The sequence below is a fragment of the Bos javanicus genome, chromosome 2, assembly GCF_032452875.1.
Source record: "Bos javanicus breed banteng chromosome 2, ARS-OSU_banteng_1.0, whole genome shotgun sequence".
NCBI classification, from domain to species: domain Eukaryota; kingdom Metazoa; phylum Chordata; class Mammalia; order Artiodactyla; family Bovidae; genus Bos; species Bos javanicus.
The window spans coordinates 109,879,356-109,951,444 of NC_083869.1; positions in this window are offsets into that span (position 1 = coordinate 109,879,356).

Sequence of the window (72,089 nt, forward strand, 5' to 3'; positions counted from 1 at the left end):
AATACTTCAGCCACCTGATGCAGAGAGCCAACTCTTTAGAAAAGACCCTGATGCTGCAAAAGATTGAAGTCAGGAGAAGAAGGGGATGACAGAGGATGAGATGGTTGGATGGCATCACTAACTCAATGGACATGAGTTTGTGCAAGCTCCAGGAGATGGCAAAGGATAGGGAAACCTGGCATGCAGCAGTCCATGGGGTCGCAGAGAGTTGGACATGACTGAGCAATCGAACAACAACCAAAGATGCTAAGCTCCAAAATATCTTCCCCACTGCTCTCTGTCAGTCTCACTGGACAGTTGTTCATGCTAGTTAGGTTAGGGAAGCAGTTGACAAATTTTTCCTGTAAAGGGTCAGGTAGTAAATATTTTAAGTTTTGTGGACATATGGTCCCTGTTGTAATTACTCAACTCTGCCATACAGCTAGTGAAAGCAGCAATAGACACTATGCAAATAAATAGCTGTGGCTGTGTCCCAGTAAAATTTTATTTACAGCAATAAGCAGCTGGCCAGATTTGTTCTGGCCTCTTTGTAGACAGAAAGAAGTGGCTAGTTACATAAGATGGAGCTTCTGAGGTGGCTTAGTGGTAAAGAATCCACTTGCCACTACAGGAGCTGCAGGAGACTTAGGTTTGATCCCTGGGTCAGGAAGATCCCCTGGAGAAGGAAATGGAAATCCATTCCAATATTCTTGCTGGTAAATCCCATGGACAGAGGAGTCTGTTCAGCTACCAGTCCATGGGGTTGCAGAGTTGGACACGACAGAGTGACTGAGCAGACATGAAAACACTTACATAAGACAATTAGAGGATTATCAGATATCTCTTTGTAAACTTTGAAGCTAAGATAATAGTTGAACAATGTACATTCACTTGTAAATCCCAAGATTTCTATAAATAGTAAAGGTACCCTTCAGCTGTGAGGGGGAAAGAAAACATTTTCAGATGTGCAGAACTTCAGAAAGTAAACGACCAAAGAAGTCTCTTAAATATCTGAGGAATTACTTTAGCCAATAAAAATTAATCAGGTTGGGAATGCAAGATGGGGAAAGACAATGTAAGAAGCAATGATGAATTGTAAAATGCAGAGTAAGTAATAATAATAAATTCTACGTGTTAAAAATGAATTTTTATAAAGGAGTAGCTATACTTTTAGAGAAAATTTAATAATACCCTGGATTAAAAGCAACTGTAATCAAAAGAATTTGATCATGGCAGATTATTAGAAAATATGGCATTGAAATTCTGATATTGATGGATATAATTGAAATCTAAAGTAGAGAAATAAAGGCAAGTTCATGTGAAGATGTACATGATAAAGTAGTATGACAGGTCAATGAAAAATGATGGATTATTCAATATAGCTTTGAAACAACTGGCTAGCTATCTGAGAGAAGCTAGTAAAGGATTTTTATCTCATATACAAAATAACTTGCAGAATGACTGAATAGCCATGTAAATTTAACACAACAAAAGGAAATACAGGCAAATATTTGTTAAACTTCAAGGTAGAGGAGCCCTCATAAGCAAGACAAGAAATTCCATTTTTTTCATTAAACAATTAACAAGTTTGAATCTATAAAAATATAAAGGTTATGTGTGAACAGCATAGCTGAAGGATAGAGTGAGAGTAAATATTCAGAAGGGTGTCCCAGACGACCACAAAATGCAACAAAAACTATGATTTAAAAAAACACTTTAATAGGTTCTGACAGGTCTGCCTCTGACTGTAGCACTATTTAATTCCTACATATAACTTGAGCTCTGATTCAGGGAGATAACTGCACATGTAAACAAACAAAAAGATGCAATAGAAAACGGCAACATATACTACAAAAGTAAATGTTTTCTTTTCCCCTTAACTGAGCATAAACAAGGTTTTTGCATCTTAGAATCTCTGAAAGAAATCATCTAAGCTCCAATGCATAAAGATGGCCTCCCCCCTATACCCCACTCCCGCTACACACTGACATATGTAAAGGCTTTATCAATCTTAAATTAAGAATATAGGATTGGGGAGGGAGGTACACAATGGAGGAGACCTATGTGTATCTATGGCTGATTCATGTTGATATTTGGCAGAAACCAACAAAATTCTATAAAGCAATTCTCTTTCAATTAAAAAATAAATAAATTTCTAAAAAGAATATAGGAAAAAAATCACAAGACATCTGAAAATACTCTGAAGTCCTATTATGACTCTCAAGACTAATCAGAGAAATGAGATTAGCTACTTCTATATGAAATCAATTTAAAAGAAACAAACAAGCAAAAGTTAGAAATTATAAAACATACACTATCAGGACTTGCCTGGTGGTCCAGTGGCTGAGACGCTCTACTCCCAAAGCAGGGGACCTGGGTTCGATACCTGGACAGGGAACTAGCTCCCACATGCTACAAATGATCCTACATGCTACAACTAAGATCTGGCACAGACAAATAAGTAAAATAAAAATATATACTTTAAAAAAAATATATACCATTGATACAACTCCTTAAGATACTGAATAATAAAATGAGAAAGAAGCAAGTTAAGGAAGACTGGATTTCCACAGAAATTAATTTTAAAATGAAATGGAGGCAGCAAATAGCAGATTGTCTAAGGTAGAAAACAAGTTTAGATTTTAGAAGATTAAATCCCCAAATTCCCCTTTCCTAAGACAAGTAAGCACTCAGAAAACAGAGCACCCACATACCTTTCCTAATCAAATCAGATGAAGAAATGCTACAGCAGATAACTAGGTTAAACAAAATAATGCACTAAAGAATAGGAAGGTATAAGCACAAAGATTATAAATAAAGTCAATATATCATAATTTATATATAAATAATGATTGGAAAAAGGGTTATAAAACTTACCAAAAAATGAAAATTCTTAGAATTTTACATTTTCCAGAAATTATTGAGCAAAAATGAATCAAGTGTGTCCATTCATAATGATTTGTTTACTCCTATAACCTTCATTTATTCCTATAAAATTATGGTTGGTAAGTTCAGGAGATAAGGGAATTAAGTTTTTCTAAGTGTATGAGCTTCTGTGAAAAGCATTCAAAGATGTTATTTCCCATTTGTTAGAGAAACATGTATATATTTTAAAGATAGTTAGCAGAAAAATTGAATGTATTCTTCTAAATCAGACAATGTATTATTTCCAAATAAGACCTGAGTAATATTACCAATGAGACTAAAAGGAGAAACCATCAGGATGCACATTAAAAACAACAAAATAGGTATAGGAAAGAAAATAGGGCTGGAAGAAAGGAGGATCTGGCTTTGCTTTATTTAAATAAGTTTATTTGAAAAGAAAATGGATAATACATATTTGGTTATTAAAATTAATGTAGATAGGCAAAACTCATCCATTAAAACACAAAAATTTCAGATTTAAGACACACACCTAAAATAAAATGCTGTAGAAAAGTTAAAAAAAAAATGAGCAAAGACATGTTAGCACAGAAAGAAACCAAAAATAATACATCTACAAAGTTTCTCTTTTCTCATTTAAAAAACTATAGCCTCAAATTAGATACAACCTGGCGTTGAGCTATAAGAAACTGGCTAAATAATTTCTGGCACAATTGCATGATGGGATGCTAAAACTTAGTGCTGAAGATGCAGAAATAAATTAATAAAGTGAATTACAAAACAATGTGATACTGACATTAACGTGAGTGACATTTTAAAACTATACATCATCCTTAGATCACGTCAGAGAAAGGTACTTGAGTTAGTTCTTTGCTTCATAAATTGCCTGGCAGGAGTGAAACCAGTTATATTACTCGCCTCAGACTGAGAGTCTCCATGCAAGAACACAAGGTAATATAAATAGGCTGGGTATAAAAGAGGAAATGAACTCTATCCAAAAGAGATGTAGAAACAGCCCATATGGAGGATAGCAAACCCAATCAAATCTCTCTTTTAGAAAGTAAAAATGCTAAAAGCATTTAATGAATTAAGAATAGATGTACAAAGAAATGGCCCCAATCTGTTTCTTTATTTGGCCCAGCCAATCCTTGTCCTGGAAGCATTTGAATCTGTAAAGACTATACTTATGATGAAACAGTTTCTCTAGTTACACTGTGTCCCTATGTACCCCTGAAACAAGTCCTAGTTTTCAGTAGTACTCTGTGATGTTTCTTCTTTCTGACCTTATAGAGCTTGATATATACCTATGCACAATATAATCACATTTCTGATAAGCATAAAGAAATATCTGGAAGTCTATGCACCAAGAAGTTGTGTGGTTAATTATGAATGCTGGCATTGCTCCTGATTCTAATTTACCTCTTGTATTTGTATTGTCTAGTTTTTCTATAATAAATATGCATTATTTATGCAATAGAAAAGCAATAAAAGGTACTTCAAAATTAAATTTAATTTAAAGGCAAATTAATTTTATAAATGAACAACAATGCTTTCCAAGCCATTTGGTAATAGGCTTATATGTTTTAAAATTGTTCATATTCTTTGACTGAGTCATTCTACTTCTGGGAATCAGCCCTAAGAAAATCATCTTTGATACAGAAAAAGCTTTACAAAAAGTTGTTTGTCAAAGCATTATTTATAATAGTTGAGAGATGGAAGCAAACTAAATTTTTACTATAAAAAGTTTGGAAATGCCATGTAATGGAATACTCTGAAAGATAATACCAATATGAAATAATATGGAAAACTGCTTATGAAAGAGTGAAAATCACAACTAGGGGTAAAAGTACTATTTTTGTAAGAAAAATTTTATAACTACATATTTAAAAAATAAAAGTTATAGACAGTAGAAGTAATAAACATCACAGCTTTTCTTTTTCTCCCATGATGAAATTTGACTATAACTGCTCTCTTCCCCAGTGGTAAGATGATATAAATGTGAACTTCTTAAAAACACACTCAGACCATGTTCTCATGTCTACCCAGAGACACAAAGCTTCCTGACCAACCACCAATCCCAGCGATGCCCAGTTCATCCATCTTTGACTAGTAGACCCTGCTTATAGAACTAACACTCTTTGGGAATAGGAAAGAGATTGATGCAAAGAAAGAAGTGTTGGCCTAAAACAGACTTCCAGTTATTTCTCTAGCAAAATGGATTTATTCAGGATCAACAGAGAATTGTAATTCTGGGTCTGTGACCATAGCAAGCCACATGCAAGTCCCTGCAGAGCAAGGAAAGGAGAACTTTTTATAGAGAGGAAAAGAAAATCAGGAGGGGCAGTAATAAACAAAAACTCCATGGCTTTTCATGGGTTAAGTTGTAGCCAGAAAAGGAGTCTTATTTTCTTCCTGTTGGGCTTGGCTATCACAGTAGGGTGTGAGAGTTCCTGCTTCTGATCTCCCAACTCTTATTCAATGGAGATCTCTATTTATTAAATTTTTCAAAAAGTAAACCTGTCCTATAATAGGAAGCACTGTGGCATCTATCAGCCTAACTCAAAGATGAGAGTAGGTTACCACACGGGCAAAGCTTTGACACTTTTCCATTTCTCTGCATTTGTCCCAGAGTGCCATCTTGCCCCAAGGCCCAGAATGCCAATTAAAGATGAGGTTTGTCCCACATGGAATGAAGGAAGGAGTAGCAGTTGGTTTAACTGGTCTTCTTTAGGACTTGTTCCCCAGGTACCCTTGATGTGTCCAGCTCATAAATATTCATAAAAATTTATTAAGCAACAATTCATTTATATTCAGTCTTTTTCTACAATATTTGAGTAACTAGTATGTGGCATGCATTGCACTGAGCAGATTATCCTTGACCTCAATATTATGGGAAGTAAAAACTTAAATAAAAATCTCACTTAGTGGCTGAACATTGACAGGGTATTTGATAAATTTAAAAACAATTTTTGGCAGTGTGAGTGAAAGTGAAAGTGTTAGTCACTCAGTCATGTCCATCTCTTTACGACCCCATGGATCATAGTCTGTCACGCTCCACTGTCCACAGAATTCTCCAGGCAAGAATACTGGAGTGGGTAGCCATTCCCTTCTCCAGGGGAATCTTCCTGGAGAAGATTGGATCAGGGACTGAATCCCAGTCTCCTGCATTGCAGGTGGATTCTTCACTGTCTGAACCATCAGGGAAGCCCTCTTGACAGTGTTAGCATTTAACTATATCTTGAGGATTTTTCGAAGAAAGAGTTCTTATTCTCCGGAATACAGGCTAAGGTATATAAGGATAAAATGTGATATTTGGAGAGGAATAAAAGGTACAAAAGATAATACATCCATATGGTGCTAATGGTTAAGGCAGGAAGAAGTAAATGGGAGTTCATTATATTCTACTTTGTACATGTTTGAAAATTTCCCTAATAATTTTTTTTGTAAACACAAAGAAGACTAGATACAATTAAACAAAAATAATTGCCCAGAAATGTGAAACATTTTGAACTGAGGTGAATAATTTGAAGGAAAAGAATATAAAATTAGGAAAATGAATAGCAAGGAACTTGATCTGGGTTGAGACCTCAAGGAGGTCTGATCTAGTGATTCCTTGACTGACTTGTGGAGAAGAAACTATTAATCCAGTGAAATATTGGAGGAGGAAAAACATTTTAACCAATGGGACCCACCTGCATCCAGACGATTCAGTTCAGTTCAGTTTGGTCACTCAGTTGTGTCTGACTGTTTGCTAAAACCCCATGGACTGCAGCATGCCAGGCTTCCATGTCCATTACCAACTCCCGGAGCTTGCTCAAACTCATATCCATTGAGTCAGTGATGCTATCCAACCATTTCGTCCTCTGTGGTCCCCTTCTCCTGCCTTCAATCTTTCCTAGCATCAGGTTCTTTTCCAATGAGTCAGTTTTTCATATCAGGTGGCCGAAGTATTGGAACTTCAGCTTTATCCAGACCATAAGGTGCAGGGAAGTGCTCAGAACACTCTAGAACTAAAAGAAGAATGAAATATGAAAAACAGTGTCTCAAACTACTATAGCTAGTTAGATTAGCTGTAGAGGGCAGACAGGGCCAGATCATGCAAGGGTTCTCTAGTCCAACATAAGGTTATGAGTTAATAAGAAGCTATTAAAAGGACTTCCCTGGTAGTCCAGTGTTTAAGACTCCACCTGCCAGTGCAGAGGACACAGGTTTGATCCCTGGTTCAGGAAGATTCCAAATGCTGTGGGCCACAACTACTGAAGCCCATGAGTCCCAGAGCCTGTGCTCTGCAATAAGAGAAGGCACTGCAATGAGAAGCCTGCAAATCACAAATGGAGAGTAGCTCCTTCTTGCCACAACTAGAGAAAGCCTGCACACAGCAATGAAGACCCAGGGCGGCCAAAAATCAAACCAAAAAATACTTAAATAAATAAATTATAAATATTAATAAATAACAATGTTTTTAAAGAAGCCATTAAAGTTTGGGAGCATAATCCTATTTCCAATTTGCAAAGATTACCATAGTTATGATGAAAAGAACAAATGAGGGTGCTGAACTGTGGGTGTGTGTGAGAAGACATAGGAAGTCCTGGTAAGACAGTAATGTAATAGTGCAGGTGACAGACAATGACAGCCTTGTGCTTTGGGTGGAGGTGGGGAGAGGTAGATGGCTTTGAACCATGTTTGGAGGTAATGATCACATGATTTAGTGAGGGATTAGATATGGAGGACTCAGGAAAGGTGAAATTACAAGGATGACTGGCCTAATGCTTTATGCTACAAAGATAAGTTAAAAAAAAAAAAGACTCTATCTTAAGAGAATTTAGAGCCAATGGGTTGGGACAGAAGTGATAAGCAGTTTTGACCCAATATGGTAAATGCTAAGATAAAAGTAAGCCCAGAGTGCCAATGGGAACATAGAAAATGTAAGTAAACTTACACCAACCTGGGAAGTAAGAAAATGCTTCTCAGGAAATGTCCAGTTAAGCCCAATCTAACAAATGTGGGTGAGAATTGGTAGGAAAAGGAAGGTGAAAATAGTGTTCCAGCAAAGGCAATGATAGGAGTCAAGAAGCAGAAGATGAGAAATAGCATGAAGTTCAAGATGGAGACCAGCTTGAGGCAATCAAGACCTTCAGGGTACAACATTTAGGAAGGTATTTCTTCTGAGGTATACTTGTATGATCCTGACAATTAGCACCTCCTTAAAGTTTGCATCCTAGACACCTTGCTTACATTACCCTTATCCCTGCCCTAAAGATGAGTCTATTACTGATGTCTGTGTCTGAGGCAAACAGTAATAGGAGGAGAGGTGGCAGCATTGAGATGAGGAAGGTCTTGTTTTGTGCCCCAAAAAGTTTAAGCTTCATTCTATAGGGATAGGAAAACATCAAAGGGCATCATGTGTGAGAGTTAAAGGTCAGTTCTATAGTTTTGATAAATCTTTGGGTGTAGACTAGCAAGGAGAGAAGATGAAGAGAATTCAGAGAGACCTGTTAAAATGTTATTGCCTCATAATCCAAGGGGCAGATGGCAATGGCTTGGTTGGGATAATGGTATATGATAGAAAAGTCTACATAGTCATCGGATATTTAGAAAACCTTGGAAAAGAGTCAAAGACAATTTGTAGGTTTTGCAGTTAGATGATATGCCATTTATTGAGATTTTGTATATTCATATGTGCACACACACACACTCATCTTCCTATGTTTAGAAAGCCACTGAACTATTCACTGGATTCAACCACCGTATTTTCCAATTATACTGCCCTGCTTTGCAGAAAAAAAAGCAAAATCCAAACCCCAAACTTAGCACCTGGTCTACTTTCTGCACCACAGCTTTTATCCTGAAACATTATGGCCATGAGTACTTTTAAGACTTGAGTTTAATTTTAAAAGCAGTAGATGGTGGAGGGTAATGATTTGCAGTATGAAAGGATCACTTTTCTTTTTAACACAAAGAAAGATAGGTTCATGACTGTAAGCTCTGTAAGATCCAGTAGCATGTCTATTTTATTTAAGATCACATCCCCAGCAGGTCCTGGTATGGGGTTGGTACTCACATATTTATGGAATAAAAGAATAGTATTTTAAGACCAAGGGATCTGTTAGGTTTTCTGTGAAACAAGCAGGCCCCAAAATTCAATGGTTAACAACAATCTGGAAGGAATTCTCAGTTGCTACTTTATCATTCCTGGCAGTATATAGAACAGTGGGTGGGGAAGACACAAGAAGAAGTATCCAATGGCTATTGGTTGAATTGCTCTGTGTCTTGCTGATTTGAGCTGATATTGTTCTCGTATATGTTTCCTTAGGTCAGTGAGATCAATTGATTGTGGCTGGACTCAGCTGGGGTTGGTGCCAAGGCATGGACACAGTTCCAAGTTATCTGCACATATTTTAGGTTTCTGTTTGTGTTATGTTTGCAAATATATCATTGGCTAACGAAAGCCACATGCCCAATGCCAAAGACAAGGGACAGAGGGAATTCTTTAATTCTAGTTGAAAGAGCTATAAAATCACATGGCGAAAGTTATAGACACAGAGAGGAGTGAAGAGCTGGAGCTAATAATTTATTACATTCATATTCTTGGTCACAATCATTCATATTCTTACCACTTGAAAAATATACTCACCTCCATCTCAAGACCTCCAAAATTTTATCCAATCATAGTAACAAGCTCAAAGTCCAGGATTTCATTATTTATATCAAGTACAGATTTATTTTCTTTTAATCTAGAGATGTATATTTTTTCACTTTTTAAAAATTAAACCTTTTGAAATATTTTTATATTTTCAATTTTAATTTTTTTATTTTGGGAACATGATGGTGAATGTTACAAGGCCACTTGGTTGGACTGTGAGGTGCCCTGACATTTGATCAAACATTATTCTGGGTCTTCTCTCCAGGGTGTTTTTGATGAGGTTGACATTGCAATCTGAGTAAAGCAGATTGCTCTCTCTACTGTAGAGGGTCCTCATCTGATCAGTTGAAGACCTAAATAGAATTAAAAGGCTGAATAAGAGAAAACTCCTGCTGGACAATATTTGAATTGAAATATCAGCTAGTCCTGGGCCTCAAGCCTGCTGGCCTTCACAGTAAACATAGGCCATCCTCTCTCCTGGATCTCCAGTTTTCTGACTCATCCTGTAGATATTCACAACAGCATGATGCTCCAAGATAACATGAAATCATATCTTACAGCAGTACTTCCAAAATGTCCCATGCCCATTGTAGTCATTTGGGGCCACATGTACAGATCCTCTGAATTACAGAATAATCTTTTCTGCCCCCTATGGTACATTGGTGTTGTGGTTCAGTTGCTAAGTTACATTCGATTCTTTGTGACCCCATGGACTATAGCACTTTAGGCTTCCCTGTCCTTCACTATCTCTCAGAGTTTGCTCAAAATCACTGCTCAAACTCTGTTGAGTCGGTGATGCCATATTAATAAAAATATTGACAAACGCTTTACCTCCACACCTGTGCTGGCTGTGCTGGCAGTAGCTAGCACAGGGCATGCTACAGAAAAAGCACTTAACTGATTCAACTGTGGGTTGAATTATCCTGTGCCTTGTTGATATGGTCTTACATTTGTATCCCTGATAAGAGTCAGGCAGACCTCAGTCTGAATTTGGACTCTTCCCTCACAGTTATGTGACCTTGAGCAAAATATTTAACTTCTTTGAGATCCAGTTTCATTGCCTGTAAAATCTGGGATATAGCGCCCACTACACAGGGTTATTATAAGATTTAAAGGAAATAGTGTGTCAAGCATGTAGGACAATTTGTGATACAACGTAGGTACTCAAGTAATGAGAGCTGTTACCATAGTAACGATGATACTGGGGATGTTGGTGATGTTAGCTCAATCTTAACCACTGGAAGAAACAGTGAAAGAGCTATAAATGAACAGTAATGATGGTGGGGGAACATTTTCAAAAATAAATATTTTTTACTCAACATCAAATATCAGTTTTATTCCATCTAGTAGAAAAGGTAGAGCAAAACTGAGGTATGCTGTAAGTCCACTAAGAGGTGCTAACTTGAGTGAATGAAACCATCAATATTCTCTTTCCTAAGTTTAAGTGTTAAATGGAAATCCCAAGTCTTACTCATATTTCCTAAGTTAATTATGAATCAGATATAATCAATGATGTTGTAGGGAAAACACTAAAAATAAAACAAACGAGTCTAGAGGGATAAGGCTTTAAACAGAGCTGTGAGAGATGGAAACCACCAGCATCATTTTTCTCTTTCCATTTTCGTGAGAACATTTTAAGATTTTTTTTTCTTTTCCCCTAGGTTTGCTTATCATTATGGGAGAGTGATAATATAAAATAATCTTCTCTCAGCCCTCGAGCATCTAATGAAAATGTACAACCTTCTGCTGTCAGTACAGCAAGGACATCAGCAGGCCGTGTCCTGGAAAGAGACCATTCTTTGCCACCCTCTGTATCCATTCAGTCTGAGAAAACATCACTTTAACCTCAGCCCACCAACAAGGGCTGTACTGTCCATGTTATCAAATCCACATTATCAGTTTTTAATCAGTAACCTCCATTTCCGAAACGGCTCATGTCTGTCACAGAAATGCTGGCTGGATGATGACTTCAAACATATCTTTAAGTTTCCTGCTTCCCAATAATTCAGGGCCATTTTGTGATAGCAGGAGCATAACACTGCATATCTGTCTAGGCAGGATGTGCCCCTGGGAATGACTGACTGTTGAGGAGAAATCCACGCCCCCACCCCAACCCCAGCCTGGTGGAAACAGAGCAGGATGGTTCTAATGAAACAAATTCATAGGTCTTTTTAGTTTTTTTTATCAATTAATTTATGGCTTCGCTGGGTCTTCATTTCTATGTGCAGGCTTTCCCTAGTTGCAGCAAGCGGACTACTCTTTAGTTGTGGGGTAGGGGGCTTCTCATTGTGATGGTGTCTATTGTAGAGCTCAGGCTCTAGATTGCAGGCTTTGGTAGTTGGGGCTCATGGGCTTAGTTGCCCCTCAGCAGTGGAATCTTTCCAGACCAGGGATTGAACCTGTGTCCTCTGCTTTGGCAGGTAGATTCTTAACCACCAAACCACCAGGGAAGTCCAAATTCATGGGTCTTAATGAATGCAAATATGGCCTATCTGGGAAACTTGGGTGACCATAAACTGCGCTTATTTTCCCTGCCTGAATGTGGAACCAAGTAAGAGGTTTATACCTGCCTTAGGTGTGGAGAAACCACAAAATTAGACCCACACACTTGCTGAGGTTCAGGCTGGGTGGGCCCTTCTGAGGCCTGAGCTGTAATGCTCGTGGTGTGGAGGGACAGGGCAGAAGGCTCTGCCCAGCGCCCACAAGAAAGGGATGAAGAAAGGGCTGGTCTCTGCATACCCAGGTTCTCAGCCATGTCTCCTCAATCTGAGGAATCACCCATGGATGCTGAGTTGATGGATCTACATTCAGTGGAAAGAAAACCCCGAAGGGTGAAGGATACCCTTTTCCCTCTAACAGCCTTGGCAGAGTTTTTCAACCTCGGCACTAATGGCAGTTTGGACCAAATACTTCTTTGTTGAGGGGCTGTCCTGCCCGACATAGAATACTTAGCAGCATCCTGACCTGTACTCACTAGACACTAATAGCACCCTCTTCCCACGTGATGACAAACTTAAAAAATATTTCTGCCACTTTTGGGGTTGATGGTAAAATCATCCCTGATTGGGAACCACTTGCCTAGACTCCAGTTCTATTTGCAATAAACTGGTTATTTCTGAGCACTCATTTCTGCTGAGCACTCACTGTATGCCAGACTGGGGCAGGGGAAAGGCAAAGAAGACCTAGCTCTGGCTTAATGAGCTGGGTCTTATGGACCCACAGAGAAGTGTCTAAGGAAACATCTGGTGGTGTTGTGCCCAGAAGCATCATGAGAATTTGTGATGGTTCCCAGCCATGGGGAAACCCAGCTTGGATCAGGAAAATCCAACTTGACCATGTGGATGCTGATCTGTCATTTCTTCCATGGTGAACCGCCTCTTAGGGAAACACATTTCTCTGCAGTCTCTTCGATTTCTGTTTGGAGAACAACTACTGCATTGGGGCTTGACATTCAGAATGTATGCCTGCAGCCCATGAAATTTGTTTTCTCTCTGAGTAATGGGGCTCTTCCACCCTGCCTCTCTATGGCATCTGTGAGATCAAAGCCATTTGTTTGATGACAAATATTAAAGCTTAAACAACTTAATCTTGACAGAAGGCAGAATCTCTAAGGGGAATGCAGAGAGTTTAAACAAAAACAACTCACTAATGCCCTCATCCCAGTACGTTTGGAATTTTATATACCAAATAGAATTAATCATTAACTAATATGATTGTTATATACAGGATATTATGTCATTTTTTTAAGGAAGTAACTTCCCATTTTTATTACCTAAATATGGCAGAAGATGGTGACCTCAATGTAAGGACCTCACAAGGAAACTTTCTCTATGGTACCTTTTTTCCACAGTTGTCAGACACCTGGGGGACAAAAAGACATTTGGGCTTGATCTTATAAAAAATAATTTTAGAGCAATAGGGAGGAAAATAGTGTCCTTTTATAATAATAACTCTCACAGTTTTTTAGGGCACAGGCTGTTTTCATGAAAGATTCCCTTTGTGCTTTCCCTCTTTTCAATACATGGACACATTGCCAAAAAAAAAAAAACCACCAGGAATATATCTTTATTTTTAAACAAGATGCTAAATTGAAAAGAAGGAAGGATAAGAAACTCACTAGGAGTCAGAACACCTGAACCTCAGGCTCAGATCTACTTCTGTCCAAAAGATGATCTTTAAGCAATTTCCTTGTTATTATTATAAGATTCTATCTCTAAACCTGACTTTTCTTACTATATTTATTTTTTAATTTAATTTTTATTTTATATTTGAGTATAGTTGAATCCCTGCTGTGTAGTTGATTTGAGTATAGTTAGCTTCCCTAGTGGCTCTAATGATAAAGCGTCTGCTTGCAATACTGGAGACCTGGGTTCAATCTCTGGGTCGGGAAGATCCCCTGGAGAAGGAAATGGCAACCCACTCCAGTACCCTTGTCTGGAAAATCCCATGGACAGAGGAGCTTGGTAGATTACAGTCCTTGGGGCCTCAAAGAGCTGGACACTTCACTTTCACTTTCATGGTTGATTTGCTATGCTGCATCATTTCAAGTGTACAGCGAAGTGATATGGTTATATATATACTGAGCTTTCTTACTTTAAAACAAAGGGTTTGGGAGACTTCCCTGGTGGCTCAGTGGATAAGAGTCTGCCTGCCAACACAGGGGACATGGGTTCAATCCCTGGTTGAGGAAGATTCCACATACTGTGGGGAAACTAAGCCCATGTGCCACAACTACCAAGCCCATGCTCTAGAACCTGCGAGCCACAACTGCTGAGCCCACGTGCCTAGAACCTGCACTCTGCAACAAGAGAAGCCACCACAGTGAGAAGCCGTGCACTGTAACAGAGAGCAGCCCCTGCTTCGCCGCAACTAGAGAAAGCTCGCATGCAGTAACGAAGACCAAGCACAGCCAAAAATAAACAATTTTTTTTAAAAAACAAAGGGTTTGGGCAAGATAAACTCCAAGTTCTCTTGAAGTTGTGGAATTCTATGAGTCTAAGGAGATAACAGTTTAAAATGTTTTTCCTAATTTTGAATAACTCTATTCCTGCAATAATGTTTATTCATAATCTACCCTGTCTTATGCTGGATTTCAGGCACTAGAGCTACAACTAAAAACAGACTAGAAATTTGGGCAAGAAAATAAGTACAGATACTGTCTCATGACAAATATCAAGGTCTAAAAAGACTACCATGAAGAATCCCATAATGGTATATACATTATTTTTTTCAAATAGTCTTCATATTTAAAATTTAAGAACTTATCTATCACATTTAGGCATCTTGAAATATGAAAGAAGTCTGCTCTCTGCTCTTGATAAGAGAGCCACTAGAATGAGGTAGAGTAAATCCTGGTAAGGCAAACGGGTGTGAAATATTGTGTTTTATAAGAAAAATGTATAGACCAAGAATATATGAAGTTCATCTACAGTTCTTGGCCCAGAAGTTCCCAAAACTCTTGGTATTTCATTATCGATAAAGAACAATAGTATAATATTTGGTCTCTTGTCTTTGGATCCTGAAAATGCTTCAGGAAAGATAACTTTAGATCCCACCCAGGGGTGGGCCTGATTGCTGCAATCACCAACCCTGTGATTTGGGGGTTGAAACTTTCAGTCCCGTCCTCTGATTTCCAGGGAGGAGAGATGATGGTGCAGGTTGAATCAACTGCCACTGGCCAGTAATGTAGTCAATCATGACTATGTAATAAGACCTCCATTAACAACCCCAAAGGACAGCTTCTTATCTTTTCTCAGAGAGCTTTCATATTGGGGAATGAGAATGCTGCTGCTTACCACCCAGCTGGGTCCGTGTTTCATAGGAACATGAGTTCCTTTGTTTGGGACCTCACCCTATGTTTCTCATCATCTGGCTGTTGATTTGTATCCCTTAATAGCTTTTTATAATAAATCAATAATCTAATCAGTAACAAGTTTTCCTAAGTTTTATGAGCTGTGCTAGCAAATTAATCAAACATAAGGAAGGCGTCGTGAGAACCCCTGGTTTATAGGCAATTGGTTAGAAGCACAGGTAACAACCCGGACTTGAGACTAGCCTTGGAAGTATAGCGTGGTCTTGTGGGACCGAGTCCTTTACCTATAGAATTGAATTCTATGTCTGGGTAGATAGTGTCAGAATTGAGTTGAATTCTCAGACACCCTACTTGCATCTGAGAATTGCTTGTTGATGTGGGGAAGTCTCTTTCCATGGAATTGGGTCCAGGAATCCTTTGCAGGGTGAACAAGAATACAACCAAGCTGATACTTAGTTTCTCCAATCCCTGGCCTGGGATTCCCCAAGACTCATTCCCCCATCTTCACCTCCACCCCGATGACACTCTGTGTGTCTGTCCAGGGAAAACTGAAATCACCCCATCAAACATCTAGACATACATACATACAACATACATGTACACATGGGCCCGAGCGCTTCCAAGTGGCTAGCTAAATCCATAAAGAAATGCCAGAAAGAGAGCATCACTTTCCTAAACTCAAAAGACTGAATTTCACTGAATGTGGTAGGGTAAAACATTTGAAATTTAAAACCCCAAAAGCTTTGTACAGAGAAAGTATATGCACTTAGTATAAAAGGACTGTAAAACTTATTTCCAGTCAATGACAGTGAATCTTACACAGAAATCTTGGTTGATATTTTGGCTGATTAGACAACCCTGGAATTTAAAATGTTATTCTGTATTGAGTACAACATTTTCACATAATGACTGAGGGTGATTTTTCCTGTGTAAAGACAGAAGATTGGTAGCTAAATTTGGAGGAAAATGTTATTTGCATTATGGTGTCACTGGCAATATAAATTAATCTCCTTTGAACACTGAGATCCTTGGTCATGCTCCTAAGTGGCATTTATTAATGTTCTTTATCATGTCCAGGAAATAGTAGTACTAAGTGAGGGTGCTTCTTTTCAGTGGAATGAAACAGTGTAAGAGGGGCAAAAAGGGTGTTTATGGCTCTCCTGTGCATGCTAAGTTTCTTGAGTTGTGTCTGACTCTTTGCAACCCTACGGACTCTAGCATGCCAGGGTCCTCTGTCCGTGGGATTCTCCAGGCAAGAATACTGGAGTGGGTTGCCATCCCCTCCTCCAGGGGATCTTCCTGACCCAGGGATTGAACCTGCATTTCTTATGTCTCCTGCATTGGCAAATGTTTTCCTTACCATGAGCGCCACCTGGGAAGCCCCATTATGGCTCTCCCAGCAATGCTTCAGAAAGGATTCCTAGAGATATCAAAATACAGGACTAACACATTTACTTTTCAATAATAAAAAGTAGGTATAATTTATTTTTTGAAACTTCACTTAATTTGAACCCCTAATTCTATTGTTAATCCCTGTCAGTTTCCCTTGTAATTACAATCTGCTAAAATTTCAAACAGGAGGTTGTGAATATCTTTTAAATTCTTTTACATTTGCAAAGAGCTGTTATTCAGGCAAACTGAATTCCACCAACAGAAGGAAACACGGAGGCATGGAGTCAAGCAGACCAGACATGGCATGAGAATGTTATAGGGATAACCCCACAGGCTGGGATGACATTCCTAAAACATACCTGATACTGTTCCCTCATCCTGTGTCTGAGTGATTCTAAGCACAGTTTTTAGAATTCTTTGCAACCCAGGCAGCTGTGACTGTTCGATTATCCTGGGCACCAGAGATAAAACTTATTTCTCATTCTTTTTTTGGGGGGGATGGGAGAATTTGTGAGATAAAAGACAAAGTCACAGCCAGCTGGATCAAATATATTTCTGAATACTCACTAAGCAGGTGGCCCAGAAATCCTGTTCTGAAAAATGCCTTAGACACAAATTTTACAAATGAAAAAGCTAAGTTTCACAAGGGTGTGCCTTGACACCAACATAATTGATGACAACCATAAATAGCATGTTTCAATGGCATCACCATGTATACCAGCCCACCCATCAATCAGAAGCATGCATCTGCATTTTAAAATGTGCTTATAATTGCTTATTATTCAAGTTTACCGTTAGGAAAGCACTCTTGGTCCTATATACTGTGAGTAATTGAGTCTCTACTATATCTTGTTAAATGATTTGCATGATCTAGACCCTGAGGTCTTACCATGACATTTTCCTCTTTTCCCATTACTGGCTATTCACAGCATCCAAAGACATGACAGAGGCCCCAACTGTGACACCCTGGATCACTGCCAGGCCCCAGGCATTGAGGCCACGCTTGCTGCAATTCTCTTTGGCTAAGTTAGACACATACTAAAATGGATACAAGGATCCCAAAGAAATTGCATTGTAGGACACTTAAACGAAGGCAAGTGAACACAAGGTGGACAAGGGAAAGCTTTCAAAACCTTGAAATTGAATTTGGAGTCACTAATACAGCTGGGAAATGATAGCACTGAATGTCTCAAGGTCACTGGCGACAGAGAAGGGGGCTTTATTTCAAAGAAATTGCCCTGCCTGCCTAGATAAAAAGGAGACATATACACAGCAAAGAAAAGGAACAGCTGCTACAGAGCAGTCGCAAGAGGGAGGCTGCCAAACAAATGATCAGTGGGGAAGGGAATGAAGAACACCACACATTTCTACCATCATTGGGCCAGAATAGCTCTCCTGTCTCACTCACAGGACGAAAAGTAGGCTGGCTCCAAATGTCTGTTTAGACCCACTAGAGCCATGTGCAAGAACAGGAAAAGCTGGAGGATAATGTGATGTTTTCCACTGTGCCAAATCAGTGGCTGTAATACACCTGCTGCCACTGGCTCATAAAGGCTGAAGCCTGTTTGCAGCCATTTTGGACACCATGGTTCCCACAGTCAGAGGCTCCTCCCCAGAAACACCTTCTACTCCCTGTGGATCAGACATCTAGCAACTTCCAGGAGACAATATAAACAGACTGAAATCTTCCTTGCTTCTGGAGGGGATATAGATGATACTACAGAGCCAAGACTTTCTCCTATGCTTTCTGCTGGAAAATGTACAGTTGTAGGCCTCCCATTAAGTCTATGATGTGTTCTGAGTTCCTTTTTTTGTCCGTGGTGTAAGACATGGTTCCCACTTTGAATTTCCATATGGAACTCCAATCATTCCAGCACCATTTGCTGAAAAAACTATCCTTTCTCCAATATTGCTTTTTCAACTTTGAAAAGAATCAATTAGCCTATATGTGTGCATGTCTGGTTTTGGACTCTACTCCATTCCGCTGATCTATACCTTTATCCTTTCGGCATTAACTCATTGGTTTGATGACTAGTTTATAGCAAGTCTTGAAAACAAGTAATGTGAGTGGTTCAACTTTGTTCTTTTTCAAAACTGTTTCGAATGTTTTAGTTCCTTTGCCTTTCCAAATGCATTTTTAAATCATTTTGTTGATTTCCACACACAAAAAAATATCTATTGGGATTTCTTTACTGGAATTACATTGAATTTATACATTATTATTATTAGAAATTGCTTCATGAATTCAGTTCAGTTCAGTCACTCAGTCATGTCCAATTCTTTGTGACCCCATGGACTCCAACACATCAGGCCTCCCTGTCTATCAGCAACTCCCGGAGATTTCCTCAAACTCATGTCCATCGAGTCAGTGATGCTGTCCAACTATCTCATCCTCTGTCATCCCCTTTTCCTCCCAACTTTGATCTTTCCCAGCATCAGGGTCTTTTCAAATGTGTCAGTTCTTCACACCAGGTGGCCAAAGTATTGAAGTTTTAGCTTCAACATCATCCTTCCGATGAATAATCAGGACTGATTTCCTTTAGGAAATCCAAGTCCAAGTGATTCTCAAGAGTCTTCTCCAACACCACAGCTCAAAAGCATCAGTTCTTTGGCACTCAGCTTTCTTCATAGTCCAACTCTCACATCCATACATGATTACTGGAAAAACCATAGCCTTGACTAGATGGACCTTTGTGGGCAAAGTAATGTCTCTGCTTTTTAATATGCTGTCTAGGTTGGTCATAGCTTTTTCTCCAAGGGGCAAGCATCTTTTAATTTCAGGGCTGCAGTCACCATCTGCAGTGATTTTGGAGCCTCCCAAAATAAAATCATTAACCTATGTAATGTGCGTCTCTCTAAATAAATCCACTTCTCACCTATCAGTCTATCTTTCACTGAATTCTTTCTGTGATGAGACATTGAGAACCTGAGGCTCAAGGTTCACTGACAGTTGAATCTTCCATCATCTTGGACCCAGTTGGTTCTAACCAGTTTTTGTCATATCATATTTTGAGACCAGGTGTGTGATCATAATTAAAAGACAGTGACTTCAAGTTCCCAGTCTGGATTTTGATTGGGTTCAAGTCTCAACCTGAGGTGTGCGGTTTCATCACCACACATAATATTAGCTGACTCTTTGAGTCAAGAAAAAATATTTTAAAATTATAATTAGCCACTGCTTAGAAACTGTCACAGGTGCCTTGCCACCATGCTTATGTTCTGTTAAAGCAAACTTAGCATCTAGTTCAGGGGCAAAGTAAAGGAAGAAGATATCAGATGCAGATATAATTATATGGGACAAAGGCATCAAAAAATGAAAAAGCATAAACTAGGCATATGCCTAATGGAATGGGCAGAAGAGTAATAGGGACTCTGAGCAAGCAGATGAAAAAAGGAAGATCATTGTGCTGTTCACTACTCATGATAAAATCCCAGCAGGACCTAAAGGGAATGATTGTGTCTGAATTTGTTAAGTGGAAGATGGTTTGCTGCTGCTGCTGCTAAGTCACTTCAGTCGTGTCCGACTCTGTGTGACCCCATAGACGGCAGCTCACTAGGCTCCTCTGTCCCTGGGATTCTCCAGGCAAGAATACTGGAGTGGGTTGCCATTTCCTTCTCCAATGTATGAAAGTGAAAAGTGAAAGTGAAATCGCTCAGTCGTGCCCGACTCTTATCGACCCCATGGACTGCAGCCTACCAGGCTCCCCCTTCCATGGGATTTTCCAGGCAAGAGTACTGGAGTGGGGTGCCGTTGCCTTCTCCGGAAGATGGTTTAATGGACAGTAAGTTACGGAATTACTGGGAAAGGTAATCTGAACAAGAATAAGGTCAAAGATCTAAAATTAAAGTTTCCTGCAGGCTCCCACACAGAGTTAAAATTCCATTTTTAAAAAAATCCTGTTACAAAAATATTTTTCATATTAAACCATGCTTCATGATCTTGCTTTATGAAATTACATCTTATTTGCTTGAAGGAGATCACTTGCCTGTCGTCAGCTAACTAAATTTTTATTACCACTTGAGAGCAGGTGAACTCTCTTAGAAAATCTTGAGCTTATACACATTGGATGGTCCCATACTTTCATGCTAATTTTTCTATTATTACTCTGTATTTTATCTTAGCACTGCAAGGACACTCTGACCTCTTAATTCCTTGAGGGCTACAATTAACCAGAAACACTCTTGACTGAAAAAGGAATTGAATGGGAACTCTTCACAGGTCTTCGGTCAATCACTCAAGAAAATCTATTTCATTTAAGTCATTCCTGGAAATTTTTGAATTACTTAATCATGTTGTACACCCTTTTGCTTCCCTCTCGTGATGCAAAGACACACATGTTAATGTGAAAGAAGCATATCCACTTACTAAAGAAATCAAATTTTTTAAGTGACCAATGTCTTAGTTGTAATACTGATTTCTTGTTCTTTCTTTATGACACCTAAGTAACACATTTACGTTCATAAATTATTGAAATTCTATATGATTAGTAATAAAAGGTCCTTCTTAGGAAAAAAAAAAAAGTCTTCCCAATGGAAAGCAAAAGTTTTGCTTGAAAAGTGTAGAAAATACATTCCCTTAGAAAAATGAGATAGAAAGTCCATTGTGTTGGACAGAACACTGGACCAGACTCATAGGCTCAACACTTGTTTGTTACTTATGAGTTGTATAATATTGGATGAGTCATTGACTATTTCTGGACCTTGAATATCTTTGTGACATGAAATAGAGATAATAATAATGATTACCTCTTGCAATTGTGGGACTTCCCAGGTGGTGCTAGTGGTAAAGGACCCATCTGACAATGCAGGAGACTTAAGAGGCGTGAGTTTGATCCCTGGGTTGGGAAGATCCTCTGGAGGAGGGCATGGCAACCCACTCCAGTATTCTTACCTGGAGAATTCCATGAACAGAGAAGCTTAGGGGGCTACAGTCCACAGGGTCACAAAGAGCTGGACATGACTGAAGTGATCTAGCATGCATGCATGCAACTGTAGTCGTGATTAAATGAAATAATGCATGAAAAGGTCTTGGAAAATACTCATACTCTGTAACTGTAGTCTGTCTGTGTGTGATTGTTTATAAAATTTTAGGTCTGCTCGGTTTTACTGTCAAATCCCCATCCAGACTATACTGATGAGAAATCTGCCTTCATGCTGGCATATTTTCTACAACAGCTGTAATTAGGTTATTAGGAGTTGTCATTCCTCCTACCCAGTGAGAATGACTGGCTGTGTGTAGCCCCTCAAACCCTCCAGGGAAGAGGAGTCAGGGGGATGGGTGGACGGTGAGAGACATCGGCCCCATAGTACATCACGTCCTCCATCTCAGGCCGTGACAGCGTTCAACTCCAAAGAACATCAAGCCAACTATTTCTTTCATCTTCAGGGCAAGATGTTGGCTGCTTTAAGATCACAGATGTTATTTATAGGGTTGAGAGCAAAAATGATCAGACACACTAATATGTTTTCATCAGCTTTTGCAAGAGACCCCTCCATCCACACCTTCCCCTTCCAGCATATACTCACTGGTTATGTACCAAAACATGCCATTAAAGAATAAGCTTTTCTTTTTGCTGACAAACAAAATCAGATGCTAATCAATAGGAATTCAGTTGGCAGAGACTGTCTTGCTCATCAGTGAAATTACATCTGGAGCTTGTTGGCTTGATGGTAAGAAACCCTTCTGATGGAAAGCTAAAATGAAAAAATATGTGCTCTGTCACTTATCATAGGAAAATGTAAACAACCATAACATTCAATCAATCAAGCAAACAAACAAAAAGCCCCTCAGTTGTTAGGGTGTTACAAATCAATTTTATCATTCCGTGCCCCCTTCCAATAAAATACGAGTGAATAAAATATAATAGATTTGTTTATTCAAAATTTAAATGTTCTTCATTGGTGATTACTCTCAAGAATAGTTGAGGCTCAAATTGGTCTGTCCTGTTGTTTTTGTGACCACCTGTTTCACTCAGAACTACCCCTTTCAGTCATATTCAAAGAAGTTACCATCCTAGTTCTGTAGCTATTGTTTACCCTTTAAAGGAAACACACAAAACATTAGCATTTCCTAACAATAAATCTCCCTAGATGGTCTCAGGAAGGTAGAACAGAGTCATCGATCAGTGAAGATCCATCTGTCAATTTGTAGTTCTAGGGTGGTTTTGACAGTTTTGACAGTTTGATTAACCAAACTCTTAACACGTGAAAAGGACATTGCTTCCCCATTCTTCTTGCCACCAAATGTTGTGAAGACAATAGAGTGAGAAAAACAAACAAGCATAAGCACAGTCTATAATAGGATCGTGATTAAACAGGATATAATAGTATTTCTCCGGAGAAGACAATGGCACCCCACTCCAGTACTCTTGCCTGGAAAATACCATGGGCCTTTGGAGGAGCCTGGTAGGCTGCAGTCCATGGGGTCGCTAAGAGTCAGACATGACTGAGTGACTTCACTTTCACTTTTCACTTTCATGCATTGGAGAAGGAAATGGCAACCCACTCCAGTGTTCTTGCCTGGAGAATCCCAGGGACGGGGAGCCTGGTGGGCTGCCGTCTATGGGGTCGCACAGATTCGGACACGACTAAAGCGACTTAGCAGCAGCAGCAGCAGCAGCAGCGGTAGTATTTCTCTCAGAAATATTTCTAATTTCACTATAAAGTGTGTTTTGTTTCCTTCAGATAAATACCCAGAAGTGGTACTGCTGAACAGCACCATAGTTCTATGCAAGTTCTATTTTTAATTTCTTGAGGAACCTCCACACCGATTTCCATAACGACATTATCAATTTGCAGGCCCACCAATGGTGTCCAAGTATTCCTTTTAATCCACATCCTCACCAACACCTGCTATTTCTTGTCTCTTTGATAATTGCCATCTTAACAGGTAGATGGTGATAACTCATTGTGGTTTTGTTTTGCATTTCCCTGAGGATTAGTGATGTTGAGCATCTTTTCATGTACCTATTGGCTCTATACATCCTTTTTGGAAAAAATGTCTATTCAGTCTCTTTTTACATTTATTAATTGTTTTGTTTTTCCTTACCAAGCTGTATGAGTTCTTTGTGTATTTTGGATATTAACTCATTGTAGGATGTGCAATGCAATGTGCTCAGTCATTCAGTCATGTCCAACTCTTTGTGGCCCCGTGGACTATAGCTTACCAGGCTCCTCTGTCCATGTTCCAGGCAAGAATACTGGAGTAGGTTGCATTGTCCTACTTCAGGGGATCTTCTCGACCCAGGGATCAAACCTATGTCTCTTGCGTCTCCTTCACTGTCAGATGGATTCTTTACCACTAGTGCCACCTATGTGGTTTGCCAATATTTTCTTCCATTTCACAGGGTGTCCTTTCATTTTGTTGAGACTTCCTCTGTTGAGCAGAAGCTCTTTAGTTTGATGAGCCATTATCTCAAAGAAATATCTGTATGGAATTCTCCAGGCAAGAATACTGTAGTGGATCGCCATTCTCTTCTCCAGGGGATATTCCCTACTCAGGGATCAAACCCAGGTCTCCTGCATTATAGGCAAATTCTTTACTATCTGAGCCACCAGGGAAGCCCAGGTGTATATATACATTCAACCTTAAAAAAAGAAGGAAATTCTGTCATTTGTTACAAGGTGGATGAACTTGGAAGGCATTATGCTAATTAAAATAAGCCAGGGAAAGAAAGATAAATACTGCATTATATAATTTATATGTGAAATCCAAAATAATGAATGTATAGAAACAGAGAGTAGAAAAGTGGTTGCTAAGGACTGGGGTTTGGGGGAAATAGAGAAAGTTTGGTAAAAGGTAAAGGATACAAACTTTCATCTATAAGATAATAATTGCCTGAGGATCTAAAGAAAACATGACAATAGTTGATAGCACCTTCATATAATTGAAATTTTCTAACAGAGTAGAACTTAATATTCTCACCAAAAAAAGGTAAATAGGTAAAAATCTGAGGTGATTGATATGTTTATTAACTCACCATATGTTTATGTATTTCACCGTATAAACCTATATAAAAGCATCACATTTCATGCTTTAAATACGTTAAAATTTTACTTGTCAATTATATGTCAATAAAGCTGAAAAAAAGAAAAGTGTTTTCCATTTGTCAAGCTTTAAATAGAATGTTGAATGCTTTGGGCTCCATCCTTCCTTCCACCCTCCTTCCTTTCTCCCTCCATCCTTCCCTCCCTCTCTACCCAGCTTCCCTCATCCTTTCTTCTTGTCTTGCTTCTTCCTAGCTGAAGGGTCACCAAATGCTTTCACATATGTCAATTTACATTACCTTCACAGATATCCTAAGAGATAGGACCACTAGAATGATATTTGGGTATTACAAATAAGATCAGTGATTTTTTTTCAAGGTGAACCATTTTATAGTTGACACATCTGACATTCAAACTCAAATTTCCTGACAACTAATGCAAGATCGTTTTTTCAGCATTTCTGACCACTCAATTGTTAGGTCTTCCCCTGTGACTTGGCCTTCCCTTGTGGCTCAGCTGATAAAGAATCTGCCTGCGATGTGGGAGAACTGGGTTTGATCCCTGGGTTGGGAACATTCCCTGGAGAAGAGAATGGCTACCCACTCCAGTATTCTGGTCTGGAGAATTCCGTGGTCTGTATCATCCATGGGGTCGAAAAGAGTTGGACACAAATGAGTGACTTTCATACATGTGTCCCTGTGGCTCAGATAGTAAAGAATCTGCCTGCAATGCAAGAGACCGGGGTTCAATCCCTGGGTCAGGAAGATACCCTGGAGAAAGGGAATGGCAACCCACTCCAGTATTCTTGCCTGGAGAATTCCACCGACAAAGAAACCTGGGGGGCTACAGTCCATAAATCCCAATTACTATTTAATTTAGATATTAAATGTCTGTCCGTTAGTCAATCCAACCCTTACAGATGCATTGAGTAGAATCGGTTTAAGTGTGAGAATCTAAGCAAGCAAAAAAGGATATTGAAAATGGTTTCAAAATTCTGGGAGAACTACTAAAAATATCAACAAGAATAAGCATTTTCTAGCTTAATCTTTCATATAAATAGATGCTACTGCTGACAGTGTTTCTTCCAGAGCTGGACTTCCCACTGTCAGCAAGATGCATGCTGAGATATTTACACTGATCATGTTTTACATCACACCATCTACATCCTCCCTGGCTTTCTCAGCATTTTCTGAGCAGGATGGGATAAAAAGCTGGTATCATGTAGCTATGACCTCAAAAGCCCCAGGCTGGGCATTGTCAATATGGCATGTTTTCCAGCATTTGGTTCTTTGAATCCCTGCCTTGACAACTATACAGACTGCTATGCACTGGTTTGTGTAACTTAGCACCTCCCCATATTAAACTTATAGACAAGGACAGAGGACACACATTAAAACTGAGTTTCCAACTGTCCTCACTCTGCACAGTCAGTATTGATTATCTCCTTGCCTGTAATAAACCAAGAAGGACCACCATTGTGGCTGGCCTGGATGCCCCAGTGATTTAGACTCACTGCAACACCACCAAATTGTGTGTATGTGTGAGCTCATCACTGCCTTCAAGTGTTGGGGGAGGTTATCAATACTTTCAAGAATCTGAACTTCAAGTATATAAAAAACATTTCTTAGGAAGGAGAAACAGCGAAAAGGAAAGAGAAACAAAAGGGGCTACCAGAATGAGCAGAGATGGTTAGGTTTGCACAGAAGTTAAAAACTTAGAAAATGAGTCTTACAAAGTCTGATATCCCTCTTGGACCATTCATTTCCATTCTCCTCTCTTCCTTTGCTTCACTTAAAGTTCTTCTTCAAAGGCTCTCACCTGTTCAGTCTCTCAAAAACCTCTGCTTAGCAATATCTGTACTGAAATTCACCATCAATGGTTGAGTTAGCCAGGAGCCACAGGCTGCCTTTCTCATCTTCAGACTGATGCTGAAGCAAATTTCTCTTTGTGCTTTGCACTGAATGCAACCTCCACTCTCCAAATCGTGATGATTCCTTCTGTGCCTCCAATACCTTGTTTGTGTTCCTTTCATAGCATTCGTTTGCTCTGGATATGTTATATAAGCTGTTGCTTACATTTCTGTCTTCCCCCCACTCTTAGTTCATAACATCCCTAAGGCAATGACTGTGACCTTTTAGAAAATCGAGTTTGATATATTCGGACATTGATGTAGACGTAATATATCTCTGAAATCTCAAACAGTGGTTCTTAACAGGGCAATTCAGTCCTCTGAGCTGGAGATAAAGACGGGGGCATTAGCCATACCTGGAAACATTTTTGGTTGTCACAACATTCAGGGGAGGAATCCTAGTAGCACCTAGATAGTAGAGGGCAGGGCTACTGTTAAATGTGCTACAATGCACAGGATAGCTCCCCACTAGAAAGAAGTTATCAGGCTTGAAATATCAATAGTGCTGAGGTTGAAAATCCTTGCTAACCAAGCAAACTATCATCTCCAAATAAATCCATATATATGTCTCCAAATGGGTTGTTTTTCTTAGGTAGACCTGACCAACATATCTGTCACGAGCAGCATCTTAACCCAACCCATAACATTTCCATCATACAATATCTTCTTTCCCCAGTCTTAGTTCATTTAATCTTTATAATCAGTTGTAAAGTTTACTAGGTAGATTTTATTCTTCTGATTTTAAGGAACTTGAGACTAGTAACAGGTAATCTGTAAAGATTTTGAATAGTGGTGTTATTGAAGATGTTTCCAGAGAAGGCGATGGCACCCCACTCCAGTACTCTTGCCTGGCAAATCCCATGGATGGAGGAGCCTGGTGGGCTACAGTCCATGGGGTCCCTAAGAGTCGGACATGACTGAGCGACTTCACTTTCACTTTTCACTTTCATGCATTGGAGAAGGAAATGGCAACCCACTCCAGTGTTCTTGCCTGGAGAATCCCAGGGACGGGGGAGCCTGGTGGGCTGCCGTCTATGGGGTTGCAGAGTCGGACACAACTGCAATGACTTAGCGGTAGCAGCAGCAACAGATGTTTCAGATCAAACCAGTCAATCCTAAAGGAAATCAACCCTGAATATTCATCAGAAGGACTGATGCTGAAACTGAAGCTCCAATACTTGGGTCACCTGATGTGAAGAGCCAGCTCATTGGAAAAGACCCTGATGCTGGGAAAATTTGAAGGCAAAAGAAAAAGGTGGGTAGCAGAGGATGAGATGGTTAGACAACATTACCAACTCAATGAATGTGAATTTGAGCAAACTTCAGGAGATACTGGAGGACAGAGAAACCTGGAGTACTGCAGTCCACGGGGTCACAGAGTCAGATACGACTTAGGCACTGAGCAACAATGAAGGTTTCGTACCTAGGAAGCTGGCAGCAGAACTTGAATCTAGGACTTCTGACTCTGTAGTCATGAGAAAAAGAGTAAAGACACAAAGGCATAAAAATTCAGGGCATGTTGAGAGATCAGCCAGCAGTAAATGCTGCTAAATCCTAGGGTACAAGAAGGTGAAATTGCCCCTTAAGCTAAAGCTGAACTGGTTTGAGGTCAGATGGTTGAGGCTCCTGAATTCTTTTTAGGCATTTTGAACTTAACAGAAGTGAAGGGTTGGGAATAGATAGCAGAGTTGTTGGCTAGAAATTTTCTTTGGAAGGATCTGTCTGGCAATTGATGGGCTGCTTGGAGAAGGAATCATTTAGAAGGTACAGCAGTATTTCCAGTCCCATTTGTGACCACAAGGGCTGAATGACAAGCAGGCATATACATCAACTCTTAAAAGTTACTAGAAACTGTCACAGTCCACTCCAGAGAATGTCTATGTGTTTAGAGGGCAAATAACCACCCTCTGGAAGTTTTTGTACACACTTTGTGTCTGTGCTACCACACACTGAACCAAGGACACAAATCCTTGGACTTCACATTTAAGACCAATAACCTAGACATATAGAATCTATAGACTTACATGTGCCAGATGGAATTGAACTATTTCCAGAATTTGAAAGCAACCTGGAGAGACTTCTTTCCACTTAAACTCCTTGAGCCTTTCTAAACAAAGTGACCCACTGCTGCCTCTTGGAGGATGAGGATTTAGAAAACATATTATAGGTGAAGGTTATCAGGGGGTTTGCTCTCAATAAATCTGAGCCTGGTTTTGAGTTTTGAGATGAAAAATATTCTAAGCAGCTAGAATTTCAGGGGGGCGTATACATGTTCTCAAAAGAATAATATACAAACATGGCTCAGGAGCCTCCCACCAGTAATACCTGGAGTGAAGTGTATTCTTCTTGAATGCATTTCTTCCTAACCTCCCACAGATGAAACAGAAGCCAGTGTCACCTGTGATCTATTTCTCATATAACTAGTGGTGACAGCTTGTTTTGCATTTTTGGGGGCCTTCTTTTTAAACGTCAGACTAATCCATCATGAACAGCAACTGCTTTCATTGTATAGGCCTTTGAATTTAAGAATGCCTAATTTGTTTATTTAAATGAAAAAAGTTTCCAAAAGTAAGCAGAAAAGCTAAGAGAAGGGTTAGCTTCTCCCTGGCAGCCAAATATTCATTTTGCCTCTGGGATCTCCATTTTGAGAGCTGTCAAGGCAGAATTATTTTGTAAAAAACCTCATTTAGAGGAAGGGTCTCTACTGAATGGCCAGAGGACTTTTCTGCTGGTCACAGCCATTCTGACCTTCCAGTTCTTTGGGCATTTTTACAGCACAGCATTTCTCCCCAAATCTCTCATTATTTGAGCAAATATTTACTTCATATATCATTGCTTTGGTTGTGGCATCTAGGATAGAACTGGAAATGATTTGGACAAAAGAGATGATACTCATCAATGAGTATGTGTCTCTCTTTTGAGTTACAAAAGCTCTCAATTCTTTTTTTAAGTTTATTTTTAATTGGAGGATAATTGATTAACAATGTTGTCTTGGTTCCTGCCATACAAAAATATGAATCAGCCATAACCCTCCCATCCAGAGTACCAGAGGACTTGGAAGCAACTTAGGTGTCCATCTACAAATGAATGGATAAAGAAGCTGTGGTACATATATACAATGGAATATTTTTCAGCCATTAAAAAGAATGAATTTGAGTCAGTTCAGTTCTAGTGAGGGTGATGAATCTAGAGTCTGTTATACAGAATGAAGCAAGTCAGAAAGAGAAAAAAAAACAAAAAACGGTACTGATAAACCTATTTACAGGGCAGGAAGAGAGACACGGACACATAGAGAACAGCCTGCAGACACAACAGGGGAAAAAGAGGGTGAGACAGACTGACAGAGCAGCACTGAGACATATACATCACCATATGTAAAACACAGGGCATCTCAATTCTTTTATACTTGTTCTTCAATATTGGCCTGGAAGGGAGAAAATTCCCGAGGCAAGACTTGTCTTTTTGGACATATCACAAGAATGTTCCAGAACATTGTACAGTTGAATTCCTGTCTATGAGTACTTCCCTTTAGGAAAGCAGTCTTTCTGTTTCAACACAAAACTTCAGAAAGAGTTCTGTCAGGATATACCTGGCATACTGAGGAAAATCAAAAACAAACAGATCTGTGGATTATGTGTCAACAATTAAGACTTTGCTGCTGCTGCTGCTGCTAAGTAGCATCAGTCGTCTCCGACTCTGTGTGACCCCATAGACGGCAGCTCACCAGGCTCCTCCATCCCTGGGATTCTCCAGGCAAGAACACTGGAGAAGGTTGCCATTTCCTTCTCCAATGTATGAAAGTGAAAAGTGAAAGTGAAGTTGCTCAGTAGTGTCTGACTCTTCACGACCCCATGGACTATAGCCTACCAGGCTCCTCTGTCCATGGGATTCTCCAGGCAAAAGTACTGGAGTGGGTTGCCATTGCCTTCTCCGAAGTAAGACTTTACTGAGTTCCTATTAAGTGCCATTCTCTGTAAAGATTATACTGAAATGTGACCTGCAGTTATACCGTCCTTAAGAAGTTTAGGTGTGTTGGAGGGCAACATGCAAATTTACTCAAAAAAATTGCAGAGGGATAAACAACAGTGTCTGATCAAGGGAGAGGAGATACTTGATATGGGGATTAAGTGTGCTTTTATAACTTAGAGCAGAAGGAGGTAAATGAAGGTTGACAAGCTCAGAGAATACCTCCTTGAAGAGATAACACTTGAACTAGATTTTAAGTCTTAGCATCTGAGTATATTACAGTGAGGAGATGTAATTTCAAATTTGGAGAGGAACACAAGCAAATAAAACGCTGAGAGGACACAGTAGTATTATACACTAAGAAAGTGGCAGTATAGACAGGAAGTCTTTCTGACAAAATTCAGTTCAGTTCAGTCACTCAGTCATGTCCAACTCTTTGCGACCCCATGGACTGCAGCACGCCAGGCTTCCCTGTCCATCGCCAACACCCGGACCTTACTCAAACTCATGTCCATAGAGTCAGTGGTGCCATCCAACCATTTCATCCTCTGTCGTCCCCTTCTCCTCCCACCTTCAATCTTTCCCAGCATCAGGGTCTTTTCAAATGAGTCTGTTCTTCGAAAGGGGGCCAAAGTATTGGAGTTTCAGCTTCAGCATCAGTCCTTCCAATGAATATTCAGGACTGATCACCTTTAGGATGGACTGGTTGGATCTCCTTGCAGTTCAAGGGATTCTCAAGAGTCTTCCCCAACACCACAGTTCAAAAGCATCAATTCTTCGGCGCTCAGCTTTTTCTACAATCCAACTCTCACATCCATCCATGACTACTGGAAAAACCGTAGCCTTGACTAGATGGACCTTTGTTGGCAAAGAAATGTCTCTGCTTTTTAATATGCTGTGTAGGTTGGTCATAACTTTTCTTCCAAGGAGTAAGCATCTTTTAATTTCATGGCTGTAGTTACCATCTGCAGTGATTCTGGAGCCCCCCAAAATAGTCTGCCACTGTTTCCATTGTGTCCCCATCTATTTGCCATGAAGTGACGGGACCAGATGCCATGATCTTAGTTTTCTGAATGTTGAGCCTTAAGCCAACTTTTTCACTCTCTTTCATTTTCATCAAGAAGCTCTTTAGTTCTTCTTCGCTTTCTGCCATAGGGTGGTGTCATCTGCATATCTGATGTTATTGATATTTATCCCGGCAGTCTTGATTCCAGTTTGTGCTTCCTCCAGCCCAGCGTTTCTCAGGATGTGCTCTGCATATAAGTTAAATAAACAGGGTGACAATATACAGCCTTTGCACACTTCTTTCCCAATTTGGAACCAGTCTGTTGTTCTAGTCCAGTTCTAACTGTTGCTTCCTGACCTGCAAACAGATTTCTCAGGAGGCAAGTCAGGTGTTCCCATCTCCTGAAGAATTTTCCACAGTTTGTTGTGATCCACACAGTCAAAGGTTTTGGCATAGTCAATAAAGCAGAAGTAGATATTTTTCTGAAACGCTCTTGCTTTTTTGATGATCCAGCAGATGTTGGCAATTTGATCTCTGGTTCCTCTGCCTTTTCTAAATCTAGCTTGAACATCTGGAAGTTCACATTTCATGTACTATTGAAGCCTGGCTGGGAGAATTTTGAGCATTACTTTACTAGTGTGTGAGATGAGTGCAATTGTGCGGTAGTTTGAGCATTCTTTGGCATTGCCTTTCTTTGGGATTGGAATGAAAACTGATCTTTTCCAGTCCTGTGGCCACTGCTGAGTTTTCCAAATTTGCTGGCATATTGAGTGCAGCACTTTCACAGCATCATCTTTCAGGATTTGAAATAGCTCAACTGGAATTCTATCACATCCACTAGCTTTGTTTGTAGTGATGTTTCCTAAGGCCCACTTGACTTTGCATTCTAGGATGTCTGGCTCTAGATGACTGATCACACCACCGTGGTTATCTTGGTCATGAAGATCTTTTTTGTATATTTCTTCTGTGTATTCTTGCCACCTTTTCTTAATATCTTCTGCTTCTGTTAGGTCCATACCATTTCTGTCCTTTATTGTGTCCATCTTTGCATGAAATGTTCCCTTGGTATCTCTAATTTTCTTGAAGAGATCTCTAGTCTTCCCCATTCTATTGTTTTCCTCTATTTGCATTGATCAATGAGGAAGGCTTTCTTATCTCTTCTTGCTATTCTTTGGAACTCTGCATTGAAATGGGTATATCTTTCCTTTTCTCCTTCGATTTTTTTTTCTGACAAAACCTAGGTTTTAAGTATAGTAGAGTAGAATACAAGATTGCAGAATTTAGCGGGAACAAATTGAAGCCTCTTGAAATCTTAACAGAATAATTTGGACTTGATGTCACATGTAATCGAGTTATTATAGGTTTTTGGCAGGAAGATCCATGACGAAAGCAGCACCGGTGTACAAAGTTGATTCGTCAGGGCATCAGTTGGGAGATAGGTTAGAGAAGGGCAGATATACAGCACTTGTACAATGACTTGTGCTCACATTCATCGAAGAGGAAGAAGGAAGGCAGGGATAAGCTGAGATCCCTATTGAAGCCTTGGTGACTGATTGAGGGTCAAAGGATTGATCATCATTGAAGGTGACTCCAAAACTAGAGGTGGGACTATTATAGTCCACAGAAGGAGCTCTTCCACAGGTTCAGGAAAAAGCTCCTGTCTCTTTCTCCAGAAGAGATCTCCTTCAGTGTTACCCTAAAGAGAATGGGGAATGAAGAAAAAAATCAAATGCAAAAACTAGCTATGCTTCTCTCAAAACTTGGAAGACTAAAATGGTATTTCTGAAGAATAAGTCCTTTCAAACAGAATACATTATTGATTTTATGGAGCACTTGATTTAGTTCATTTTTTAAAATTCTGTTATAGCAATGTCATATATAATTTTTGATAAATAAGATCAGTTTAGAGATAAAACACAGCACTTCATTCTTAATGCTTCCTATTCTTGTAATAGAGCTCTTGACTGCATAGGAACCAAATATCTTCCTTGGTCTATGTTGTCATAGCCTCCTTCCACCTCTTATATCCTTATAATGGGCTTCCACAGTGGCTCAGATGGTAAAGAATCCACTAGCAATGCAGGAGACCTGGGTTCAGTTCCTGGGTGGGGAAGATCCCCTTGAGAAGGAAATGGCTATCAACTCCAATACTCTTCCGGCCACAAATACCAAACCCTATTTCACATAATGCACTGAGAACCGAATGGGCTTCCTTTGTAACTACCACTCACAACTCTTCCTACCAAGGATCCTTACATCTACTTTCAACTGGGACAATCTACTGATGTTGTTATTCATTGCTCAGTCATGTCTGACTCTGTGACCCCAAGGACTGTAGTCAGCTAGGCTCCTCTCTCCATTGGGAATTCTCCAGGCAAGAATATCAGAGTAGGTTGTCATGCCCTCCTCCAAGGGATCTTCCCAACCCAGGATTCAAACCCAGGTCTCCTGCGTTGTGGGCAGATTTTTTACCATTTGAGCCACTGGGGAAGCCCAAGAATACTGGGGTGGGTAGCCTATCACTTCTCCAGGGGATCTTCCCAACCCAGCAATCCAACTGGGGCCTCTTGCATTGCAGGCAAATTCTTTACTGGCTGAGTTACCTCAGAGGCCCCAGGTGGCGCTAGCGGTAAAGAATCTGCCTGCCAGTGCAGGAGACACAAGAGACAGGTTTGATCCCTGGGTGGGGAAGATCCCCTGGAGTGGGAAATGGAGACATTATTCTTGCCTGGAAAATTGCGTGGAGAAAGAAGCCTGGTGAGCTACAGTACATAGGGCCACAAAGAGTTGGGCACAAATAAACTGCTGAGGACACACACAATCTATTGCCAGTTAACTAAAAAGTAAGCTAACATACAATCAGTGTCTTGCTGTGCTTTGTCTCAATTCTTTTCACGCTAATCCAAGGAAATCATCTGTATGAAGTTGTTTAGTCTCTAAGTCGTACCTTTTGCAACCCCAGGAATGGGAATAAAATGCTTGGAACGGACTACTCTGGCCTCTTGGGCTACATAAGGCAGTAGAAGGTAACTCTGGAAATAAATATAGCTTTTTACACATAACAGGCTGCATTCAAATATTTACATGCCTCTCCTAATTGCTTATATTTAGTGTGTTGCTGAAACTGCATGTCTATGCCATTGTTCAAACACCTTCACATAGGGCCTTTTAATGGAATACCTTGATTGCAGTGAGTTTTAATTTATGAACTTTCAAATCAAATTAACGACTTCCCTAATAGGAGAAGAAGATGAGCAGAATCAAATAGTGTAGAGGAAGAGCCCTAGGTTTGGTGCAGAAATTGAACCCAAGAGAAGCTGGAATACTCAAGGTAATTCTGATTTGTATTGATGGTATTCTCACTTGTATCTTCTGCGTTAGCAGTTCTCTTTTCCGATTTAATCCAAGAGAAAACTGCCTTTAAATATGTGGGCAAAATCTAGTCTGTAGACATTGTAGCTAAGCTTCTTCCTTGTGGAAATGCCCTTTGCCCAAATGAATCTCATTTTCAGCTGCTGAGTGTCAAGGTGGCAGCTATAGTAGAGAAGCTCAGAACAGAATCTCAGGCCAGTTGGGAAGATTACCGAAGTCTGAATTCTGTCTTTGCTATTTGTCAGCTTTGGGATTTTAATAAAATCACTTAATAGTTTCAACTTGATTTTTCTGTAACATTAGGATAGTCATAATTACTTGGTTGTTGTGAGAATTAAATAGGAATATATGTAAATAAGAATGTACACAAGCATCCAATAAATATTTAGCACTGAATAAAATATTACAACTTATCATTGCACCCTGTGACCTCTCTATGAACCTGAGGAACATCTTTATCATGATAAATGCAAATATCTTAAGTTTTTTCTGGAAAAAAAGAGAACACATGTTATTTTTCAGCAAAGTCCCTCTTATTACTGTATGTATGTTGACTAATAATAGAATCAATCTCACAGCTGATTTCAGGTTAAGAATTATTGGATATTTTAATAGTTTTTCTTTTTAGTCCCTGACCTACCCACTAACCCCTACCCATCCTCCAACCTTGTTAATCAATTCTCTGTCACAGCCAGTTTTTCCTTAAACAAACAAAAAAAAAAGGGGTTTATGGTTCCTTTAAGATTTTGTGAAACCATGAACCTCTCCAAAGAATGATGCATCCAAGTGTGTAAAATTTCATAGGCCATTTTTAGGATTAACAGACTCCCCAGATCTCATGTAGGTACCTTCTAGATGTCTAGGGTCTCTAGGTTGAGAACCCCAGGCCCGAAATATTTTTTTCAATCTAGACGACTCTTTCCTTTTTTCTCACCTTCACTCTAGTTTCAACCCTCAGCATCTGTTGCCTACATACAACTGATCTCCAGATTCCTCTGTGTTATTCCTCCTAGCCAGGCACTACACTGCTTCTTGAATCTTTTGTCTCTAAAATAACATTTTGTCCCTCAAATTATTTAAAAAAATTTTTTTAGATTTTTGATACACAGCAGTCCTCAAACCTTTACTATGGATAATGAACTGAAGAGATTCTGAATGTAGACCTGGCATGGATTCCTGTGATTTACATCAAAAAAATGCGTAGTGATTCCAACACTAGTAGTCCCAGATCACACTTTGAGAAACAGGATCCAAGATAATCTCTTGGGGCTAATCTCCTCATTCATCATCTGTTTAAGCTTGCCACTGTACTTTTACTAACTGAGTATGTTTAGAACTCATCCTTTGTTTTCAGTCTACCAAACTTTACTTCCACAACTTTGTTGAAAACTGTTTATTCTCTATTGCTCAGTACAACTACCTCTCTTCTATGGCTTTTTAAATCATCAATTCCCCTAATAAAAATGCATTCACACCATATCCCAATGCACCATTAGAGTACATGGTAGACTCTCCCTGAATTATTGTCAATTGTACACAAGTTGGGCTTGGAGAATGGCATGGAGTAGACTATATTCAATGGAGAAGGCAATGGCATCCCACTCCAGTACTTTTGCCTGGAGAATCCACGGATGGAGGAGCCTGGTGGGCTGCAGTCCATGGGGTCGCTAAGAGTCGGGCACGACTAAGCGACTTCACTTTCACTTTTCACTTTCACGCATTGGAGAAGGAAATGACAACCCACTCCAGTGTCCTTGCCTGGAGAATCCCAGGGACAGGTGAGCCTGGTGGGCTGCCGTCTATGTGGTCGCACAGAGTCGGACATGACTGAAGCGACTTAACAGCAGCAGCAGCAGCAGACTATATTCAAGTCCTAAGATCTAGGATTCTTTTGGATCCTTCATTTAAAAACTGTAAGACATCACAAAAATTGCTTGCATCTCTTTGAGAAGAAAAAAATAATGCCTTCTTTCCCTAGTACCTCAGATGGTAAAGAATCTGCCTGCGATGTGGGAGACCTGGGTTCAATCCTTGGGTGGGGAAGATCCCCTGCAGAAGGAAATGGCAATGCACTCCAGTACTCTTGCCTGGAAAATCCCACAGACAGAGGAAACTGGAGGGCTACAGTTCATGGGGTCACAAAAAAGTTGGACACAACTTAGCGACTAAGCAGCATATGTGCAGAAGCCTTTTTAAAATTGTAAATTTTACCAAAAGGTGTTCTTTTTGAGCTCCTAGATTTAGTTTTATAAAAGAAAAACTAGCTGGTAATAGAATGACAGTTCTTCATTTACTTTCACTAATCAATTTAGATTCATGAAGTCAGTGCATGTTTTAAGTGCTTCATGTACCATCCATTTCCTTCCTGCTACAACATCAACCTAGTTATGGATCTTACCTCTCCTCTCAAGATTTCCCCTTTATTTGCATAGAATTTCCCCTTTCCTTAGAACAGTAAAGCCTAGCATAATCTGCTCTTTGTCACAAAATTTATTGACATACAGACATAGTGTGTAACTACCCTCCCAACTCCCCAAACTACAAAATAAAATGGAATTGATTAGTGATTGACTTCAAAGTGAGTAATTGAGCTTTAATGGGTTTATAAAAGGGATTGAAATCAAGGCAATAAATTAAAAGCAAAATAAAAGAGTAAACAAGAAAGGATGTTTTACAACTTGGTTCCATTATAGTCCATGCTAACCAGATTAAAAAGTAATTGCCATGTCAAGAAAAATTATAGTGGCCTCTGCAAAATGAAAGAGCAGCGGGCTCTTTTTGTGTAGGGTTTAAAACAGACAGAACGGAAAGGAAAGGAGTGCAGGGCATGGGGAGAGTGCAGACTACTTTTTCCTGATGGTCATTATGCTTTCAATATCTGAAATCTCTTCATAGAAACAGACATTATCATCAGCATATGCTAATGAGCAGATGGATTTCAACTGAACTCTTTAATGTCTTCTATTGTCTTTGTATTGCTTATCAAGGTATACTTATGACTGTGTGATTTATATTTCAAAGTCCCTAAATCAATGACATTGAAAAGACAGAATATTCTCAATAATTTATGAGAGTTTTTTTAAATAGTTTTTTTTAATTATTATTAAAGAGGGTTATATATTATCTGAAATAAGAAGCACTGATGATTGGAGACTCAAAAGCCACCATAAAACAGAGAGATTTCATAAGTAAATTGGATGTAGTTATGTGTCTACAAGCCTTGATGATACGTCATGGGGCACTTAGGGAATTGAATGCCCAAGACCACAGCTCATTATCTCTGAGAATTCGTGGCTGGCTGGTGAGAAGCCTAAAGAGTGGCAAAGGGCACATGTAGCAGCAATTTTTAAAAATAACTGTCACTAAAATCTCCACAGCCTGAGAACCTATTCTCAAATACATCTGAAAAGATATAAGCACCAAGAGTCCAGATGGAGTATCCATTGATCAATCTGATAAGCAAAGCTATGTGGCTTGAAGTGTATACAGGGGATTGTGTGTGTGCAAGTTCAATGGCAAAGAATTGGAATTAGCCAAACTTCTCTACAGACACATCTATGCATTATTTGGGACTTCCAAGCTAGACTGGGAACACTTGTGTGAGATTCCTGAAAGAGACAAGGTAGCCTAATGAAGAATCTATTATGAGATAATATGAATGCTTTCCAAGAGTGCTAAGATCAGCTTTCCAAGAGCTGGAGAATCTTGACCACTAACAAAGTCTTATGAATCACATAGAGATTGGTCACGTCAGTAAGAAAGGAGAACAGATCTGTTTGTATTATTATTATTTACTAAATGAGGACTAACATTAGCTCATATTGTGCATTTACTTTAAGAATCTGTAAGCTTCACTAGATTGAGTTTAATAAAATAATTAGGCAGATGTTTAGATAAAGACACAGATTAATCACCCCCTGAAAGACTGGTCACTATTGACATTTAATATCTTTTTTATAATCCTTCTTTGAGTAGATTTGGGACTCCAAAGTCATATGATAGAGATTTCTTTTTTTTTGTATTTGTATTTAAAGAATTTAATGTGTTTAATATATTTTCCTCTCTTCAAGTTCTATTTATAAAGCCCGTGACCACAAAAGAAAAGGCATGGTTCAAATTGATTTAAAAACTTGGAAAAAATTTTATGTCAAGTTGAAGAATTGTTTATCTTCATTTCCATAATGCAGTTGTTTCTAGTTTGAGTTGTTTTAATCAAATTTATTCAGGCAAAGTTATCCCAGTTGCTTAGAATTATTACAGGATTCAAAATACATATATGTACATTTTTAATTTTGCAGATACTTTTGATTTAGAAAAAGACAAATGATTTAATTAAAAATGAAATAATGTAGGACTTAGTAGAAAAAAGAAAAAAAAAAAGAATAGTTCTTAAACATGCTAAGATATTCATTAAATTCACCAAAGATAAAATAAAAGCAAAATAAAACTACACTGGGTAGGATATTTTCACACATCACAGTGACAAAAATCCAAAAGTTTAACAGCTTGCTTAGTTTGAAAATTGTGGGGAAACAGAAGTATTTGACCATACCTAGAAAAAAAGAAATCAGTGTGAAAGCTTTATAGAGTTTATACCATAGATATTTTCATGCATGAGTAATAAATATTTTGAGGGTAATTCATTGTGTAATGGTTATAATTGGCAAAAAACAGAAACAACATTAATGTCCATCAAGAGAGTACTGATAAATCATGGTAAATTCATATAATGAACTACTACGCAACTATGAAAAAGAGATAAAGAATGAAATCAATCTCCAAGATAGATTGATAACAATAAAATAAGCAATGTGAAGAATGGCTTATATAGGAAGATATCTTTTGTGTACAAATGAGTAGAAATAAAACTGTAACTTCATATCTGCATGTATGTACCTAAAAACCCTGAAAGGATATACATGCATTCATTGCAGACACATGGACAGGTGGAAGAAGTAAGATATGCTTGAGAGTTCTAGTACAGTGTATTTTAAATGACAGCAACAAATCATTTTGCTGTTTTGCTTATGATAATTGAAAGGCAGATAAATCTTAACTTCTTAACTTTGTTAGGTTTTGTTACTTTGCTAATTCAAACTTAGATTCTTCACCTGTTTCAAAGCGTACTTAATTTGACTCAATGGAATATTACTCAGCCATTAAAAAGAATACATTTGAATCATTTCTAATGAGGTGGATGAAACTGGAGCCTATTGTACAGAGTGAAGTAAGCCAGAAAGAAAAACACCAATATAGTATACTAACACATATATATGGAATTTAGAAAGATGGTAATGATAACCCTATATGCGAGGCACCAAAAGAGACACAGATGTATAGAACAGTCTTTTGGACTCTGTGGGAAAGGGCAAGGGTGGGATGATTTGGGAGAATGGCATTGAAACGTATATATTATCATATGTGAAACGAATCACCAGTCCAGGTTTGATGCATGAGACAGGGTGCTCGGGGCTGGTGCACTGAGATGATCCAGAGGGATGGGATGGGGAGGGAGGTGGGAGGGGGTTCAGGATGGGGAACACATGTACACCTGTGGCAGATTCATGTCGATGTATGGCAAAACCACTACAATATTGTAAAGTAATTAGCTTCCAATTAAAATAAATAAATTGATATTAAAAAAAAATTGACTCATTCATTGCTGGTCCTAAAGATTGCTCTAGGAATCTAAATTCCAGCCCTTTCTTAGTCTTTCATGAAGCCAACTTATTCTTTAAAGACCCACACATACATAATTATATATGGTAGAGTGTATGTTCAGTTGCTCAGTCATGTCCACCTCTTTGCAACCCTATGGACTGTAGCCCACAAGGCTCCTCTGTCCGTGGGATTTTCCAGGCAAGAATACAAGAATGGGTTGTCATTTTCTCTTTCAGGGAGATCTTCCCAACCCAGGAATTGAAGTTATGTCTCCAGTGTCTCCTGAATTGGCAGGTGGATTCTTTACTCAGTGAGCCACTCAGGAAGCCCATGTATAGTAGACACCTACTTTTTTTGTGAGGATATGTTCAGGAGGCCATATTGAATCCCCATCTTTGCAAGTGTAGAACAGTCTGCCTTGTTCTGGGACTTTCTCCTGCGTCACATTTCCACTAAGTATTTCCTGCATTCTACACATATCCCTACTTCACAAAATAATCTTTACAATTTCTGATAAACATTCATCTCTCCCATGATGATCACTTCTCAGTTTAAATTAGTCCCTGAGGTATAACCTTCCAGTACCCTCTACTTTTCCTTTCTAATATTTGCACTTCCCAAGTTATTTCTGTGATTATCTCTTTAGTGCTAACCCTTGGCCCCCAAATGTAAATTCTATGAGGGCAGAGAATATGTCTGTTTTGTCTCTGCATCAACCTCTAAGCTTAGCACAAAGTCATTCAATCAATATGTGTCAAATTAGTGAAACTGTTATAGATGTAGAACGACTGAAATTTTTATTATAAATAAAGTTATTATTTTTATTATTAGCTAGTACATAACAATGCATGGAAGGCAACAAAATGTAGTATGAGGTTGCATTTCAGGCAGATCTGAGTTACTTCAAGTTAGCGTTGACATTAGTACTTAATCCTTAGGCAATTCGAATTTCCTAATCCTCAGTTGTTTTTTCTATAAAATAAAAAAAGAAAAGCAGTGATAGTAGCCATAGAGTTATTTTGAGGATTGAATGAAATCAAGAATGCAAAAAATAGCACAATGTCTGTCCCAAGGCAAGAATTTGACTATATGATCCATTATGGTTATTATTATTGTTCTTGAGCTTAAGAGTTTGGCAACTAGTGCTCTGTTGTTCCCAGGGATATTTATTAACTTCATATGATTTAAATTTATGGCACAGAAAACTGAAAAAAGCTTTTTGGGCCTTTGACTCCCTTCCCAAACAATCAAAACCAAGAGCTATTGTTGTTGTTGTTTAGTCACTAAGTCATGTCTGACTTTTTTGTGATCCCATGGACTATAGCCCACCAGGATCCTCTGTCTATGAGATTTCCCAGGCAAGAATACTGGAGTGACTTGCCATTTAAAGATCTTCCCAACCCAGGGATAGAACCTGCATCTCCTACACTGGCAGACAGATTCTTTGGCACTGAGTCACCAGGGAAGCCCCTAAAACAAGAGTATTAAGTCTATATATTAAGTGTATATATATATAAAGGATTGACTGTAACTCATTGATATTCCCTGAATTATCTACCAATTAATTGATGATTATATCTTAAGATATGTGATTCCAAATGAATGTTTTCAACATCTAGGGTGAGAAGTTTCTATGGTGAAAAAGTTATTCCTCTATAAGGGATTAATTCCACATATTTCCTTTATTAAAGGTAAAGTATAATATTTCAGAAATAAGTATTCAATAGAGTTCTCTAATAGAGTAAATTAAAATGGATTATAATTTTACTATTAATATTTGCATTGACCCTTTCCAGAAAATCATAAACACTATGTTTTGAAAAGAAATAGAACCCAGCCCCCAATTTTTGTCTTCCCAGGTGATACAGTGGTAAAGAATCTGCCTGCCAGGGCAGGTGATGCAAGAGACATGGGTTCATTCCTGCAGTTCAGTTCAGTTAATTTCAGTCACTCAGTCGTGTCCGACTCTTTGCAACCCCATGGACTGCAGCACGCCAGACCTCCCTGTCCATCACCAACTCCCACAGTATACTCAAACTCATGCCCATTGAGTCGGTAATGATATCCAACCATTTCATCCTCTGTTGTCCCCCTTCTCCTCCCACATTCAGTCTTTCCCAGCATTAGGGTCTTTTCAAATGAGTCAGCTCTTTGCATCAGGTGGCCAAAGCTTTGGAGTTTCAGCTTCAACATCAGTCCTTCCAATGAATATTCAGGACTGATTTCCTTTAGGATGGACTGATTGGATCTCCTTGCAGTCCAAGGGACTCTCAAGAGTCTTCTCCAATACCACAGTTCAAAAGCATCAATTCTTTGGTGCTCAGCTTTCTTTATAGTTCAACTCTCACATCCATACATGACCACAGGAAAAACCATAGCCTTGACTAGATGGACCTTTGTTGACAAAGTAATGTCTCTGCTTTTTAATATGCTAAGTTGGTCATAACTTTTCTTCCAAGAAGTATCTTTTAATTTCATGGCTGCAGTCACCATCTGCAGTGATTTTGGAGCCCAGAAAAATGAAGTCTGTCACTGTTTCTCCATCTATCTGCCATGAAGTGATGGGACCAGATGCCATGAGCTTTCTTTTCTGAATCTTGAGCTCTAAGCCAACTTTTTCACTCTCCTCTTTCACTTTCATCAAGAGGCTTTTTAGTTCTTCTTCACTTCCTGCCATAAGACTGATGTCATCTGTGTATCTGAGGTTATTGATATTTCTCCCAGCAATTTTGATTCCAGTTTATGGTTCATCCAGCCCAGTGTTTCTCATGATGTACTCTGCATATAAGTTAAATAAGCAGGATGACAATATATAGTCTTGAAGTACTCCTTTTCCTATTTGGAACCAGTCTGTTGTTCCATCTAACTGTTGCTTCTTGACCTGCATACAGATTTCTCAAGAGGCAGGTCAGGTGGTCTGGTATTCCCATCTCTTTCAGAATTTTCCACAGTTTATTGTGATCCACACAGTCAAAGGCTTTGGCATAGTCAATAAAGCAGAAGTAGATGTTTTTATGGAACTCTCTTGTCTTTTTGATGATCCAGCAGATGCTGGCAATTTGATCTCTGGTTCCTCTGCCTTTTCTAAATCCAGCTTGAACATCTGGAATTTCATAGTTCAGATACTATTGAAGCCTGGCTTGGAGAACTTTGAGCAATATTTTAATAGCATGTGAGATGAGTGCAATTGCATGGTAATTTGAGCATTCTTTGGCACTGCCTTTCTTAGGGACTGGAATGAAAACTGACCTTTTCCAACTTGTGGCCACTGCTGAGTTTTTCAAATTAGCTGGCATATTTTGTGCAGCTCTTTCACAGCATCATCTTTTATGATTTAAAATAAATCAACTGGAATTCCATCACCTCCGCTAGCTTTGTTCATAGTGATGCTTCCTAAGACTCACTTGACTTCACATTCTATGATGTCTGGCTCTAGATGAGTGATTACACCATTGTGATTATCTTGGTCATGAAGATCTTTTTTGCACAGTTCTTCCGTGTATACTTGCCACTCTTCTTAATATCTTCTACTTCTGTTAGGTCCATACCATTTCTGTCCTTTATTGTGCCCATCTTTGCATGAAATGTTCCCTTGGTATCTCTAATTTTCTTGAAGAGATCTCTAGTCTTTCCCATTCTATTGTTTTCCTCTATTTCTTTGCATTGATCACTGAGGAAGCTTTCTTATCTTTCCTTGCTATTCTTTGGAACTCTGCATTCAAATGGGTATATCTTTCCCTTACTCCTTTGTGTTTTGCTTCTCCTCTTGGGTCAGAAAAATACCCTGGAGAAGGAAATGGTAATCCACTCCAATACTTTTGCCTGGCGAATTTCATGGACAGTGGAGCCTGGCAGACTACAGTCCATGGGATTGCAAAGAGTCGGACATAACTGATCATGCTGATAACATTTGATTGTGAATCTGTGAATTTTCTTTTGTATATGCTGCTGCTGCTAAGTCGCTTCAGTCATGTCCGACTCTGTGCGACCCCATAGACGGCAGCCCACCAGGCTCCCCGTCCCTGGGATTCTCCAGGCAAGAACACTGGAGTGGGCTGCCATTTCCTTCTCCAATGCATGAAAGTGAAAAGTGAAAGTGAAGTCGCTCAGTCGTGTCTGACTCTTAGCGACTCCATGGACTGCAGCCTACCAGGCTCCTCCGTCCATGGGATTTTTCCAGGAAAGAGTATATTCTTCCTCAAAAGCAAGACCTAACCAGAGCTGCAAATGTGTTAAGAGAAGATGTGAAGTAGTGGTTACAATCAGAACCTGGATTCCGGACATTTCATCCCAGCTCTACCTACCACTTTCTAACTGCATGGCCTTGAGCGAGTTTTTTAAAACCACACTGCCCTTCAGTCTCTTTGCCTGCAACATGGAGTTAAATGAAGTTCTTTGGATTGTTGATTATATGAGGCAAAGCACATAAAAGACTACCTGATAAAGAAATGCTAAGTGCAGACTCTTCTTTCCATGTGAGAAGTCTTATTACTTCCCTATTTCTGTAGATCAGACGTCAAAGCCACATTTACACATCCAGGAATTACAATCCAGACCTGAACACAGTTCTTTTTCATTATTTTAAGATAATTTAATCTCTCTATTTATTTATGGTTGCATTGGGTGTTTGCTGCTGCGTGGGCTCTTCTCTAGTTGCAATAAGCAGGAGCGACTCTCTGGTTGCGCTCAGGCCTCTCACTGCGGTGGCTTCCCTTGTTGCGGAGCATGGACTCTAGGGTGCAAGGACTTCAGTAGTTGCAGCACACAGGCTCTGTAGTTGTGGCTTCCAGGCTCTAGCGCTCAGGCTCAACAGTTGTGGCACAGGGGCTTAGCTGCTCAGCATGTGGGATCTTCACAAATCAGAATCAGAAATGGAACCTGTGTCTTCTGCATTGGCAGGTGGATTCTTTACCACTGAGCCACCAGGGAAGCCCAAACAGTTCTTTCATCTCTAAGATTCACATTTGTATTTTGTTTGTTCACTTTTTTACGCCAATTGTTCCTTAGTCTAACGGATGTATTCTCATTCTGGGTGATATTGCATTAAAGATGCAAAATTTGAGTCTTTGGAAGGAACCAAAAATTCATAGCTATTAAAATGGTTTGTGACCTTTGGAAGGGTAATTGTATCATCAGCAGATAACAGTATATCAGAGCTACAGATATACAGTATTAAAATTTCACGTTGTTGTGCTTAGTCATTCAGTTGTGTCTGACCCTTTGCAATCCCACAGACTGTAGCCTGCCTGCCAGGCTCCTCTGTCCATGGGGATTCTCCAGGCAAGAACACTGGAGTGGGTAGCCTATCCCTTCTGCAGAGGATCTTCTGGACTCAGAGATGGAACCAGGGAATCTCCTGCATTGCAGGTGGATTCTTTACCAGCTGAGCTACTAGGGAAGTCTTAAAATTTCATGGATGGGAGCAATTGAAGGAAAAATATCTAAAAAAGCTGTTTAGGGGGATGATAATGAAGACAAGCTGAGAAACACTACTCTGAGCGTAGAATGGGGTCACCTATTTCAGAGTCTCACCCCATGCCTGATGAAAGGTACATGCCTGCCTCTGCTATCCCCATCTCCTCACCTTAGAAAGTCTAGGGTGAGGCCACGGAAGTCTACATGAACACCTGAGGACTCCCCCCCACCCCCAGTCTGTTCCAGGTCCTCTGAACTCCACCAGCTCCCACACAGCCCTGGCTGCCCTTCTCCCTGTCTGCTGTTTGGTGCTCTCCTCTCTCAGTGGATGTTCCATTGAGGGCAGCATCACCTGGAAGTGCTGTGATAGGACCATGTGCTCTAGTGTCACTGCTCAGTATTAGGTGGGTTTCATTATTTTTAAAAGGGAGACAGATAGGATTTGAAGGCACGTACCTTGGAAAGGAAGTCACCCCCGGAAGAGCAGACGAATGAAGTAAAACAACTGCTTCTGCTGGTTCCCTTTTTATCCCCCTCCAAGAGTGAACTAAAATCATTTTTTATAACCAGCTTTTCAAACTATTCAGTTGAAAATGTTTAGGAAAGTTACATTCTGTGAAAAAGAATGTGGGGCCTATTTAAAGAAGAGCACCAACGTTGCAGACAGGACCAAGGGGTCAAATCTGCCAGGAATATACAAGCCATGACAAAGGCTCTTTCCAGGGACAAATCTGAGGCTGAGTCCCAGGAGACTGGATTTAAGTCATGGGTTGGCCGCCATCAGCTGAGAACCTTGGGCAAGGTCCCTTAACCTCAGGTGGCCTCAATTTCCTCCTCTGTGAAGTGAGGGAATTGGAGTAGAGGGTTTCTGAAGTCCCAAGTAGATCTAAATTCTCTTTTCATTCAAATTAGTCATCACAGGCCACCAGGCAGATAAATTCCTGACGGGAAAGGGAGAGCTGAGCAATTAACCAGAAAGGGAGAAGATATTCTTGGTAGCAAACTACAAAATTATTAGCTGTTTTTTTCTTCTTTTGAGTTTTCACAGAATTGGAGAATGTAAGAACAGAGAATTGCAGGAAGCATCAGGATAAGGGGAAGAAAAGGCTACCCCCCAAACCTAGTCGGGGACCCCAGTGGGTAGCGGGGAGGCTGAGACACATATTTGGGCCGGAGAGCTGGAAGAGGCCAAACCCAACTGTACTTCATAGTAATGCATAGTCTGTATGCAAGTTTCAAGTTTTTTTTTCTCTATCTGCCCTTGCTGGAGGGCTCAAAATGTTTTTACACTGTGGTTAAAGCAGCTCTCAAGCATCCCTGAAGCCAAATCCCATGTTTAAAAATTAAAGAATAAATTAATTTAAAATATCATGTATGTATGCACACATATACACATTCATATTTCTATAATTATATCCATGTATATACCTATGTAAGGAGGACATGTCAACCCACTCCAGTATTCTTGCCTAAAGAATCCCCAGGGACAGAGGAGCCTAGCAGGCTACAGTCCATGGGGTCACAAAGAGTTGGACACAACTGAGTGACTAAGCACAGCATATACCTATGTGTTAGGAAAGACTATGCTTTCCTTAGAGACCAGATATATTTTTCCCTTATGAAATGCTGTCAGGAAGCATTTAACAAGAGGCTTCCTGTGTGCTGTTTTGGATCTGTCAGGAATTCTCTGCTCCTTATTAATTCCTGAATATTCAGGAATTAAGAGGAGAGGCAAGCCTTTCCCGGGACTGAGGAATCCAAACATTTCCTTCATTAGCGTTTCTATATGGTGATAAGTACCCTCTTCCTTCTTGTGAACCATATGGTAAAAGTGATTGTTTACAAATCTCTCTCTTTAATATGGATTGCCTATGTTTTGTAAGTCTGGAATTTTAATCTTTATCTTTGCTGAGAATAACTACTTTGTAAGACGGTATATATGCCCACACCATGTTGATAAAAACACTTTTGCTCCATCAGAGCTCTGGTCCCCGTATCCGTCTCTCTCTCTCTCTCTCTCTCTCTCTCTCTCTCTCTGTCTGTCTCTTTTTCAGGCTGATCCCCTGGAGTGCAGAGGCTCTCTGAGTTCACTTTCCTGCTCGGGCTTCTAAGACCCTCTCGAGAAGGTGCTCTGCGCCTTCACCCCATTGAGAGGGCGCCTGAGGCCTTCGTGAACAGAGCAAGCCCCATGCAGGGGCTTTATTGGCTTTCTGTGCAAACCAAGGAATATCAGCCTCTTTCTCTCCTTTCTCTCCTTTACTTTCTTATCATCGACTCCGGACCACCAGGTTCGGGTCCATTAAAGGACCTCAACAAAATGCAAAACTGATCATTCTTGCTTCTGGGCTTTATCACCAGAAAGATGGAAGCCAGTATTCATATCTCACCTTCAACAGTGTGGTTCTCTAGGCCCTGCACATCTACATTCTGATTCCACCCACTCCTCCCCACAACCCCATCTTCCCTTCCCCTAATCCTAGCCCTCTAATGGGGCTCTAGTCCCAGTCCCAGCACAGTTGCCTTTCCACCTGCCAACTGTAGGGAGCATGTTAAAAGCTATTCACCTATTCCCTTTGGGGATATTTGCTTGTGATATTGTTTAGTAACACAACCCATTTTCTGTAATTGCTTCTCCTGCTACTTCTAGCCACAACTGTCTACTCAATTCCACTTCATGCCTTTCTATTTGTATTTCTCCTCTGTTCATGGAATTTCCCAGAGAAGAATACTGGAGTGGCTTGCCATTTCCTTGTTTCTCCAGGGGATCTTCCGGACCCCGGGATTGAAACTGTGTCTCTTAGGTCTCCTGCATTGGCAGGCGGGTTCTTTACCATTTGTGCCACCTGAGAAGGGCCCAAGTCATTCGTATTTAGTGATCCCTGATTTTTATCCACTTATATTTTCCCATTTTATAGTAAAGATCCTTATTAGACATGAAAAACCATTGGTGAAATAAAGTGGAGAATCGATAGCCAAAATTGAAAAATGTATTTTAACTTTTCATGAAGAAAATTTCAGATATAAATAAAAATAGGATCCCCATGTATCCAATCTCATATTCATCAATTAGGAATTCATGTCTAATCTTGCCTTGTCTATAAACAACCATTACAGAATGTTGCCCCACTGCACTGTTTTGAAGCAAATCTCATTTGTCATACCATTTCATTTGTAAATGGCTTGGTAAAAATCTCTAAAAGAGAAGGATTTTCTAAAAATAAAATTTTAAACAGGAAATATAAATTGGCTGTGGAGAGGACAGATAACTCAGGAGTTTGGGATTAACATATATGCACTACTATATGTAAAAGAAATAAAAAAGGATCTACTATATAGCCCAGGAAATATATTTAGTATCTTGTAATTACTTATAATGGAAAAGAAAAAGAATATATATACATTCATATGGTTTTTCCTGTGGTCATGTATGGATGTGAGAGTTGGACTGTGAAGAGGGCTGACTGCTGAAGAATTGATGTTTTTGAACTGTGGTGTTGGAGAAGACTCTTGAGAGTCCCTTGGACTGCAAGGAGATCCAACCAGTCCATTCTGAAGGAGATCAGCCCTGGGATTTCTTTGGAAGGAATGATGCTAAAGCTGAAACTGCAGTACCTTGGCCACCTCATGCAAAGAGTTGACTCATTGGAAAAGACTCTGATGCTGGGAGGGATTGGGGGCAAGAGGAGAAGGGGACGACAGAGGATGAGATGGCTGGATGGCATCACTGACTCGATGGACATGAGTCTCAGTGAACTCTGGGAGTTGGTGATGGACAGGGAGGCCTGGCGTGCTGCGATTCATGGGGTCGCAAAGAGTCGGACATGACTGAGCGACTGATCTGATCTGATCTGATGCATATTATGTATAACTGAATCACTTTGCCATACATCTGAAACTAACACAAAATTATAAATTAACTATCTATACTTTATTTATTGAATGCTTCCCATATGCCATGCCTTTAATATTAATTTATCTAATAAATTTAATGTCACATAAAAAGAACAGGGAGTATTATAGGTGGGGCTTTTGGCTCAAAACTAGTGATTCCAGAGCCATGAACAAAAACACCAATAAACTCAAGATAAAAAGAAATTTTCCAGTAAATTACTTGCTTATGAAACTGGGGAATCATAGGATTACGCTAAGCAATGATTAATAACACTTGAAATTTGGTTTTATAACAGGTAGAGAAAATTTGACTACCTTAATAGCATGGAAACTTGTCCTCAAACCACAGTGCTGCACAACAGCAGGGCTTCCCAGATGGCACAGTGGAAAAGAATCCAATCACCCTGCCAATGCAGGAGATGCAGGAGCCTCAGGCTCCATCCCCAGATCAGGAAGATCCCCTGGAGTAGGAGATGGCCACCCGCTCCAGTATTCTTGCCCAGAAAATTCCATGGACAAAGGAGCCTGGCAGGCTACAGTCCATGGGGTCACAAAGCATCAGATACAACTGAGCACACACACATACACACACTGTACACACACTAGAAGACCAAAATTAAAAAGTCTGACAATGTAAAATGCTGATGAACAAGAAACAGTCCTTCCTTAGATTGCTGGTGTGAAGGTAAAATAGTAAAAGCATCTTGAAAACCTGCTTGGTGGGGTCCTATAAAGTTAAACATCACACCTACCCCGCAGCCCAACAATTGCAGTCTTAGGTATTTACTCAAGAGAAATAACATCATGTCTATGATGAGAATTGTTTAAGATTGCTCAGGTAAGACTTTTCAAAATAAAGGAAACCTGGAAACAACTCAAAGGCCCATCAATTGCACGATGTATAACATATCCATACCATGGAATTCTACTTAATAATAAAAAGGAAAAACTGATACATGTTGAATAACAATGGGATGGCTACTCAGGTAGCCATCAGATAAATTTGTCAAAATTCATCAAGCTATATACTTAAGATCTATGCGTTTTAAAAACTATAAACCATACTATAAATGACAATAAAAAATAACTTCAAGAGAAAACTAGCTTATCTGGAAAAATACATTGATTCAGGGTAGAAAGTGAACTCTTGTTTTCCTTTCACTCTTTTACTTCCTGTCCCGTGTGAGGCACTGGTGTCAGTGCACCCCGACTTTAGAAAAAGAGGAAAATTGCTCCACAAAATAAAATGAGCATTTAGGAGGGATAAAACAAGAGAGGAAAGAGAAGAGGAGAGATGGAGCCCAAAGCCAGGTTTATGGGCTGAAAATACACCTTCCTGGCACCCTTTGATGTTTAATAAAATTTACTGAACAGGAAGATCTTTATAAGTGACTTTATTATTGTTCTAGAGACCAATAGTGAGTCTAGATCTCACTTTGAAGAAGAAATAATAAGGAAGAAAAACAGCTCAAGAGGAAAGTAGAGTCCTAGAGGCAGAGGAGACAGGAGCATATACATAAAGAACAAGTACAGGGTTTCAGGCTTCCTGGGCTGTGCAACTGATCAAAGCAATTTCAGCCAGAACTCAGAACTCCAGAACTCTGGAGGCCTCCCAGAGGAGATGTGGGTTAATGTATGACACCTAATTGTACCTAGCTTTTCTTACTTCTTTGAATTATGCTTTTTTTGTGGTCTTCAATTATGTTCTTCAAGGGTTTCAATTATTTTAATAGAGTTACTTTTTAAGAAAAAGTTATGCTTGATAAGGATTACATATATGTAAGATTATCTAAATAATTCCCTATCATAGCATCAAACATCATAAAAATGTACATATGTATTAAATATGTACATTTTGAGGTGCTTAGATATATGCATAGACTTATGATACCATCACTGCAAACAAGATAAAAGACATGCCTATCTCCTCCAAAAGATTTCTTGTGTTCCCTTTCTTTGTATGTGTGTGTGTGTATGTGGGAATGTAAGAACACTTGGTGGGAGATCTACCAACGTAACAAGTTTTTATTTAAAAAAATTTTTGGCAGTAAGAGTTTATTTTTAATTTGAAATTAAACATAAGAACTATTTAAAAACCTAAGTCATGTCTTTTTTCCTTTCTGTCCTGCATGCTGTGTATGTGTGCTAAGTCACTTCAGTCACGTCCAACTCCTTGCCATCCAATGCACTATAGCCCACCAGACTTCTCTGTCCATGGAATTCTCCAGGCAAGAATACTGGAGAGAGTTGCCATTTCCTCCTCCAGAGGATCTTCCACATCCAGGGATCGAACCCGCATCTCTTACATCTCCTGCATTGTCAGGCAAGTTCTTTACCTCTAGCACCATTTGGGGAGCCCTTTCTGTCTTGTTTAACAATCAAATAAACACATAATATTTGCACGTCACTGGAGTTTTGCACATCACAGGCTCTAGAGCAGATTTCTAGAACTTACCCATCTTGTATAACTCCAACTTTGTACCCATTGGACAATTCTATTTCCCTCTCCCCCCATCTCCTGGCAATCATTCTTGTACTTTCTGCTTCTATGAGTTTGATGATTTTAAAATACCGCATATAAGCAGAATCATCTTCGTGTTTTCTTTAAAATTGTCGGCTTTATATTTCTTCTCCTGGACTCTTTTCATTTTTTAGCTTCCTATAGACTGATACCATGAGACAGCCTGGCTTAGTCCTGAATCGCTCATTGAAAGCATTTGCACTCATCTAATTAATTGACCCACTGAGTGCTACCCACACAGCAGGACAACTCTCACTTTTCTCTTAGATAATTGCATAGTGCCACTATGACACTGTTGAGTTTATCATTCACCAGATTATGGAGTAAGGGGTGGAAATTCTCAATGAAAGATGATCTATACACTCAGAACCCACCTATATTTATAGCACTTGAAAACACAAAGAAATGCAAAAAAATTTTTTTTTCATGTACACTGTTGCCATTCACTGACCTGCTGGTTAGATCCTCCCATAAAGGAGCCATTTATGAAGGAGATACCAGGAGTTTTATGTCAGAAGGAGCCTCATAAGCCTTTTATACTTGAATTTAGCATTACTGAAGGGCATATTAACAACAATAAATCTTGGCCTCAATGACTTCATGGCATCACAATAAAATAGTATAAAAGATTTTTTCAGAAGGCAAATAAAAACTGATCAGAGACCATTAAAGGCAGCTTCCACCACCACATTTTTATTGTTTTAAGCTCTTTTCTTCGCATGTCAACCATTAATGAAATGAACACATTTCAAATATTAGACAATTCTATTTGCACCAAAGAGTCCCCTCTTACATAAAACTGAAACTGAGATCATCTTATGTTTAATAGAAACAGACACGTATTTAAAATGAGAAGTGGTGGAAGTGGAAAACCTATAAAAATGGATTTTATTTTTATAGGAAATAGAAGTAGTAGAAAGTCATTTTTAAAGAAATTACCTAATTGATGGGATTCTGGCTTATTTTATTCACTTCTTTACACTTACATGAATTGTCCAATTTTCCTCCAATAAATATTTTACTTTCACAATAAGAAAAGAAAAATGTCGAAGAATGGGCAAATTATGATACATTTATTTAATTAATATGTGGAGTTGAAGCGATGGGGTTTACTGCATGCATCAGATCTGTCTTCTCCTCTGGTTGGGAGGAAGCCTAACAAAACATCCCTAAAAAGATAAAGACTAGTCTGCTCTGAAACCTGTTTGAACCTCAGTTTCCTCATACATAAAATGGGAGAAATGAGAGTACCAATGTAATAGGATTGTCAGGACTGAATGACGATCTATGAAAAGCATTTAGTACGAGACTTGACACAAAGCAAACACCCATCACAGCTCAGTTCTTATTAGTAGTTCTACCAATAAGGCTAAGCACTTCCCTGGTGGCTCAGATGGTAAAGACTCTGCCTGCAATTCAGGAGACCTGAGTTGGATCCCTGGGTTGGGAAGATCCCCCAGAGAAGGGAATGGCAACCCACTCCAGTATCCTTGCCTGGAGAATTCCATGGGCAGAGGAGCCTGGTGGGCTATATAGTCCATGGGGTCACAGAAGGTTGGACACCACTAAGTGACTAACACTTTCAAAATTTGTTTATTCTTCCTGCTTTAGTTTAGAGCACTTTCTTTTTTTTTTTCTGTTTTTAATTTTTTTATTTTTTTTTACTTTTTATTTTGTATTGGAGTATAGCCAACCACCAATGATGTGATAGTTTCAGGTAGACAGCAGAGGGACTCAGCCATACATATACATGGACCCATTGTCCCCCAAACTCCCTTCCCATCCAGGCTACCACATAACATTGAGCACAGTTCCCTGTGCTGTACAGTAGATCCTTGTTGGTTATCCACTCTAAGAATAGCAGTGTGTACATGTCTAAACGCCTTACCTATCCCTTCTCCCCATCCTTCCCTGCTGGGAACCATAAGTTTGTAGAACAGATTTCTATCTTGAATGTTTGTCAATAGCTAATCTCATTGCAACTTTTTTGTAGGATATGAAATTCTTTGCTTTATATAGTTTTATTGGGCTTCCCTGGTGGCTGAATTGGTAAAGAATCCGCCTGCAATGTGGAAGACCTGGGTTTGATCCCTGGGTTCAATACGAGAATTGTATTGAATACAAGAAAACACATGCATACACACAAATATACACCCAGCACACAATTCTGTGTAAAAGTTTAGTGATTTCATTTGGGAAGTCCAAGTCCAGAAGGAGGGTGGTCGAGAGATCAAAGACAATTGACTAACCAACAACCACCAAGGGGGCTGATCAAGGACTGTATGAACGGCAGCTTCCTATGCCTCAGGTCGGGTGCCTCAGGTCAGGGCAGGTCAGCAAGACAGACAATACGTGCATGTGCGTGAAGCAGAGGAAAGTGGGGAGAAATAGGGACCCACATATTTAACCCCAGTGATGTGGATGACTACAGAAGATGCTCAAGATCTTCCCTGGGGAGCTGCACACACATCTGGTCCAGGCCTGGAGAAGATGAAGGAGGAGTTTCAGGAGGAAGCATAGTTGTGAACATTTGTGCTGGTCTTTGCCAACAAGGTAGACCAACAACAGGTCACAATATCCAAGGACTTTAACAGCACCTGACACCTTACATTGACAGAGAGTCATGGTTACTGCTTCACATCCATCTTCACAACCTTAAGCACATTTTTCTTGAGGCCTATCCTAACCCAGATACTCTGGTAACAGGGTTCTTGGATACAAGGTTCTAGTTAGCTAAGCTGGCAGCATAAAAACCCACCCCAGGTGGCCTTCTTTGTAGATGCAGATCCTTGTAGATCCAATGTTAATTTTGATCCAAGCTCAGTTGATTTCTAAAACCACTGGCTCTATATTTAATTGAAAAGATAGAAGGATGATTTTCTTTGTTTTTCACAGTAATAATCTCAGACTCAATGAAATCGATCACATCTCTAAAGCTCAGCAAAGAGAAGTTCAGTGCAGGGATGACTGAAGGGCAGTCAGTCATTCATGCCCCCACAGCAGTTCAGTTCAGTCACTCAGTCATGTCCGACTCTTTGCGACCCCATGGACTGCAGCACACCAGGCCTCCCTGTCCATCACCAACTCCTGGAGTCCACTCAAACTCCTGTCCGTTGAGTCAGTGATGCCATCTGCCATCTCATCCTCTGTCGTCCCCTTCTCCTCCGGCCCTCAATCTTTCCCAGCATTAGGGTCTTTTCAAATGAGTCAGCTCTTCGCATCAGGTGGCCAACGTATTGGAGTTTCAGCTTCAGCATCAGTCCTTCCAATGAATATTCAGGACTGATCTCCTTTAGGATGGACTGGTTTGATCTCCTTGCAGTCCAAGGGACTCTCAAGAGTCTTCTCCAATATCACAGTTCAAAAGCATCAATTCTTTGGTGCTCAGCCTTCTTCACAGTCCAACTCTCACATCCATACATGACCACTGGAAAAACCATAGTCTTGACTAGACGGTCCTTTGTTGGCAAAGTAATGTCTTTGCTTTTGAATATGCTATCTAGGTTGGTCATAACTTTTCTTCCAAGGAGTAAGTGTCTTTTTATTTCATGGCTGCAGTCACCATCTGCAGTGATTTTGGAACCCCAAAAAATAAGGTCAGCCACTGTTTCCACTGTTTCCCCATCTATTTGCCATGAAGTGGTGGGACCAGATGCCATGATCTTAGTTTTCTGAATGTTGAGCTTTAAGCCAACTTTTTTACTCTCCTCTTTCACCTTCATCAAGAGGCTTTTTATCCACACAGTGGTTTTCAAACAAATCACCAGAGGTGATCACTGGTCCCACAACAGTTTCTCAGTTCTATGTCTGAGGAGGGCACCAAGAATGCACATTTACACCAAGTCCCAGGTGATGCTGATGCTGATACTGATACTGAGCCAGGAACCCCACCTGAAAAACCACCACTCCCAGTGATGGTTCAGAACCATGTTCTGCTTCTTTAGGGAAATTCCCCAAATTCAGATAATTGTGCCCACTCCACATCACTGAGTCAAGTATCTCCATTCGGAGAAGTGGGTGGGTATTTTCTTTTTTGAAAAAGTTTTACAAATGACTGTGATATGCACGTTTACTTTAAAATTACAATTTTGGAACTTTTGTAGAGCTTATTTTCAACATGTTAATAGCTGTTCTCGGAAAGAAAGGAAGCTTCTGTAACCAGGTATGGTGTGAAACATAGAATTCAATAATGTTAAGCTGTTTTCTATGCAGAACAAATATATAGCTGCTACTTACATAGCAGTTGGTGATATCAGGCACTCTGCATGATTAATTAACTGAAACAGCAACCCCGTGTCGAAAGTACAGTCATTTTTATTCCCATTTTGCAGATGAGGACACTGAGGTGTGAAGAGGCTAATAACATGCCTCAGGTAATAGCTAATAAGTAGGTAAGCCAGGATAAAACCCAGGATAAAACTGAGTGAAATCTTGACACCATGCTACAAAAATTTACCCAAGCTCTTAGACACAAAAAGTACCTAGGGAATCTCCATGAATAATATGTAGTCTTTTCCAAACTTGTTTAATTACAGATCATTTTCCCCATGCCCTTTTTGTTCTGGAGAAGTTTTCAGATCCAGTGTGCCTGGTTCATTCTAGGAAGCATTGTTTTACAAATTTTAATATTCATTCTTGGATTAAACTAGATTATTTAAGCATTAGTCATTCAGGCAAAAACACTTTAGTGTTGAATAAAACTTATCTACCTAATAACTGGGCTCTGGTGAGGAGCCATTAGCTAATATTATGAGCTACAATGAAAGCATCAGCCTATGGAAATCATGAGGGTTTTTGCATTTCACTGCGTCTTGGTTGTGTAGTTCCAGGCTTGGTCCCAGAAATAAATGTGCTTTTTCAAAGCTGAGCACCTGACTTGTTTTTATCTCAAAGACATTATGAATCATATAACTCATTGTGATTTGCCCCTAGATTTTGCTACTGAAAGATAGCTTCCACTCTTACAAGCATGTAAGGCACTTGTTATTAGCAATCATTAATACTAAAACAAACAAAGACCTTTTAAATCAGAGACCAAAATTTTCTAGTAAATGACCTTGGTAACTGAGCAGGGAATGGGGATGGGAGAGTGGTGGGAAGACAGGGTTGGTAGAAATTTTATCTCAAAAAGCAAAATTAAAATTGTAAAAGTTTATGCTGTCTAAATTTAACATACTTAGACACTATGCACTGATTTATTAAACAAAACCCAAAGGTTATGCTGATGATCTACTTGGCATTTTATTCTGATAACATTATATGATAGCTTAGTAAGACATCTTTCACATTTGACTTTCATAGTAAGATGTAGAAGGTCATTTCTGCAGAAATATTCAAGAGCTTCATCGATTTTCCCAAGGGCCTTTCTTAATCCTTTGATATTCAAATCTTTCGCTTTTGAAGTGTACACCAGTGATGTCTTCCTCATCCACTTCCCCTTATTTAGTTGTTAACTAACCTAACTCTGCCAGACTCTCATTTGCCACTGGCTTGTAATTCGAGAGGTTATCTATTCTTACTTTCACCTACTTCCTGAAGTCCTGCATCTTTTTTCAAGATTTGTAAGTTCACTACACAAAGCACTCTGTTTTCATTGAACAATTGCAATCATTAGGAAGAGATGAGGATTCACCTGGTGAGGGTAGATGCTAAGGGTAAACAAGGAGACCCTTTTTCAGAGTGGGCACTCATTAGTGAATATCTTCAGGCATAATTTGCTTTCCTTATGCAACTCTTTGTTAATGAAAGGGGACTTCATGAATGAATGCAGATCATAACAACCCCTTGCATGTAAAATTTCATCCTATGTATGTTTGTGTTTTGACTTCATCCACGTCTTCATTTATGACCTGACTCTTGTATTCCTTTTATCTTTCTCAATCGATTCTAATTTATGTTATTTTGTTCTGTTTTTTTGTGTGTGTGTCTTTGTAAACAAAAGCATGGCACTTTTCAGAAGAGGTGAAAGTGGAATAAGAGGACTAAGTAAGTAAATATTACACATTTTATATCATCTCTTCCTTCACACTGTTATTTAGAGCCACATTTCCAGGGGTTTTGACTGACACCCTTCACATCATGATGCCTTTGAACCGTGACATAGTAACCAGGCACTATTCAAGTTTTATATATCCAGTTAAGCTTCGTGACACTTGGTTTAAGAGCCTGAACTCTCATCCTTCTGCTTCTGTTTTCCAAATATTTACATAGATCTTTATATTATTTAAATGCGAGTTAGGTCCAGCTGTCAGCAGTTGGGACAGCCATATCTAGAGAAAATGAAGTATAAAATGATTTATTCTGGCTCTTTGTCCAAAAGGCAAGTGAGAAACATTTGAACAAATGCATGTAATCCTCACAGCTAATTATGATTTTTCTCATTGCAATTTTAATTATTTTTTTAAATCCACACTTTCTTTCATCCCTCATGGCATTTTCATTGTCATTAAAAGTACTGCTCTATTGTGTGTATTCTCTATTCATATTCATGAGGTCAGGACCATTCAACCCACAGTAATTGAGCGGTCTGATTGGCTGAATGTCCCACAGTGGTTGAGAGTGATACTGATTAACAAAAGGCACCAACGCCTCTGTCATGATAGGAAGTATAATTATGTGGGACCCTAAACGGGGACTCCAATCATTTGACAATGCCCATCGGACTCACATAATATTAGTACATTATCTATCATCTTACTGTTATTGAGTAGTATTTAATTATTCTCTTTTAATGGAGATTATCCCCAATAAATATGTCTCATACCTATCAATCCATTTTTTCTGGGTTTTCTAGAAAGTGTGTTTTTTACTGAGTATAGAAGTCAGACATTAGTATATCTAAAATGGCTATTATCAAAATTGGTAAAATATTTTCAGGAACATCGCAGTCCATATGACAGTGCTGAATTTCATATAGATTGTTTCACTGCAAGCTGGTGACTAGGACTGTCTTTTTTCTCATGGTTTCTTGCTTTGAGCTCCAAGGGAGATTCCTTCTTCTTCTTTTGATACCCTGGAGCCATGTAATCTTTGGTACAACATTTAACTTCTCTGGATTTCTGATTCCTTATCTGTAAAATGGGAGAGTTTGGGGAAAATGGTTCTGAACACTTTTTCCAGCTTTAGAACCCTATGATATCATATAAATGAATGGCTATTATACTTCATGAATGGGATTTTGTCAGGATACCACAGCCTGCATGGTAGCTGATACAGTAGACTTCAAAGTGGAATCTGTGGACATCAGAGGCATATAAAACCATCTCCTTGAGTGTGAGAAAAACTCTTTAGAACTTTATTTATTTGCGTCTAAAAAATCATCTTTAAATATTTTCTATTATGTATTTATGTTATATATACACTGAGATTAATGAGAACAATATATTTCAAACACTGTACTAAGTGCTTTAAATTATTAATTTTATGTAATCCTTAGAGGATTCCATGAGGTGGACACTCTTACCATTCTGATTTTACTTATGAGGAAATTGAGACACAAAGATTGTGAAAATTGCTCAAGATTATACAGAGTTGAAATATTCAAAGTGAAATGTGAACTCAGGTATGAATTAACCTCCTACCCAGCTACCATGCAGTATTAGTTATAAAATACAAAATAAACACACAAATAAATCAATTCTTGTACTATAGGAGGTGTGAGACTCTAAGATGACTGTGCAGCCCCCCTCACTATTATCCCTGATTCTTCTGTTCTCAGGCTGCATAATCCTCTCTCCCTGATGGTGGGTAAGACCTGTGACTTAATTTTAAGGAACAGAAAAGGCCAAAGGTGAGGATTTGCCACTCCTAAGATTTCATTTGCCAACAGATTTGCTCTAACAGATTCTCTCCTTTGGTGGCTCTGAAGAAGCAAACTGCCATGCAGTGAGCTGCCTATGGAGAGGGCCACATGTCGGGGAACCAGAGGTGGGGGTGGGGGCTTCTAGGAGCTGAGAGTGATGTCCAGCCAATAGCTTGAAAAAAAGTGAAACTCTCCTTCCTACAACCACAAGGAATCAAATGCCTCCAATAAAGTCACACAAGTGAGGAAGTGGATCCTTCCCCACACTAGTCTTGAATGAGACCACAGCCCCAGCTGAGACTTCAGTTGCTGCCTTGCACAGGACCCAGGCTCCTGACCCACAGAAACTGAGATAATAAATGTACATTGATTTAAATGTTTAAGTGTGTGCCAGTTTGTTACACAGCAATAGAAATCTTTTACAGGAAGAACCTGCTCATGTTTTTAGCCTAAAATTCTCCTGAACTAAAGAACTGAGTTTGCAATATTAAAGGATTTTCCGAGCAAGATTCATAAGATACTTTCATAGACATATTCTTATAAAATGACTGAATCTCAGGGATAAATGGATCGTTTTACACTTTTTATGGAGAGAGAACAAATTACTTTAAAAAAATAAAGGGTTATCACAGACCATACAACAGGTTCCCACTAGCTGTTTTACATGCACACACAGTAGTGTACCTATGTCAACGGTGTTCTCTCAATGCGTCCCACCCTTTCCTTCCACTTCTGCGTTTACAAGTCTGTTCTCTTTGTCTGTGTCTCTATTCTTGCCTTGCAAATGGATGGGGGACTAGGGGAGGAAGGCTCAGGAAGGAGGGGATACATGTATGCATATAGCTGATTCACATTGCTGTACAGCAGAGACTAAACATTGTAAAGCAATTATACTCCAATTAAAAAAATAATAATAAAGGCTTTACCTGGCACCACACTCTAAAGGCCACACTACCATCTAGCTCACTCAGGTACACTATTCCCAGCCAGTATCTGAGTATTGGCATCAACAATACAGAATATCAAAGAGAGCTGTGAGGGCTTTCTTCCCTATGGGCTGAGCTGTCTCATCATGAGGAAAAAGGCTCAGGCATTATTTATTAAAGGACGTATTTAGAAAAATAATTTTTTAATAAATGGTGCCAGCACAACTGTTTATCTATGTAGAAGCAAATTAAATTGGACCCCAATCAGACACTGTAAAATAGTAAATTCTAGACATTTGTATGACTGAGAAAAAGACATACTGAGATATACACCATGATGGTTACTTATAACTTCAAAGAAGCAGTCATAGAGAAGGCGGAATAGAAGAGATTGCCTTTGTATGTCTTTAAATGGCATGAAATAACTCATTAACATAAGTATATTTCAATTTAGTTTGAAATATATTTAGTAAAAGTTTAAAATAAAAAAGAACAAGGTTTATTTTGCTTCCTTGCTTAAAAAAACACATACACGTTTCTCTTTTCATTTTGTGCGTGCTGTTTTTATTCACTTCATTAGAATTTGCAGATTGCAAAAGGAGTTCTTGGTTATGGAAACAAGTCAATCTATACAAAGATGTTCTCTTCTTTTTCTCAGTCTGCTTACTGACAACTTTCCTTGTTTCATTGTCATTGGAAACTCTTCAGCATATATTTTTCTAACTTTATATCCACACAAGCATAGAACATAGTGGGGGGGGAATATTTGGAAAGTAAGGTGTGGGAACTTCATGTGCTCATTACTGCTGGATATCCCTACTTTGTAATCCTTTCAGTGGATGGAGCTAAGAATTAAGAGTTATAAATTATGAATTCATATTGATACTTTCAGATGCAGTGGTATAAGAGCCTTTCTTATCTCTCTTCATTCACATGTATATCTCCTGAAGTTAGAATGCTGACTTCTAATAATATCAATGTATTTATTTATTTGTTTTGTTCTATAATACATGCAAAATTGTTTCATATTTACAACACTAATACTATAATCAAAACAAACCTTCTAACTAAAGTTCAAGGTTTCTTTGCAATTCTTTTTAACCTTAGACTATGACCTATTAAGGGTATACAATTAGATTATTGTGTGTAAACATCTATTTAGATTAATTATTTTATCTGTGTGATTATATTATCAGTTTGAAATATAGTTAGCTTCATTTATTTCTGCATACATTAAATTTTAGAATTGGCCCTTTTATCTTTTTTATTTACTGTGATTTTTGAGCATGTAAAACATTTGCACATTTTGAAGGTCAAAACTATATAAAAAACATATGCTGGAGATATCTCACTACAAGCCCAAGTCATTCTTCCATGTGACTACTTACTCCCATAGATGAAACTGTTTTTTGTCAGAATCTGAATCATCCATCCTGTGTTTCCTTTAGCAAAAATAAAAGCCCACATGTACACATACAAAATTATTGATAATTTTTTTTCTGTTTTTTCTTATATAAAACATAGCATAATATGTGTTTTATTTTGTACCTTGTTCTTTTATTTGACAATTTGTTCTGGAAATCATTCCATATCAGTTCACAATGGCTTTCCTCATTTTCACAACATCATGATGATGCACCATAGATAATAGATGTTCATACAGTGATAAATTTTATCTGAATTCAAATAGAGATAAATTTTAAAGTCCTAGCAGGAAAGAAAGAGGAAATGGAATATCAGAATGGTTAGCAAGTATAGTTACACTGCAGTTGCACTAGGAATGAACATACTAGTGGGAACCACAGGATTTGTGACCAGAGGCATGAGTTTTTATGCCTACAGTTCTTAGGTCTGTTTGAGGCAGAGAGTTGAAACTTAGCATCCCTTCCTCATATAATAAGGTCAAGATCCTCAAAGAACTGTACTTTTTATAAAAGGATAGACCAGAGAAAAGTTACTCATTGGCTTAGATGGACAACCAGAAACTTTATGTTTGCCTAGCCATTATGCACTCACGTTCTTTGATAAGCCTTAAATGAAGAATTTAAATTAAAAATTGATACTTGGACAGTAATAGCCAAGGTAGGTCCTAGGAAAAGTAATATAAAACTCATTATTAAGATATAATTCCCCAAAAAGGTCACAAAGGACATTCCCAGGGGAAAGTTATGCTATGATAAAAGTAATTATGAAAACTTCTCAATAAATAGCAGGACTAGAATCTAATGAACTTCAGATAATAGAACAAAAATTGAAAGGGAGTATCAAATAAGGATATTTAAAATGATTGAAGGCAGAAAAGAGTCAGGAGTCTAAAAATGTATTAGCTATCATAAACAAAATACCAGTAGAAAAAGAGCCAAATGATACTTCTAGAAATAAAAATCTAAAGTACTTGAAATGAAAAATTTAGTAAGTAGGTTGAACATAATGATACAAAGAGTGAAAACTGGAAAATAAATATAATTACACAGAATGAAGTTCAGAGAAATAAAGAAATAAAAATTATAAAAAAGAAGTTAATGTATGTGTAGGATCCATTAGTGGCATTTCTGAAAAAAGAGAGTAAAGATAATTTTTTAAAAAAAGGTAATTTTCAAAGGTAAGAATGAAACATTTCCAAAACTGACCCAAGAAATTAATTCTTAAATTAAGGAAACAAAATAATTTTCTTGAAGAACAAATGAATAGCAATCCATACCTTGACTTCTAGTAACACTCCAAAATACCAAAGGTAAAGATCAATCTTAGAAGTAATGATAAAGAAGAAGTGTGTGTGTGTGTGTGTGTGTGTGTGAGTTGGTCAGTTATGTCCAACTCTTCACAACCCCATGGACTATAGCCCACCAGGCTCCTCTGTCCATGGAATTCCCCAGGTGAGAATACTGCATTGGGTGCCATTCCCTTCTCCAGGGGATCTTCCCCACCCAGGGGTCAAACCCAGGTCTCCTGCAATGCAGTCAAATTTGATACTGTCTGAGCCACCAGGGAAACCCATAAAGAAGATAGATTACCTTCAAATAATAACTTAAAATAAGAATGACTTTAAAGAAAAAGCACTATCAGTTTTAAAAGCATTTTAAGAGATGCAGAAAAGCAATACATCATGCTAAAAAATATTGTAAGAAAATTCCAAACTAATATGCCTCTAATAACACAGGCTCAAAAAAGTAAAGCAAAAATTGAGAGAGTCATGTGAGGAGACTGACAAATCCACATTCACAATGGGAGATTTTAACATAACTATTTTAGTAACGCTGCTGCTGCTGCTGCTGTCACTTCAGTCGTGTCCAACTCTGTGCAACCTCATAGACGACAGCCCACCAGGCTCCCCCGTCCCTGGGATTCTCCAGGCAAGAATACTGGAGTGGGTTGCCATTTCTTTCTCCAATGCATGAAAGTGAAAAGTGAGAGTGAAGTCACTCATTTGTGCCGGACTCTTAGCGACCCCATGGACTGCAGCCTCCCAGGCTCCTCCGGCCATGGGATTTTCCAGGCAAAAGAATACTGGAGTGGGCTGCCATTGCCTTCTTGGTAAAGGTAAATTGGAGAAGGAAATGGCAACCCACTCCATTGTTCTTGCCTGGAGAATCCCAGGGATGGGGGAGCCTGGTGGGCTGCCATCTATGGGGTCACACAGAGTCAGACACGACTGAAGTTACTTAGCAGCAGCAGCAGCAAGATAGAAAAGAGGTAGGGAAGACTTGGAGAGCAAAACTATTCGAGGCCTAGAGAAAAGCTTAGTGGATCTCCTTAAAGTGTTAGGGAGACAAGTGCAGTTGGAATTCACTAGTGAAGGAGGAAAGGCAGAGTATCGCATGGCTGAAAAGATCATTAGAAACTAGACTAAACAACTGCTTGCAAATCTTTTTTTCTAATGAAGCAAAATTTGGGGTTTTATCTGAGAACAATGGAAAGGCACTAAGAGATTTAAGAAAGGAGGTAGACATGACTCAATTTGGATGAGGAAAACTTGCTCTTTTATGCTGCAGGGAAATGGATGAAATCAGCTAAGAATGGAGATCAGAGATCAGTTAGGACCCAAAGTCGTATTCAGGCCAGAGATGATGGGGCTTTGGACTAGGATGGGAGCAAGACGGAGTGAAAATAAAAAGGAATAGATTAATGTGAGAGATATTTAGGAGATAGTTATAGGATTCAGCCTTCCCTTTCCATAGTAGGAGGAAGGGCCAGAAGTGTCCAATTTGTTGAAATGAATAGATAATAAGTACACCAAAAAAGAAGACCACCAGATGTAGTGTTCCACAAACAGGTTGAAATTTTTCTTGCTCTGGGCCCTTTGTTTGGAACACTGAACTTCTTGCTTTTCTTTTAAATATACCACTCATCTCCTGCAAGACCCAGAGGATGTCTGATTTCTTCCATTCATAGTAATTTATATTCCTACAGCATAATCTGTCCTTTACAGTTTCTCTTAATTGTTGCAGGAATAGACTCAAGCCTGAAGGTCTTCTAATGAGACACGATGCTTAGCAATGCGAACCTGGGAAGCTGAGTGTTGACTCACAGTAAGCACTAAGACATTTACCAAACATACCGGAGTTGTTCTGTTACTTGAGTCTAGCAACAAGGCGCCCGTATACCCGTGGTCTCCAGAAACACTGAGAAGGGACCAGAGACTATAAAACCCCTATTAAAATGACAAAGAGCTTCTCAAAGGACCTACGGGTTTCTTTCCCTAAGTGGTAGTAGCAGCAGCTTCTGGGCACCTTCAATTGAAAGCTGCCCTCTCACTTGCTCTGTGCAGCAGCCATCTGTGCATACTTAATTAATTTGTTTACCCATATTAAAGGAGCTCATATTCTTTTTGTGTCTTTTGACATTTTAAGGCTTCAGCTGGTGTTAAAAGAACTGCTGAGGGATTTATTCATGTACAATCAAATCCTTGGAACTGCCTGCAACTTTAAACCATTTGGGTCTCTACCTATTTATCCAACTGATTAGTGATTCTTCTTTCTCCTTCCACGTCTATTAAGTTTGATAGTCTCTAATTTTTTGTTGTTGTTGTTGATAATGATTATAGTTACCTTTATGTTGCTTCTTTTTTGTGATAACCGGGAGTGATTCATTAATTGGAAAGCATCATGCCTGGGCTCAAATCTCTCCCAGTGGTTTTCCATCATACTTAGAATGATAATGATGGGTTATAAGACCCTGGGCTTCCCTGGTGGCTCAGTGGTAAAGAACCGCCTGCATTAGGAGGCGTTGTGCATTTGGTAGGAGATGTGCATTTGATCTCTGGGTCAGGAAGATTCCCTGGAAAAGGAAATGGCAACCTATTCAAGTATTCTTGCCTGGGAAATCCCATGGACAGAGGAGTCTGGCGGGGTGCAGTCCATGCGGTTGCAAAAGTCAAACATGACTTAGTAACTAAAACAACGACATAAGACCCTACCTAATCTGACCTTTGACCACGTCTTGTAGCTCATTTTCCCTTTTCCTCTTAACTTACCATGCTCTAGCCAGGTTGCTTACCTTCCTGGAACACAACAAACACATACACCCCTCAGGGCCTTTGCAATTTCTGTCCTCTTTACTGGGAGACTCTTCCTCCAGTATTGACGTGGATGACTACAGTGAATATCCCAGATGTCCACTAATCTCTGGTTCTCTTTTACTTCCAGATACACAAAGGATTACTCTGATGCTAGACCAATGACTTGTGAACAGAAGAGGCATGTTACTTTTAAGTAAGGGCTTTAGTTGAATTTAGTTGTGCTACTTGACTCTCCAGCCTTCTGCCCTCTTGTCATGGGCAGAAAGGCCACCTATTCTAGGCGGCACTGCTACAAGTTGGCAGAGCCTGTCAGCCAGGATCCCTGCATGATGGCTACAGAATCCTCAACAACCCAAGCCGGACATCACTGTGGGTGAGAAACAAATTCTCCTTTGTTGTTTTAAACCACCACTGAAGTTCTGTGGTGGTTGGCTACTCCAACATAACCAAGACTTCCCTGATTGGTAGATCTCATTTAAGTCTTTGCTCAAATTTCATCTCGTCAAAAGATCTTTTTATCCAAAGTACTGGACTTCTCTCTGTTTCTCTCTGTGTATCAACATGGCTTTATTTTTCTTCACTAGACCTATTTTCCTCTAGAAAATAGAATGGAAGTTCTATAAAGGTAGGGAATTTGATATGCTCATTGATGTACTAATTAACGTTAAGAATAGTCCCAGGAACATAGTAGATAACTGATAGTTATTTGTTGAATACATGAATATTTATTGTAAAAAGTAAAATATTACAGATAAGTTGAATTTAGAAAGTAAACATGTAATTCTCTCTCCCAGAAATAATTATTATTTTTTATAGTTTTTTTCTAAATCATGTTCCATTTGTATACTAATTCATGTCTAACTACATGGAACATACTGTTTCTTTTTTAAATTAAAATGGAATATGCTTTCCTACATAAATTATTCTGAAACTTGTTTTCCCATATAACAATTACTCATGGATGGTTTAAGACAATGTTTAAAGATTTCTCACTCTTTTAAACTACTCAACAGAATTCACCTTCTTAATTACTATTAGTTTCCCAAGTTTCTGAAACCTATTATTCATCTATTTCAAATAAAATTTGTTGCATTCCTACCTTTGCAGGATATGGATATTCAGCTGTAAGTAAGAAGACAGGATTCTTACATTCAAGGAGCTTATGTTAAAGTTGTAAGAGACAGAATATAAGCACAAAGAAGTCAAAATACGAATACTTCAGGTGGTGATAAGCCCATCTAGGGACATAAAAATGAACATGGGAATGTGGTAGAGAGTGACTGAGGACTAAGATGGTCACAACAGTTTTCTGGAGGTACTTTTAAGCTCAGCTCAAAGGTGAATGGGAGCTAGCTCTATATATATTCGGGGAAGAGAGTCAGTTCCAAGCAAAAGGCACCTCCGAGTAGACTTGCCATGTCTGAGGAACAGAAAGGCCAGTCCAGCTAAAGTGTGGTTTGTGAGCAGAAGCATCACATGGAGCAAGGTCAACAAAGAAAGCAGTGGTAATGTGGTACTCATAGTGAAAAAAAGTGAAAGTGTTTGTCCTTCAGTTGTGTTCAGCTCTTTGTGATCCCATGGACTATAGCCCGCCAGGCTCCTCTGTCCATGGGATTCTCCAGGCAAGACTACTGGAGTGGGTAGCCATTCCCTTCTCCAGGGGATCCTCCTGACTCAGGGGTCCAACCCAGATCTCCTGCATTGCAGGCAGATACTTTACCCTCTGAGCCACCAGGGAAGCCCAAAGCTTAGTAGTTCAGTTGTGTCTGACTCCTTTGTGGCCCCCACAGACTGTAGCCTGACAGCCTCCTCTGCCTATGGGATTTCCCAGGCAAGAATCCTGTAGTGATACACATAGTAGGTGGTGGTAAAAAATATAACTGACATTCTTAGTTAACAGAAATACATACAATTTCAAGGTAAAATCCTACTAAATATTCAGAATGGGAAAAATTTCCCATTTCAGTCTCTACTTATAGCATTCCACAAGATATATTGAATCCAAAGTCTGAGCAGAACCTTAGAAGGTTTCAGCTCTTTTATAAGGCACCGTTAAGGTGGCCATAAAATGTTTAGCCCTTAAAAATATTTTCTACAGCTCAGCAGTATGTCTGAGATAACTTTAAATGTTAATGAAATGTTTCATAAGTCCACTGTTTTTTAAGGCTGTTAGGAGTTTAAGGAACTTCTTAAATATCATCTCATAAAAAAAAAAATCTAACTTAAGATTAACTTACATGGAGAAACTACATCACAGCAGACCTAGTATATGACTCGAATTCAATCATTATTTTCTTCTGAAAAGGAGACAGGATTGATTCTGTTCTGGCCTTAAGTAGGTACTTGAAAAGGTCTATTTTTTTTTCAAATAAAAACATATCAGTGGGAATAAAATTCTTTATAGCCTATAATTCAGGAGTGAACTTTTATGGAACTCTTTGGCATTGTGGATATATGTCCGATGGAATCACATATAACTGAAGAATCTAGATGGTTTAGTTTCTGGTGATCCATTAGGGTAAAATTTGGGGCAGTGGAAGTCTATTGCTTGACACATCCTTCTATTCAACTTTAAGCAGGGAAAGGGAAAGAAAAGCAGCACTTTCTCATAGACACATTTTTTGTTTGTTATTGTTAATTATTTATTTAATGTGCTTTTTAATTTCCTGTGACGACAATGTTCTGAAGTAACACTAAACAACTAAGGGAGGAGTTATAGAAATTTAATCCAGAACATTGAAGCAGAGTAGCTGCTTCAGGAAAGTCAAATACACTTACCTTGAATTCTCTGGTGGTTCAGACAGTAAAAAATCTACCTACAGTGCAGGAGAACCAGATTCGATCCCTGGATCAGGAAGATCTCCTGGAGAAGGGAGTGGTAACCCATTCCAGTGTTCTTGCCTGGCGAATCCCATGAACAGAGGAGTCTGGCAGGCCAGAATCTATGGGGTCGCAAAGAATCTGATACAACTGAGCAACTAAGCACACACACAAATTCATAAAATCTTCCATTTCTCTGGGAGAAGTTCATGTGGATTTGCCTTGTTTAATTAACTTCCTTTAGTGTACATTACCCCTTTCACACTGGGAGATGTATGTGAGTTAAATCAGGGCAGCATGACAGTAGTTTCATCAATGCTGAAAAAGCAAATTGCTCCTTTCAATTACCCAATTCCTTTCTTGCTGGGCCAATACACACAATCAAGTTAAAACTTACAGGAGACATAAATGTCATTCCTTCTTCCCCAAAGGATATTCTGACTAAGAACTCTTATTTCCCTTTTGGTTTGGTTTGGTTTTGCTGCTCACACTGAAGTAATGAAGGCGACATTCATCGTCCCTTGCCATTTAATAGAGGTAATAATTGCTAGCCAGCATGGACTGTGATGCTGAAACCAAGAAAAAGCCTTTTCAATCATGGCCCCCGCATTTCAATCCAAGCCCCCGCTGTAGAACACTGGAGAACAAGGTGTAAATCAGTTTAAAAACATAGTTCTGCATTCAAAGCATTGTGGTTTACAGCTCTCAAATGACCTCCATCTATCTTCCTTAGCTGTAGAGGTGTATAATTGAACTAAAGAGAGCCTTGAGTAATGAGGTTGAGAGTGGCAGCTCCATTGCTGTAGCTTAATAGTGTAACTGCCGCATGGTTTTTTATCTCCTAAAATGTAACAAAATAGTCCAGGAGGCCTGATTCTTCAGGGTGACACTTGCTGAGAGTCTATATTTTAAAATAAAAATAGGTTTTTTATAAGCCCCAAACTATAAATCTCTCTCTACAAGAAAGTTCCCCAAATACAATTATGTAAGGCATTCTCTGCTGGAGCAGAGACTGATATGAATACATGCAATAAGCTATACTTCCTTTTGTGGGGAAATCATTTTTAAGCCTTTATTTTTCTTATGCAACAAATGGCTCCTTTTTGGGGGGTGGGAGAATGATAACATTCTCATGTTATGTACTGCTGGGAGCTATAGCCAGAAGATACGTTATTTCAAGTTTTCTTTTAAAGAAAATTTTATTTGGTTTAATCAAGGAAACTCAGGAGATATTGCTTTTAGAGAATAATTTTTTCCAAGGAGCAGTTCACTTACAAATGTATATATATTTTTTCTTTTCAGTATATATATTTTACATGCATTTATCAGGACCCAACCATACACAAATTACTGCGTGAGTAGTTTAGCAGAGCCTAAAAACTGAACAAAGACATAACTACCTCCTCTTGGACTCCTCTTGGAGTATATTATTGACTGAACATTAAGAACAAGCTTATTAACATAGTCATTTCATATGCATAACTAGGATACCATGGATGACTATAGGGGTTCTGAAGTATCTGTTGTCCCCACAAACTAGACCCTAAAAACTGAAAAAACAACAACAAAACAGTTTGCTGACTATGCTTGAAATTCTATCACTTGGATATTCAATCCAATTGCACAAGATATTCCTGGCTAACATGCAAACTTCACTAGCAGGAGTAAATTATTAAATAATAGTAACGGCAACAACTAATATTTGCTGATAGCTTACAATGTTCTGTAGAGGTCTAAGTACGGTATATCATGAACTCGTTTCATCCTCAAAACAACCTATTACTTATCATCATTTTACAAATGCAAAGAAACTGAAGCAAGAACAGAGAAGTTAATTTGCCCAAAGTTTCAATTAATGTAAGGCATAGCCAAGATGGTCTGACTTCAGCATCATTGGTCCAAATCAGTCTATTGGTGTGGATAAAATGATCAGTTATATTAGTGGGAAGAGACAAGGAGAACTGGGAGCATTGAGAGAGATGATGCTGGCACTGTACAGAGACTTCCTTCAGCACTTAAAACTCAGTCCAGGACTGGGAGTAGGACAGTCTGTGTTGCACACCTGGTAATATCACCAAATTTTCCTTAAAACTAATACCATGTCACTTACACCATTGTATGCTTTGTCACTCAGTCATGTCCAACTCTTTTCGACCCCATCGACTATAGCCCACCATACTGCTTTGTCCATGGGGATTCTCCAGGCAAGAATAATGGAGTGGGTTGCCATGCACTCCTCTAGGGGATCTTCCCAACCCAGGAATCTAACCCAGGTCTCCCGCATTGCAGGCAGATACTTTACCTTTTGAGCCACCAGTGTGTCACAGAAAGCCATTGAGGTCAAAATTACTTTTATAATGATACATGTTATTTACATTTTCACTTTGTTGATATTTCAGTGATGATACAAAAGCAAATGGTGGGTCAAATGGCTGACAGCTCAGCATAAATGAAGGCAATGGAACCAAACGTTGAATTCTTCTCCAACGCACACTTGCAATAAAAATGTGCCAGCTTCACTATGGACTGACCTTAGTGAAGCAGTGAAAATTATTATTATTATTTTTAATATTGACCATAAGTCCATG